Source organism: Cajanus cajan, chromosome 5 (assembly GCF_000230855.2).
Source record: "Cajanus cajan strain Asha chromosome 5, NIPB_CcT2T_4, whole genome shotgun sequence".
In the NCBI taxonomy this organism is placed as follows: domain Eukaryota; kingdom Viridiplantae; phylum Streptophyta; class Magnoliopsida; order Fabales; family Fabaceae; genus Cajanus; species Cajanus cajan.
The window spans coordinates 70309184-70375106 of record NC_138521.1 but is presented as its reverse complement, the minus strand read 5'-3'; the positions used below and the strand labels follow the sequence as shown (position 1 = coordinate 70375106).

General features: G+C 30.7%; 7 protein-coding genes across 8 annotated transcripts; 1 reads left to right on the top strand and 6 right to left on the bottom strand.

Moving 5' to 3' along the window:
* Nucleotides 1-3971: 3971 nt before the first annotated feature.
* Nucleotides 3972-6056, bottom strand: LOC109809095 (Tetratricopeptide repeat (TPR)-like superfamily protein). The gene has a single exon (XM_020372319.3). It carries the CDS (start codon nucleotides 5890-5892, stop codon nucleotides 4072-4074), a length of 1821 nt encoding a protein of 606 aa, XP_020227908.1. The 5' UTR covers nucleotides 5893-6056; the 3' UTR covers nucleotides 3972-4071.
* Nucleotides 6057-8518: 2462 nt separating this feature from the next.
* Nucleotides 8519-16880, bottom strand: LOC109807764 (cullin-1). Of its 2 annotated transcripts, XM_020370380.3 has the most exons (19): nucleotides 16374-16875; nucleotides 16167-16266; nucleotides 14476-14661; nucleotides 14250-14297; nucleotides 13966-14169; nucleotides 13798-13875; nucleotides 12740-12829; nucleotides 12568-12648; nucleotides 12372-12434; nucleotides 12003-12038; nucleotides 11839-11925; nucleotides 11607-11756; nucleotides 11455-11510; nucleotides 10352-10472; nucleotides 10084-10245; nucleotides 9824-9967; nucleotides 9477-9695; nucleotides 9207-9374; nucleotides 8519-9117 (listed from the first exon to the last, which is right to left on the bottom strand). In XM_020370380.3, the coding sequence occupies exons 1-19, from the start codon at nucleotides 16511-16513 to the stop codon at nucleotides 9016-9018; spliced, it is 2235 nt and encodes a 744-aa protein (XP_020225969.1). In that variant the 5' UTR covers nucleotides 16514-16875; the 3' UTR covers nucleotides 8519-9015. The 2 variants fall into 2 exon arrangements, with proteins under 2 accessions (XP_020225969.1, XP_029129435.1); XM_029273602.2 differs by lacking the exons at nucleotides 8519-9117; nucleotides 9207-9374; nucleotides 9477-9695; ... (1 more) ...; nucleotides 10084-10245; nucleotides 10352-10472 and adding an exon at nucleotides 10528-10612 and having other exon boundaries at nucleotides 16374-16880.
* A 14032-nt stretch (nucleotides 16881-30912) lies between these two features.
* Nucleotides 30913-31302, bottom strand: LOC109807393 (nuclear transcription factor Y subunit B-5). Its single transcript, XM_020369911.3, has one exon. The coding sequence runs from the start codon at nucleotides 31300-31302 to the stop codon at nucleotides 30913-30915; it is 390 nt and encodes a 129-aa protein (XP_020225500.2).
* A 12365-nt stretch (nucleotides 31303-43667) lies between these two features.
* LOC109808623 (uncharacterized) lies at nucleotides 43668-45755 on the bottom strand. The gene has a single exon (XM_020371680.3). It carries the CDS (start codon nucleotides 45485-45487, stop codon nucleotides 44351-44353), a length of 1137 nt encoding a protein of 378 aa, XP_020227269.2. The 5' UTR covers nucleotides 45488-45755; the 3' UTR covers nucleotides 43668-44350.
* A 2292-nt stretch (nucleotides 45756-48047) lies between these two features.
* LOC109807395 (uncharacterized) lies at nucleotides 48048-49880 on the bottom strand. Its single transcript, XM_020369913.2, has one exon. The coding sequence runs from the start codon at nucleotides 49670-49672 to the stop codon at nucleotides 48524-48526; it is 1149 nt and encodes a 382-aa protein (XP_020225502.2). The 5' UTR covers nucleotides 49673-49880; the 3' UTR covers nucleotides 48048-48523.
* Nucleotides 49881-52117: 2237 nt separating this feature from the next.
* On the bottom strand, nucleotides 52118-53840 carry LOC109808335 (uncharacterized). The gene is made up of 2 exons (XM_020371289.3): nucleotides 52715-53840; nucleotides 52118-52497 (listed from the first exon to the last, which is right to left on the bottom strand). Exon 1 carries the CDS (start codon nucleotides 53838-53840, stop codon nucleotides 52737-52739), a length of 1104 nt encoding a protein of 367 aa, XP_020226878.1. The 3' UTR covers nucleotides 52118-52497; nucleotides 52715-52736.
* Nucleotides 53841-54009: 169 nt separating this feature from the next.
* On the top strand, nucleotides 54010-56940 carry WDR5A (Transducin/WD40 repeat-like superfamily protein). Its single transcript, XM_020371290.3, has 2 exons — nucleotides 54010-54678; nucleotides 56353-56940. Exons 1-2 carry the CDS (start codon nucleotides 54010-54012, stop codon nucleotides 56644-56646), a joined length of 963 nt encoding a protein of 320 aa, XP_020226879.1. The 3' UTR covers nucleotides 56647-56940.
* The last annotated feature ends 8983 nt before the right edge of the window (nucleotides 56941-65923 follow it).

Sequence of the window (65923 nt, the reverse complement as noted above, 5' to 3'; positions counted from 1 at the left end):
CAAATTAAATAAAAATTTAAAATTTTCCAAAAAAAAATGAAGTTAAAATAATTCCTACAAACCTTCTTATAAAAAAAAACTTAAAAATATTCTCACATAAGATAAATTTTACTTTTTAATATATAAGGGTTGATTTCTATGTAGATAGCATTTCATTTGCATCCACTAGAAGCATAATGTGTAAACAAGTTATTAGTGAGATATGCAAGGGATACTCTATTATTAATAAACTTCTTTATTATTGGTTAAAAATCACACGTTATGATAGGTTTTATACCACTAAACTAAAAGAGAGATTTTTTAAATGAGATTAGAGATTCAATCAAAACTTGTAATTTTTAATAAATTTAAACTAATGATAAAGATAATATTTAGTATTAGAACTCTTCATCTACAATAATATAAAATTTGTGGAGCCATACTTGTTACAACATACACCATTTGATTATTATTAAAATACATATATATAACATAAACATCAACTAATATAAGTAGTTATCTTAGTTATTTTATTGATTTTATAAAATTCTAATATACTAATTTTACCTTACTTATCATTAGATTGTTATAAGAGAAGTAAAAATATTATTTCATATTAAAGTTTATGCATCAATACTAATAAAATTAATAAATAACAATTGATTCAAGAAGAGAGAGAACATTTATTTATCAAAATCTCTTCTCACTATTAACAACAAACACATTCACATAATCTTCATTTGCGATAAAAGATGAAAAATAAAACTAATGTTTTATAGAAATTGTGAAATGATTTAAAAAAAAAATTATTTTTCTTCTAAATTGTGATTTGTAACAAAGATAGGAGAGAGTAATATATGATGACTCCACTTTTTTTAAACCACTTTCTTTTATCCTTCTCCCCTCACTTTTTTACATTTTTATCCATAAAAACATGGCCTCACCCCTGGTATTGATAAAAAGAAAGCAAGTGGTCAACCTCACTTATCATTAGATCTACCAATTTTTCTTCCAAGGAGATAATCAATGGCACGCCTAAGCGACTAAGTGGGTGATTGTATAGCCGTTCATCACTTGTTGAATGAGTTTTTTTTTCACTTTCCAATGTAAAAAACATCAAAATAAGTGGTGGGTTATTTTTTATTGAGTTCATCGTTCATACATTTTCAGTGTAAAGTTTTTTATACTGACAACTAATTATATCTTTTAAATTATTTTATTTTATTATTATTTTATTAAATAAGCAACTGACATGACACTGTTAAAAGATATGATTGATTGTCAGTGTAGAAAAACTTTATACTGACAATGTATAGGTGATTAACTCTTTTTCATTTTCATTCAACCTAAATGTAAAACAAGCACACCCTAAACCTTTGTTTGGTTGATGGAAAACAGGGATGAAAAAAAAAACTCTCATGGACAGATTAAATTTGTAACTTAAATAATACTCGCAAATAATTAATACAAGTTTTTCCTTATTCGTTTATAAATAAAGAGCAAATATGATAATATTCATATTCATAAGTATTCGTTGAGTAATATTACTTAAATATTTATATATATATATATATATATATATATATATATAAATATTTATAAAATTTGTAATATTAAGCAAGTACAAGATAATTTTGTATCACTTAGACGGGAATGAGGAGTTTACTATCTATCCCAATAGAACTCCATTGTCATTCTTAATGAAAACTAAAAATTATTTTTATTTGAATTAAAAATAAAATAAATTAGAAAAATATATAAGAGGGAAGTAATCAAAGAAATAAAATAAAAATTTACTTTGGTTATAAATTTTAAAGACATTATCGTATTGATCTTTGAAACTAAGAAATTGTCAAATAAATTTCTAAAATATTAAATAAATTTCTAATATATAAGAGGGAAGTAATCAAAGAAATAAAATAAAAATTTACTTTGGTTATAAATTTTAAAGACATTATCGTATTGATCTTTGAAACTAAGAAATTGTCAAATAAATTTCTAAAATATTAAATAAGATCTTTAAATTTAATTACTTATTATCATTTGGTTTCTAAATATATATCAATATGATCATTTTAATTACACATATTTTTGAGTTATGAACTAATATGATTGTAAATTTGCATTTTCAATAATGTATTTAACATTTTCTTAGTTTCAAAGTTTGATATGACAACATCTTCTATATTCAAGGACAAATTTGAGTGTTTATTCCAAAAAAAAAAAAAAATAGGAAGGATAGATAGGCGTGGCAAGGGAGTAGATTTTTCTCTCCTCATTTGTGTAAAAGGTAAGTAGGGTTGATTTGAGTTTAAAATAGGCGAGTTTATATTTTTAAAAATTCAACTTCATCTCGGTTGAGTTTTATTGGGTTCAAGTAGGGATGGCAAATATACCCGTACCCGCGGGTAATACCCGAACCCGTCCCGACTTTGACGGGGAATACCCGGTTTGACCGGGTACGGGTACGGGTACGGGTAAAACCCGATATATTAAATCGGGTACGGGTACGGGTACGGGTATGTACTTACCCGCCCCGTACCCGTACCCGTACCCGTACCCGTTCCCGTTTCTATGTTTAATTTAATACTCACTTTTAATTTAATTATATTAAAAAAAATTTAATATTTTTTATGTGTGATTATTTATTATAATATGAGATAGAAAAATAACTTAATTATAATTATAATATAATAAAAAAAATAATTTAAAAATATTATTTTTTTACAAAAAATAAAAAATAAAAAAATTGACTGGTACGGGTACGGGTATACCCGATACCCGACGGGGACGGGGATGGGGATGAAAACCACATACCCGGCGGGTACGGGGACGGGGATGGGGATGGATTTGACTCGCGGGGACGGGGACGGGTATCATAAAACCCGTACCCGCCCCGCCCCGTTGCCATCCCTAGGTTCAAGTATACACATAAAAATTCATCACATCTTATTTATTTATATATATATATATATATATATAATTTTAATTTACTAAAACATTTTAGATAAATTAAATTTCAAGTTATTAATTATATTATAATGTAAGTAATATATAAAATTAATAAATAAAAAAGAACTTAGAAATAAAAAATTTAAGAATTAAATTATATTTTTAGTTAATCGTATAATTTTGAGTTTGTTACTTTATTATTTTTTCAATTTAAGTTGTTTAATTATTAAAATAATTAATTTATATTTTTAATAATTATAATATATATATATATAACAAAACTTTAACTTCAATTTATATATATTTTGTTGTAACAAAACATTATAAAATAATGTAGTCTCTAGAATTAGAGACTTTATCTAAATCCATAATATAACTCGATTTCTGAAGTATGAAAAACATGTAATTAGACCTATATCTAGTTAAAGGGATTTTTCCTTCAAAATCAAGTCGAGGTCGAACAAGTACCTGTGTGTGAGAGTTTAATGTTCTATAGACCAATGATCTTATTACTTTGGGCTTCATTGAATAATTTTTTTTCAAAAACACTTTTAAGAGAGAAAAATAAGTTTCTCCATAAAGGCTTCTAAAAAAAAGGAAGAAAAATCAAAATAAATTTTTCTATAAGCTAAAATTAACTTATACACAAATTAAAAATGAAATTTTAGAGAAGCTAATAGAAAAGAAAACTATTACAAAATAACTTATGTATAAATTAATTTTAACTTAAGAAAAATCTTATTTCTTATTTCTTTTTTTATTTTGCTTTCTTATAAGCACTTTTAGGGAAATTTACACAAAACAAACTCTTTATCAAATACTTTACCATTTTACTTTAGAGAATTTGCACTTTTTTCAAAGATGCATCTGCAAAATAGTTGATGCTAGTGATGCATATGCAAGAATCCGATGACCATATAATGATGAACCAAAGCTGATGACAATGATGGTCGGATAATGGATTGTGTTAGTGGTGGGGGGGACATGTTAGGGATGAATTATAGGGATCATTTTATATATTTTAAAATTAAATTTAAGGCTTATTATGTAAATTTTTAAAATTATTATATTGCTCTAATGGTCATATTTCCCTATTTTATGGAGTATTTGAGAAATACAAAGATGATACGAGACAAATCTTTACCAAAAATCTCCACAAGTGCATAATCCCTTTTTGAAGTGATGAAATCTGTTCACATCTCTCACAACCAATTCCCTCTCTACAATATCACTAATCAGCTTGAAGGCCTCGTGACAATCCCTGCACATTCTCAAGTTCTTCATTATTCTGATTGTGACACCTTTAGGCGTGTTTATTAATCCAAACGCCAAGGCAAGTTTCTCACTATGCAGACTCACAATTTCCTCTTTGGCCTCCTCTTCCACATCAACAAACACCAAACCTGTAGTTCCTCCCATATACCCCCTTTCCTTCATTCTCTCTTCCAATTCCCTTAGCAAATTCAGCATCTCGCTTCCTTGAGTACATTTAGAGATCTCTCCAGCATGGAACAAGAAAATTGATTCTTTTATCTCAATCCAACTGCTGCCGGGTTCCTTGTAAACTCCACTATGCTTCATTTCATATCGTAGATTATGAGCATTTTCCCAATCCCCTGCCAATGCATATGCATTGGACAATGTAACATATGCACCTGCTACCTGTTGATTGGACTCTATCAGCCGATTGCTGGCTTCAAGGGCAATGTCTAACCTACCATAAAGCCTACTAGCTGAAAGCAGGGTGCCCCACAACATGGCATATCCATCACCTTCAACTTGAACTGATTTTGCTAACTGGTATGCTTCCTCAATACGCCCCACTCGGCCAAGCATATCAGCAATGCATGTGTAATGCTTTGCATCAGGAGTCACCCCATATTTCCCATCCATTGAGTTAAGGAGCTCAAGTCCTTTATCTACAAGCCCTGAATGGCTGCAAGCGTGCAAGACCCCAAGAAAGGTGATACCATTAGGTTTTATTCTTCTAACAACCATTTCTTGAAACAGTTGAAGAGACAATGTCCCAAATCCATACTTTGCAGCTCCCACAATCATTGAAGTATAGGGGATCACTGAAGGATTTGGCATTCTCCTAAATACTTTGGCAGAATAGTTAACACAACCACATTTTGCATACATGTCCACAAGTGCACTAGCAACCACATCACTTGCATCATGTCCCAGACGGATGATCACACCATGAGTGATTTTACCTGAACCTAGGCTTCCCAGACTCGCACAAGCACTGATTGCGCTGCACAACATGAAATGATTCGGCTTGTCCAATCTAGAGTGATTGAATTCCTTAAACAGTTGCAGAGCACAATGCCCTTGTGCATTCTGAGAATATGTGGAGATCATGGAAGTCCAAGAAACCACATTCCTTGTACACATGGAGTCAAAGATCAGACGAGCCTCATCAACATGGTTGCACTTCCCATACATATCAACGAGGGATGAGCACACCACAATGTTGGACCCAAAACCCAAAACCTCAACAAAAGCATGAATTCTTCTACCAATCTCAAGGTTGGCGAGGATAGAACATGCATTGATAAGAGTGGCAAATGTGAATTCATTGGGAAGAACCAAGGTTCCTTGCATTTGATGGAAGAGACAAAGTGCCATGTTGGGTCGACACTGGCTGACATAACCAGCCATAATCGCAGTCCAGGACACGACATTAGGCTGAGGCATTTCGTCGAACAGTTTTTGTGCATGGTCGATTCTAAAGAGCCTGAGATAGCAGTTAATGAGGTGGTTGCTGGCAAAAGTATCATTTAACCAGCCAGATTTGAAAACGTTGGAATGGGTCGAGGTTGCTGAGGCTAAATCCTTGCAAGTTTGGAGCTTTGCAACGAAGTGAGCTTTGGTGTGGAAATGGAACACGAACAGACACAGTGATGGTTTTTGTTGGCGAGAAAGAGATGAGAGGGATGTTACCAAATTGGGCTTCATCAATCATCTCTGTACCCTCAATTCACTGTCATTGCACTTTATTCGTTTTAGATTTTTTTTTTTTTTTTTTATGTATTAGAATATAAACAAAACAAACAAATAGAAAACTAGTTGACTGGGAGTTTCAATTTCCATAACATTAGCTAGGAGAAGGAAGGTGAATTCAAACATTCCGAACAATGTACTTATACAATTATAATTTATTTAGATAATTTTCTTTAAGATTAAAAGTATTGAAAAGAAAATAAAAGAAATTAGATCTTTTTTCATAAATTAAAGAAAACAAGCTAATTTACAGAAATTATTTCATTTTAAAAGAGAAGGTACAACCATTATAAATTACATACCGGTAATAGATATTAACTTTCTATATTAATATATAGATGTATGTAGTTAAATTTTAGATCAAAGCTTAATTGTCTATTCTTTGTATTATTTGGGTGAATTTCTATTGCTTATAATTATGTTAATAAAACTTCATAATTATGAACATATTTTTGCTTTGAAAGAGAGCAATGTACGAATAAATTAATTATTAGGAAGTTATATGGATAGGGATAATCATTGGTCCATTACGAATAATTTCAGATGAAAAAATTCAAAATTTACATAATTCAATCTATTAAAAATTATAATCATTTTTGTTTGTTTATATTTTCAGGGGAGTCAAATTTGGGTTGGTCAAATCAAATGGGTGAATATGTGCGAATTTGCATTCAAAGCACTAATAAGTAAATATTTAAAATATAAGGAGATATTTGTTTATTCGGAAAATAAGTCTATTTAAACTTATTTCGTTTAATAATTCATGTTTTACATCAAATTTTAATAATTCAACCATTGAAATTAAAATTTTTAATGCATAAATCAAGTCTACAAATTTTTTTTAAAAAATCATTTGATACTTCATTTCATTAATTTAAATTAACAGATGATCATAAAAATATTTTATATATTAATTTGAATTAATAGAACAAAATATCAAATCATTTTCAAAATTCTTAAAATGTTGTAGACTTGACTTATACATTAAGAAATTTAAATTCAACAGTTGAGTCGTTAAAATTTGATGTATAACAAATTATTGAACAGAGTAAGGTTAGAAAAACTTATTCCTAAAGTAAACAGATTCCTCCTTTTTAAAATACTATGTTTCAGATTATGAATGACAACATAGAAAAGAAAAATAAAAGCTTCATTTTTTTAAGTTTATTGTAAAATAGGATGGAATGGAAGTCTTTGGAAGAGAAGGTACAATGACTACCGATATTATTAGTGACTTAAAAGACTAAAATAAAATTTTTGAAAATTACAAAGACTGAAAATAATAATTTTAAATTTGAAAGATCAAAGACAAATATACCATAATTTTGAGGAACTAAAAACATATGTATAGAATCTAATATGGATATTTATTTTCTAATTTTGACAAATTGTTAATTAAAATCCAATAATATTAGATTATATAAACTTAACCATGACAATTAATTTTGATTTTTTATAGAAAAATTTTGTTTGAGTTGATGTAATTTGACAGTTGAATACATTTTCTTAAAAATTATTTTACTTATTTATATATTTTTTTTGTACATTTTCCTAATTTTATATACCTACAAATCAAAATAAATATTAAGGTGATTAGTGTAATTACTATTAACTAGAAAATAATAAATAAATGAAATTGGACAAACAATATTTAGATTGTTATGTTATCAAATACTATGGCATGGTTTTCATTTGATTAGTATGACTCAAATTGTTTGGGATTTTTTTATAGATATTAAAATATTATCTGAAATTCTTTCTATTTTTATATATTAACAAAATATAATTAATACAATTTGATTTTAATATTTATCAAACGAGACACATTACTTTAATTTCCTCAAATAAGCACATATAGATGAGAATAAATAAATATTTAAAATATAAATATGCAATTTGAAGCACATTAATATTCCTTTATCAATAATAATTATTTAAAATAATTATTCAAATCACGACACGATTCTGACCTTTATTATCATGAAGTGATTATTTTTATTATTAAAAAATATTTCAACAATAAAAATATAAATATAAACACCATGTGTAAATAAACTTCTTCAGCAAAAAAAATGCTACTTTTGAGGAATAAAATAAAAAATTATTTCTTAATTAAATTAAAAATATTAACACATAATAGAGTTTTTATAATTAAGGACGTGTATGGTAATTGAAAATATATATAAAAAAATAATTAAATTTTATTTATGAACAAGGGTACACACATTGCCTAGAATAAAAGCATTAATTAATTGAGAAGCATCTAAGTGTAAAAGAGAGCTGATTAATTTTAAAGATGTTTGTGATTTAAAAAAAAAATGGCCAATAGCCCAATAGTAGTGAAATTATTAAAGAAAGTGTTGGAAAATGTCATTAACATTCCTCTTTATAGAAATAGATACAGGCATGATATAGGACTACACTCTTTTGGAGTGCCAAGATTCACAATTGCATTTGGACGAATCATGATCAACACCGAAATGAGTCAGTATAGTTCCACGCCCATACAGCCTTACTCTCAATTGTATCATTCACCAGTAAGATATTCATCGTAGATGATCTTAGAAACCTTGGGATAATCTGATCCTCAAAATAGTTATAAAATATCATAATAGACACTACAAAATGTAGTAGATGTCGCTGTGAAATATTATCAGACAAATAATGTAATGCACCATAGCTGTTGGGTTTAGATTTAAAAAGCATACCCATTCACCTGATGATTTCTAAGCTGATATCATTCCCTGCAGCGCTTACACATTTTTTTTTGGGTGGGGGGAGCAAAGAAGAGATAGGCAACATAAATACGTTGTGAGAAACAATTGCAGCAATCAGAAGCCGAAAAGACGGAGAAAGTGTCGGTGAGCCGGATTGGAATTGATTAGGATGTCCCAACATGAGCACACATCTACAGTAATAGTCCATACCTGCACATGGAGGCAAAATATACAAGCACTCACAGCTCCTCCTTCAAGGAATTTTTTAGGAAAAACTCATTTCTTTTGCAGAAGTTCAATCATGATCCTTTTGATTTGATTTTGCAGTAACCACTTTACTTGCACAAACACTTGGACCACGTCAGGCCAAGTACTTGAACATATTAGGGTTATCTTTGTCTCTTTCCAAGTAGTCTCGAGAAATCAAATCTTCAATCCGCTTTTTAATCGCCTTGACATCAGGCTGAGAAATTACATTCCACGTGAAAAAATCAATAACTGAGAGAGATAAGCATATACAAGATTACGATAGGAGACTGGTCAAATATGAACCTTAAACATGCGACCCAACTGCTCAACGCATTCCACGACTAATTGTTGGTAGCCCAAAACTTTCCGACTCTTCATAATACGCACAATTGAGGCATCAATAGCATATCTTCTGTCCTTGTCAACATCCTCAATTACTTTTTTCTTCTCATCCACAGGAGGAAGAGGAATCTGCATAAAATATAAGTCAGTCCCACTCAAAGGTCAGTAAAGAGAATAGAGAATGAAATGACCAAACAAACAGAGAGTAAAACATTATCTTTAATTATATACCTTTATTCTCCTCATTTTGTCAGTAAATTTAGAATTAAATTCAAAAACATCAGTGGGCAATATTGTTTTTGTATTTGGCTCCTTGTTAAGAATCTTGTACTTGGCACATGACAAGGAATGGAGCAGTCTAATAACATCATCGTCTGATAAGTTTAACTGAGTCATTATCTCTGAGTAACTCAGTCTATCAGAGGAATTAAAAAGCAGCAATGCTGAAGCCTATTAAAAAAGAGATCCGGTCAGCACAAATCTATACAAGAATACATGGATATCACAAATGAGAAAAATGAAGTGAGAGCATAACAATAACATGATATCAGATAAGTAAAGGAGGTAAGTAATATTACCTGGTAGGTTGTCACTATCAGCTCCACAGTTTTTGGCTCAAATTTCCCACTTATATTACAGGTACCCAAGGAATAAATCCATGTAAGTTTTCTGTGCTTTGTTTTAGTTTGATAAAATTCTTTGAAAACTTCAACACACCTAATCTAATAAAAAGGAATAAACAGGTAATAGTTATAACCAAAGTTTGCAAAATCTAGGTTAATTAGAATCAAACACAGAACCAAATGCTAGATTTTTATATCAAGAAGATCCAGATTACCATTTCTGCAGGAAGATTGAGATCAAAAGATTTGTAACTAGGCCAGAAACCAGTAGTCAGAACTGTAACTGTCAAGTCAATCCCAGGGTCTGCATTGGGATTATTGCTTAAATACTCCTCAAAGCTAGTTTGATTCTCCTTTGCCAGTGTCAAATCTGTAACCTGGTAGGATGGCAAAAGCATTTAAATTTTCTTTAGTCAACTAACCAAAAAAGTTGAATATAGCATATCAGCTTTTGTTTACAAAGACTAGAAAAGGTTGACCGACCATTCCCTCCATTTTTGAAGTAAACTGCCCACCACATTGTTGCTTCAATTTTGTCAAAATACTTCTCTCATGATCATCATTGGCACTCTTGTCAAAGAGAAGCCTTCGAGCAAGCTTCTTTCTGAAAGCAACCAAGGAAGAACGCCTATTAATATTCCTTTTCAAAAAACTTGCGTCATAAAACAAAAAGACTAATTCCAACATTCAAATATATCATCATTGGCACTCTTGTCAAAGAGAAGCCTTTGAGCAAGCTTCTTTCTGAAAGCAACCAAGGAAGAACCCCTATTAATACTCCTTTTCAAAAAATCTTAAGTTATAAGCAAAAAATTTAACAAAGGCACCATGAATCTTCCAGAAGATCACAAGACACTCAAATGGAGAATTATTCTTCTCTAAATATCATGATATAATACTGTTATACACTGCTAAACTACAGAGGATATGTTTAGTATCTCTACTATTATTTTTGAGAAAAGGGAAGACATTTTCCATCCTCACCTTTTGCCTCTTCATTTATATATTTCACCCACCATTATCTACTTCACTTTAGCTACCCATTCATCTCCATTTTAAAGCTTCTCCAAAAATATTTATCCCACTATCTAGCAAACATGAATTAATGGACAAATTCTCCCTATAACTTAAAAGTGTTAGGTAAATGGCCCACTATTAGTTTTAGTATCTCTTAACAAACCCAGCATAGGCAAGAGCATTATAGGCTTGGAACGTGGACAATGTAATGATTCAACTAGAGCAATAGGGAAGACAAGGATTGACTCCTAACCATTTGATCATAAAGGGATATGATATTATGTCAGGGACAAAGTCCCAAAATAATGAAAGCCCACAACTGTTATTATATCTCTAAAAATAAGAGAAACACCTTCTATATGCAACAAGGCACATTTAATTGCCAGAAACAACCAAGAAACAGTGGAAGCAATTTATATGAAAGAGTTGCAAAATGAACTTATACAACACTGGAAATAATCACTAGAAGATAAATATTGAAGCACCAGCCAAACAATATAAAATCCTCTTTTGGCAAACACATCCAACCAAATGATCATCATACAAATTTTCCTCCTCTTTCATATTACCTATAGAATTCAGCAAACAAGTCTTTGTCACTAATATAGGCAAGCAGCTTGACCACCTGCAGATAGACCAAAACAAACCCAAAATTCAAAATCAAAACCATATGCCCCATGTTTATTGATGTATACGTGGAACACCAAGAATGAAGAACGACCTTTTCAAGAGTTTCTTCGATTGCTTCGTCACTTAATTTTTCACTTCCTCCTTTCTTAAGAATGTTATCACAGAAGGAGGCAAGCAGTTCCGCACTTGAACTTCCAGCAACACCTTTGTTGCAAAAGACCTCAAAAGCCTCTTTAAGAGCCTATATAATCAAAACATTCAGATTCAGGTATGCATGTACACAAATCAATCCAACATAATTTAAAATTCTGAAAAGGGAAAACCTTGTGGAAAAGAGTATGATTCTGAAAACAGTCATTCACATATGCCAGGTACTTGTCATGTAGCTCGATCACTTTTCGAACAAAAACCTGAAGCAAGAGACCAATTTAAAATTCCACAAATGAAACAAAAAATGCAGTTAAATTAGTAAAATGTTTTTAATCACCTGCTCCTGCAGACCAACAATATCCTTTTTTTCTGCCTGTAGTCATTTTCATTTATAAGGACAAAATAACAAGATCAGTAAAAAAACAAATTGCTCCAGTAGTATGACATCATTCACAACTTGAGCAGTTAGAAAATGTAAATGACGCAATTAATTCTTCACTTTATCAGGAAAGCAACTTCAGAATCATGTCAACAGTCCAACATTAACAATTTTAAACAGATACTTCAAAATTGAGATTATGCAGTAAAAACTAAAAATACTAGTGCATACTATTTTTTCCTCAATTACTGCAATCAAGAAATTAAACCTCTCAGCCAGAAATAAGCATAAATGCATTACTAAGGAATATCCAATTCAGAAGTAGACCTTTTTGTTGCTAGCTGCATCTTCAGCCTGCTTCACCAATGCCATACCTTCAGTGGTAACATGCTGAAAAAGGGAAAAGAAAAAGAATAGCAAGTGAGCCAAATAGCATGGAGAACAACACTTGAGCCCAATTTTAATTGAAATTGACATATATAAAAGAGAGGAAAAGCATTAAGGTAGGATCAACATGACCAACCTGCTTAAATATACTGGAAACAGGATCCAAACCTTTAGGTATTTTAGAGAATAGCCTGAACATTCTTGACAAGTCTTCAACCTAAGCATGTAAAGGAAAGCATGAGAACACTATAATCTAGACTAGGTTAAAAAATGTGCTCACATAACCAATAATAGAGTTTCATGTGTACCTTGTCATCTCTAAGTAAAGCATGACATCCAGAGTGCTCTTTCTCAAGGAGTTGGTTTGCATACACAGATAACAGCTCATGTTGAACTTTCTAGATGAGAAATTTCCAGAAGAAACCATTATAATCATTAACATTTATTTTTCTTTAAGTTGCCTAGCAATCTAGGTTGTTAAATTCAAGATTTTATCTAGGACCAAAAGGGGGAAGAAAACGTGTAACACAGGGATTGAGATCGTAAGACCCTACATTCTTACCTAAAATATAAAATTATACTTATAAATATACACGTATGTGTAAAAAAAAAAAAATACTAAATCACAAACATTAAATAAACTTTAAAAATCATAAAAAATAATTGAATAATAATATTTATAATACATAAGTATCATATCTTTAAATTTATTAGTGTAAGATAATTTTATTTTAAACATTTCCATAATGAAAATTAATGGATGAAGGCCATAATTTATGCTTTAGGATGGGATGGTAATTCTTAAAAAATGGGCCAAGTTTTGAAAAAACTTGCGCCAGTTGCTTTTCAATATAAATTAAATAAACTGAATTTTATTTTAATTTCACATTAAAATTAAAAACTTCCACATCAGATATTGCTTTTAAACAGAAGAATGTACAAATGCGAAGTGCGAACAGAAGCCCAATGGCATCATGATGTAATGATTCAGTTGACAGTGGATGTCCGGGGCAGGTTGCAACAGGGGGAAAAGAGTATCAAAGCATAAAGAAGAGAAGAAATGGGATGCACGATAAATTTTAGGGTTCTTTATGCAATTGTTTGCAACCGGGTCAAAAAGAACGGACCCATTTGTTCTGTTTTATGCCTCACAATGGATCGTCAATCCCACAATTGAGAATAGAAGTTTGCGATCTTAGTCCTTCATGATCCCAGCAACGAGTTAGCACAAAGGACCCCTCACAAAATGTAAGATCGTGAGATCTCACGATGAAGATCACGATCTTAACAACCTTGCTAGCAATACTCCACTGATCATGGAAGAAGACCAAAAAGCAGAAAGAGTATCACAAAGTCGAGAACAAACCTCTAATAACTTTGGCTCACTACTAGAGTGCAAGTAATGAGCAACCCTATCTTTCTCCCGTTTTAAGCACTCCTCGGCCTGCAATAGAGGACATAATATCAAATAGAGACCAGAAAGAAATATAAATGAAGAAACAAAGGTACAGTAAGCATAAATGAGAAACCACACCTTGAGCATATAATCAGGACAAGAATCTTCTAGGATCCAATTTGAAGCCTTTCGAGAATAATAAGCAGAAGTGTCTTTGAGCATGGCAGCTTCAAAATCATTCTCATAGTGATCCATTTGCCCCATTCCAATTTCAACAAATATGTCCAATACATTCTTTAATAGAGCTCGATCAATCTGCTCTCCCTCACGTTCTTGATCAATCTTTAAACAAAAATGCATCAGTTAACTGATCTAAATTTGTAAACATGGAAAATATAGCATTCTAAGGAAGTAAAACATACAAGTGAAATAACTGCATCTCTAACTTTCCCATTTAGTTCCTTGTAAACCTGAAAAAATAAAACACGCAAATTTATTTTTCTAATGAAGCTGCATTAAATGAAATGACAATAATAGGAAAGCCATCCAATTTGCGATAGCATTACAGTGTATTTACAACATGTACAAAAGAATTAATTGAAAGAATTAGAGCAGCATCGCATAGCAAAAGGTTCATTGTAACATTACCAAATCGCGGAAGCAAGTTAACCCAACTTCATTAAGGGGTGGAAGTGACCTCCGAGCAATAAAGTACCGATCCAAATAGTGAAAGAACCGAGAAAGCCACCGAACCATAATTTTATGGTTTGCCCATCTCTTCACAAGTTCTCTCAACATAAATTCATCATGCTTCTCTCTTAAAGAAGGCAATACCTGGACCCAAAAGGAAAAAAAAGACAACATTTAATTAGAAGAATGTTTTGACATAATTAATAACCGGCACATGCATCAAATTAATTGAAAACAAACAGAAAATATAAATATTTTATAAATAACATATATATAATAGTAAACAACACCTCACACATATCAATATTTGTAAAATCAATTCTTCCAAAACCATTTCAGCATTAATTCTACTAAAATCTAAACTAAACAGATCCTAAGTCACACAACACCTCACCCACTGAAAAAACACAATTATCGTAAAATATACCACCTATCTCCTGAAAGAAGAGTGAATTCATATGATAAACAACAGACCAATCAAATTTCGGGATACCCTTCAGCCATATTTGCGGTTGCTAAACACTTGTTATCAGGGAGAGCTCCAACTGTTTAATGATAATACAATCATAGGCAGCAAAGCAACACTAGCAGTTTAGCACCACTTTTGGAGAATTTGTGATAGAAGGGGAAAGGTTAATTGTTAAGCTACTTGAGTACATGGTACAGCAAGAAAATATCTTTTTATCTGCTATGTTCTATGTCAAAAAAAAGAAGAAAAAAAACATAATTCAAATATTCAAAGGGTAGGGTTGCATGCTTCAGTTAGTGTCTTTCCTTTACTCATTTCTACGATTTGCTGGTTGCTTTTGGGATAAAATGTTCCAAAACATGATTCAAGGGGTAGGGTTTCATGAATTAGGTAAACTTATCAAATCACATTTTTATACTAGTTTTGACTATTTTAGAACTACCTCGCCTTATATAATAACTACGTGATACATTTTCAAATAATAATGAAAAAAGATATGTCAAAGTCTTATAAATGTTCTAAAAGAATTCAATTGTGCTTATATAACCTACGCCAATATCACTACCATACAGTGTTGTTAAATAGCTGCTATGGCGGTGCTATAACGCTGTTGCATTGCGGAATTCCATTAATCCACGATCATGATTGCAGCATGTATCCTACATCCTATAGTCATCTCTGTCATGTCTCCAAGTAATCGTACTTTTGAGTTAATGTGTCAATTTTAATGCATTTTATTTTTATTTGCATACAACTTACGTTTTATACATAAATAATATGGCAGATTATTGGTTTTCTGCAATCCACAATTGATGACACTGGTACAAAGGAATCCATATTATTACATACAATGCTCTTTACGACATCAACACTATAAGTAGGAAATCACTTCCCCGTGGAAAAAATTTTGTGGGAAACGTAAAATAAGACATTCTAGGGAAACAATCGGAATTTTCTTTTTAAATAACAAACCAAATATATACGAGAAACTAACATTCCCAGCTCTAGATTACCAAGAAAATAAAAACTTTCTCCATACCAATCGCCCCCTGAGATATGCCAACATTACAACCTTTGTAAGCCAATAGACATGACCTAACAATACACCACCACGCATACATAGTTTCAAGTTTATTTAAACAGTTAATGCTATGATACCCTAAATGAGAGTGTTACTGACCGTGGATACGATGTACTCTTCAAAAGACTCCTTGTACTTGTCATAAAGTTGTTGGGAATAGTCATGAGGAGGCTTTTGAGTGCACATATTGTAGATGGTCCTGCAATAAGAATCAAGGAAAAACAGTGCTCAACAGGAAATACAGAAATAAAAAAAAATAAAAAAAAAATAAAAAAAGATCTAAAAACAGAGTAAAGAGATGAGTACGTATAAAGCATCATGTAGTCCTCGGAGCTGAATTGGGGCTCGGGAAAGCCTTCTAGAATCTTCTTGAGCTTGGTGATTCCTTTCTGCATGAAATCCCATCCCTGTTCTAGGTCGATAGTCTTCCGCTCACTCATCGACATTTTGCCGAACTAAAACGCCGAAATCGGCACTCAGATGGTGAATATTCGCACACGATGATTCCAAATTGATAGATATCAACAAGGAAGAAGGAAGCAAAGACAGGGGAGGGATTGATCGGGGGTGGAAGATTGAGGAGGGATAGTGAAATCGGAAAAAGGAACCCTAAAAACGGTTGGTGAGGGAGAAAGAGAAGGAGAGGAAGGGAAGGGTCGAAAAGGACGAAGGGGGAAGAGAAGAAGAAGAAGAAGAAGAAGAAGGAGGCAGACGCATTGATGGGAAAAGGAAAGGGAACACACGAGACACGACCCCCTTCCCCTTCAAAAAAAAAATATCCTTCTCGACCAAAGATTGCTCTTTCTATGTCGGGTCTATTATTTAAATCAATTTCTTCTTCATCTTTAATAATCATTTATGAACCTATTTTATTCTGTTTTTTTTTTTTAGGATATAAATCATTTACCTATTTTTCTTATTCGTAACACTCGAAGTTACAACAATTTATAACATCTCATATATTTCAATTAACTGAATTCAACTCTCAATATAATTTTATTATATCAACTTATAAAATTATATTTTGCAAAAACAATTTATTAACTATTATGTTTGTTAAGAATATTTAAGTTTTATAGTAATTATTATAAGAGAAATTCTATGGTACCCATCTTATTTGAGAGGGTACCGGTACAGTTTTTAATATTTTATATTTTTAATAATTTATTTAAATAATATTTATAATATTTTATTCTTTCAATTTTTAAATTATTTAGTTATTTTATTTTTTATTTTATATATTCTAATTTATTTGCAATAATATTATTATATATTTAAATAATTTAATTTTAATAATTTTTTAAGTTTATTTTTATTTTTTCACTTAAATTTTTTGAATTTCTATATTTTAATTTTAATAATTTTTTAAGTATTTTTTTTTGTCTTTTTGTCATAAATTTTTGAATTTCTATATTGTAATTTTAATAATTTTTTATTTTTACTATTTATTAATTTTTCTTTTTTTTAATATTTTATAATATTATTGAAATCTTATAATTTTAATTTTTATAATTTTATCTTACTTTTTATTTTATAAGTATAATTTAGATTATTCATTTTATAATTAAATTAATTTTTTTAAAATTTTTTATGAGTTTACATAGAAAAATGTATTGGAACCCCTCGATCTTTGAGGGTACCGTAGCAACTCTCTTATTATAATTCTCTTTCTGTGTGAGACGTATCCTTCGTATTCTCTTTCTGTGAGACGTAAATCCTATCACGCTTCTCAACCTAAATCTTCCATCCCTTGTCACTCACGTTAGTCGACCATGAAACCCCCCACCTTACAACATCTGTCGATCCCAAACGACGATGAAGAGGATCTTATTCTTCCAGATGAACCAAACACCAACCTCACAAATGATCTATTATTTTGTCTGTTGGGTCGGTTTCTTACTGATAGAAGCATCCGCACAAACATTATGAAGGAACGCATGGCAGAAGTGTGGCATCCCCGAAGAGGAGTTTCCATTAAGGAAGTCGAGAAGTGGCTTTTCTTGTTCCAATTCTTTCACCCACTAGACATGCAACGCATCTTAAAAAGGTGGTCCTTGGTCTTTTGATCGTCATCTTCTTATTCTAGGCGTCATCAACCCTGGAGAAATCCCTAGCCAAGTACCTCTCTTTACAGTCCCATTCTGGATCTAGTTACATAATATTCCAATAGGTTTCATGACACATACGGTTGGGCAAAAAATAGGAGACTATATAAATGTTTTCTTAGAATACGATGAAAAGAATTCATCCAGTTTCAGGTGTACCTACATTAGAATTCGCATGTTGATTGATGTAAGGATACCTTTAAAGAAAGCAAAACAAGTCAAGAAAGCGGGTGGAGAGGCAAATGACATATTGTTTAAATATGAGCGGGTTGGCCCATTATGTTTTTATTGTAGTCTTTTAGGTTATCTGGACGATGGTTGTGATATACTCTTCAACAAGACTCATGTGATGGTCACCGTGGATGGGGATCGAACCTCCGCGTTGACATTCGTGGCACCTCTACAGGATCATGGTGGTTACGTGAGAAAAATCAACATGCAAATCTTGGACATATTGAAAATCATGAACCTTGTGAGATCTACGGGACACCAAACTATAGTATTCAAAACAATAATATTCCTTATCCAGTAATCACATAAACCCATCAATGAACGGGATTAATGTCTTAGATTTTCAAAAACCCAACAAACTTGTTCCCACTCCTGCATTAATATCCTACCTCTAACACAACCAAAACATACAACACAGTAACTAATGCTCATGCCACCCATGCTGCCATGGATGGAGATCTGGAAGAGCCCACCCTCATTGTTGGTGACAGAAAATGTCGACACAATGATGAAAGACGTACTAACCTTTCATTACACAATGACAACCAAGGTGACTACGTGCATGCTGAGGAAGAAAACTAAACTAAAACTCACAATTTTTTAAGGGTAGGCCCTGGAAATCAGGCCTACCAGGGTCAATGAGTTTTATCAGTTGGAACTGTTGGGGCTTAGGCAACCCAAGTGCAGTTCTTACCTTATTAGACCTCGTCCGTTCGTATCATCCGGACATGCTCTTCCTATCTGAAACATTGGTACATGCAAAACATATTGATAAAATACGCCATAGGTTGCATTTTGACTTTTCTTTTGCTGTGGATTATAAACTATTGTCAACATTTTAACAATGTCCAAGTTTCTTTAGCCCACGCGCCTACTTAGCGTTTTATAGGGTTTTATAGTTACCCAGAAAGATCAAATCGCAAAACTTCTTGGGACCTTTTTCGCCACTTCTCCCATGACACCTCATCCCCTTGGTGTATCATGGGGGATTTTAATGACCTTTATCCTAATATTAACAAGTGACATTCATTGAAAGACATGTTATAACTTAATATTTTATATCAAGAGATTTTTTTTATTTTGTCTTTTATATTGTTATTTAATCATACACATACACATGATATAAATAACATACATCATGGAAATTTATTACATGCAACTCATTCATATATTATATGAATCTTGTACATACAAAATTACGATATGGTAATGGCCCCCCTATGCATTCATTCCCCGAGGCAATGAGAGAATCAAAATTAAAACCTAATGAACATAGACATTTTTAGAGTATAGTCCACCAATGTCCTTTAGGAAAATCTCCTAATGTCTTCTTTCTAATGTTTTGGTACGAAAAAATTTAAAATGGGTTGAGTTTCAATGACTTGTCAATATATAGGTAGGTCTAAAATCTGTCTTATTTATTTTCAATTACATAGTATGAAACATATTTTACATAGAAGGGAATGTGAAGATAAGATAAATGCATGAAAAATAATAAATAAACACGATTTATGAATTATATTTTAAATAAATTAATAAAAAGATTAACATCCTAACAAATTAATCATCATCACAAAAATAATAATTATCCAATCAATATCTCTACCTTGGTAATTAATTATTATGTTATTTAAATTTAATCTACAAAAAAATATGTTTCAAATTAATACCATACATAAAGTCAGCACTAGAGTCTCACTAACTAGTCAGAACATCATTCATTTCTATAATACATCAAAAATTTGGATGGTTGTAATATGTCATAATTTTTGGATGGTCATAATACATCATAATTTTGGATGCAAATCTTAAGGTCGTTACATTGTATAAACACTATGATATTAAGCATTAAGTTAGGGTGCATCCTCTTACAAACCCTAAAATTATCCTATTATCACTCATTATATGATCTTATGATATGAACTCTTCACATCTTTTAACCCCAATTTTAAAAACTATTATTTGACACTTATATTTAGCATTGTCGCATGATAACAAATCATAAATTTAAAATATTTTAAAAAAATTATATAATATAATATTATTGTAATTATAATATCTACAAATAATTATTATTAAAAATAATATGTATAATAACGTTATAGTTTCATATATTGATTTTGATATTACTATTGAAAATTTTGAATTAGAAACATTCTCACCACTAGATCCATGTGAAAGTGCATAACATTGATTAAAAAATTATCTCTTACAAGGTGAATAACTTTTTTTAGAGTTTGTATGGTCAAACATATTTTCACTTACCTATTTTCTTTTTCTATATTTCTTTCCACTTTATTTTTTTCCTCTCTATCAAAAGTATCCTAAGTGTAAAAAAATACATAGTTGAAAAAAATGTTGGAAAAAATAAGTAGAAGAGAGCTAACGAAAATATCGTGATTCGTGACAATTAAAAAATTAATACACAATTGAAGAGTAATGGTTATATTAAAATAAATAAAAAGTATCCGCCAAATAGCGAGACACCGACACCATACCAAAAACATTACTGAAACAGGAAACATGGGCTTTAGTTAAAAAGTTTCTTTGCTCCAATTTGCGGCCAACTTTAAATTTTTGTGTATAAGGCATCTAGAAAGCCCAAGATGTCCATTTTAATAAAGGCTAATGATATATTCACTTTCTTTTTTTAATAAGTACACCTCCTTTATTTTATTTTAAAAGAAATTTTAAAATATTTATAATTTTTTTATTTTTAAAAATTTTAATTTTACATATCTAACTTTTAATTTACTAATTTTTCTTTTCACACACTTCCTTCCTTCTTTTTTTCCAGTTTTTACATGCACAATTTTGTCTTTCTCTAATTTATCACATATTTTAGTGGATAGTTCTAGTTCTCTTAATTTTTATATTATATTCTTATTTTCTCACTTCTTTCACTTTTTCTCATGCATCCAAATCATAGAACTGGTAGGCGACAAAGTAAGTGTAGCTTCATCGATAATTTCTATTAAACTAGACACATATTTTTTCTTTCAACACTTATTTTCCTTTTACCCATCCAAAAACTTTAACATCAAATTTAGTGTTATGAAAAAAACATTTTCACTATTTTAGAGTACTATGCAGATAGTGAAATCAGTGAAAAAACTGGAAGAGGAAGGAAAAAAAGAATAATGTAAAACTAAAATAATTAAAATTACCTACCAAAATAGGTGGGATGAAAAAAAATTAAGGGGGTGCATGTAAAAATAAGGAAAAGAAGTATGTAAAAAAGAGTATTAAATTAAATATTAGGAGTGTAAAATTAAAAATAAAAAATAATAAAAAATTAAAAATATTTTATTTTTTATTTTTTTTTAAAAAGGGGTGTACTTATAAAAAAATAAGGTGTATATACCATGATCCTTCAATAAAATCTGTTTAATAGCGACATCTTGCACACTGGATAACCATTTCTACAATTTTTTCTAAATAAAATTAATATTTTATTTTCATAGACTAAATGTTTACTATATTTTGCTAATATTTATAATAAATTAAATATAATATATACTATATTTGAATATATAAATTATATTTAAAATTTATACAAATAGATATTTTCAAATATATAAATAATATTTTAGATTTAAGATAAATAATATATTATGACACAAAATTATTTCTAATTATTGATAATTTATTTTTAAAATATTAAAATTTAATTTATAAATAATTATGATAAATAAAAAATAGATAAAATTTTAAAAAAATTTAAAAATATTTTCTGTCATAAAATAATTTCTAAAAATATTGTCACACAAAATAGTATATTTTCCATGAGTAAGTTAGTGTGTATATTTTTATTACATAAGTTACTAAGTCATATAAAAAAAATATCATAAGGAAAAATATTAAAATTAGCCTTGATTCCATTGTTCATTGATGTTACAATGCGGCATATTAACTAAAAATCTTAGGTGTAAAAAAAAACTAAAAATCTTATAATAATACAGATTGAAAATTGATATATAGTATATCATCAACATAAATCGCATTATTGTTACGTTATACTATTAACATCAACTTTTAATATTTATATTACCCCCTCGGTCTTCAGATGCAAGGCATTATTTATTCAACAAAAAAATAATTGCAAAGTATTATCATTTTTTTCAAAAAATTATTTGCTATTTTTTTTTATAAAACTCTATAATTTGTCTCTTGTATTATTATTATTTTTACTAAAATACCCTTAATTTACAATAAATATTATACGTTAATAAGATAAATTCATTCCTTTCTTATGAAAACGAGAGAACATGAGTTACGTACCTTAATTAATTAGCCATAAAATAATTGAATATAAAAAATTAAATGATGAGCCTAAATATTTCAAGAGTAACATTAAGAAAAATAAATTACAATATTTTAACCAATTTAGTACTAATAGTTAAACTAACTAACTTTTTTAATGGGTGTGAATCGGTTAAAAAAATGATATTTAGGAATGGAAGAATTATTATCAGGAAAACTATATATAATTGTTCTTAAATTAGAGGAGGATGGTTTTTATTGTGATTTATGGTGAATTATTAAAATATATTTGTACTTGAAAATAATTTGCAAACAGCAATAGTCATCCACCTTTTAAAACACATCCAATGTAAGGTTTCTAGTTTTAAACATCAATTTTATAACAATATCTCATTGAAGCATGACGAGGTAGCAATTTTAATTGCTTAAAAATAGATTGTTTCTTATATAAGCAACATATTTTAAGATGAAAATATTTTTATTTTCTTCCTCCGACCAATCAATAACCACAAAATGAAAGAGAAAAAAAAATGAAATCATTAGAATCGCCTGTCTCCATTGGAAGAAAAAAATCATTTTGTTATGAATGTTAAAACATTATTTATTATTCACCAATTAATTTTCAGTTACAATAATTAATTATTTTTTTATGATATAAAAAAATTACAAAATAGTTGATTGAAACAAAACTTGTAAAAATATAATGTGAGTTAATTAAAAATAATGTAACATGATGAAACCTATTTAAAATGGAATAAGAATCTTAATAAGTTGTATATATAAATTTACACCGAAGATGCTCTTAGTTTTACTTTTACTTTCTTTTTTTGGTAGAAATGGAAAGTTCAAAAAGAAAAGTCAGGGCGAAAAGCCAAGATAGGCCACAACAAAGACAACTACGTGATTCCCATGCTGTCCAACGTGAGTTGTTCAATAACTTCATTAGGTGGTGACGACCACGTGAAGTCTCCTCCGCTACAAGTTTTCTTCGTAAGTATGTCTGCTACCTTATTTGCTTCTCTGTTGATGCAGTTAATTTTAATATTCCAGGTCCTTCTCTGAAGATGGTTGATCTCTTCAATAACCTCCAAATGAGAATGTCTCAGGTTATTTCCTTCGGTTATACACTTTATGGCTTCATGGCAATCAGTTTCGCAAATTATGTTTCTCCAACCTTTATTCCAGCAGATCTCCAGGCCAAGTTTAATGGCGTATAATTCAGCTAGAATATGGTCCCCTCTTCCCATGTTATTCGAGAAGCCAAAAAGCCATTTTCCATTGCGATCCCGAATAGATCCGCCAATTGTCATAACACTAGATGAAGGATTGAAGCTGCCATCCACATTAACTTTAACGAACCGGTCAGTTGGGGGTTGCCATTGATTATTTTCATCACTGTCCCATTGTGATTTCCTCATAAAACTTAGGTCTGCCATGGTTGTATAAACATGGCGGATAACTTTATTAATATCCCACTTTTCTTCATCAAATATGTGATTGTTCCTCCATCTCCAAGCCCACCACATAGTAGTGATGATTTTAACAGTATTTTTATGTTTTAGGATATTTGTAACCCAGGTGAGGATATTGTCTGTCATCCATAAATTCTTTTCAAGTAGCTCTAATTTATTCCACAGTTCCTTTGATTTGGGGCAATCCCGGAGGGCATGGATAACATCCTTGGTGGTTGCAGAGCAGCGGGGGCAAGATTCCAAGTTAGACAGGTGGCTAGCCTTCCTCTTACTATTTGTCGGAATTGCATTGTTAAGAATAGACCAACAAAACATTCTTAATTTCTCCGTAATTTGAAGTTGCCATATTTGCTTCCAAATGGGGTGAGGGTAAAATTCAAGATCGCCTTGAAGCCAATTATAAGCTGAAGAGGTTGTGTAGTCTCCAGAAATTGTCTTACTCCATCTGAATGTGTCTTGTCCCACTGGTGTTGGGGGGACTTTAACTCTAAGGATCTTTTATTCAATGTCTTTGGTGATATTTGTGTGCAAGGCTAGAAGGTTCCATTTTTTGTTCACCCAGAGGTCAGCCAAACTGAGTTGGGTGTCAGAAATATGCACAAAAGGGACTTTAGTGCAGAGTGGCCCATCTCCAAGCCAATCCTCGTAAAATACAGAAGATCTTCCCATACCAAGTTTCGGTTCAAAGCCATATTTGAGAACCTCCACTGCCTTCTTGATACTTTTCCAAACGTAAGATGGACATTTGATGGTCAGAGGGGTCAATATGGAATTTGATTTCAGATATTTATGCTTCAAAAATTTTACCCAAGGAGTTTCAGGATTCATGATATATTTCCATATTTGATTCCCTAGTAAAGCAGTATTCATGTTTCTGGCTTCCCTTACGCCAAGCCCACCATGAGCCTTCGGTTTCGTAACCTGAGACCAGTTAACTAAATTCCAACTACGGGAAGTGCCATCTTTAGACCAAATAAATCTGCGACAGAGTTGGTTGAGATGGTCACAAGTTCTTTGTGGTAGCCAGTATGCTTGCATAGTATACACCGGGATAGATGTTATAACTGACTTTGCCAGGCAGGTCCTTCCAGCTCTATTCAAAAGTTTTCCTTTCCAGGAGGCAATTCTACTCCTAACTTTGTTGATGACATGCTCAAAATCCTTATTCGTAGCTTTACCACTGATAAGGATATGGCCTAAATACTTTCCCACAGAGTTGGATTTCTTTATCCCTAGTAGGTTCTCAAGCTCCTCAAGTCTTGAGTTGATTATCTTCTTTGAGCAAACAAACTTGGATTTCTGTTGGTTTATCTTGAGACCCGAGGCTCTACAAAAATCCTCTAGGGTCCTCTCCATAACTCTAGCTTGATCTTCCGTAGCTTCGCCAAATAGTAAGAGGTCGTCAGCAAACATTAAATGTGAAAGAGCAGGGCCACCACGAGAAAGGTGAGCAGGTTTCCAAATGTTGTTATCCACTAGCTCATTGATTTTTAAAGCAAGTCTTTCCATACAAAGAACAAACAGGTAAGGGGAGAGAGGGTCCCCTTGCCTAAGCCCTCTAGAAGGAGCGAAGCCTTCCAAAGATGAACCATTCCAAAGAATCTTTAGGTATGAACCCATAACACCCCACATGATGAGTTGAATGGTACGCTCAGGGAACCCGAATAGATTAAGCGTTTCGTGGAGGAAACTCCAACTCACTCTGTCATACGCTTTTTCGAGGTCTATCTTTACCATGATCATTCCTTTACGAGATTTATCATTGTGAATATTATGTATAGCCTCCTGCGCTAAGATGAGGTTGTCTGATGTACCTCTTCCAGGGATGAAACTGCTTTGATATGGACCAATAATGGTTGAGAGGTAGGGTCTAATTCTGTCCACTAGAACTTTGGTGATTACCTTGTATGCTACATTGCATAGGCTTATGGGTCTGAAGTCCTTGAAATGCATGGGATTGTCTGATTTAGGGATTAACACAATGTTTGTGTCAAGAAGTCTTTGATCCGCTTGCCCTTCAGAGAAAGCATTTTGGACCAGATTATGAAGATCTCTTCCAACAATAGGCCAATACTTCTTGTAGAAGAAGGCTTGGAACCCGTCGGGACCTGGAGCTTTTAGAGGGCTCATATTCACGATCACCTGTTTAACCTCGTCATATGTGACTGGGCTGAGTAATCTGTAATAGGCTTCCTCGTTTACTTTTACTAATGTCACTTTTTTTTTTCCGTCTATTATTTACATAAAGAATATGTACTTATTGATAGTTAGAGATCAAAAGTTTGTTTGTCAAAGCACTTAAAAAAATTATAAACCTATTTAATTGATTTATAAGTTAGTTTAACCAAAATAATTTTGTTTGGTACAAGATTTTATTTAAAAAACTTATAATTTATTTTTAAAATTTAATTAAAATAATTTATAAGTTTTTAATTCTTTTTGTTCTTTACTTTTTTATCTTCATTATTTCACTTTAATTTTATTTTATCTCTTTTAATTTAGAAATCATTTTACTCACATATTATTTTATCACTATAATTATTAAATAAATAAATATATCATTTTACATCAATCTTACTAAATAGTTTTAGTTCAACTAGTTTATTTAAAATTTTAACTTTTCAGCTAGTAACTAATACTACATAAGTTGTGATCAAGTTTTTAAATTTTCAATCAACTTATAAACTAATTTTATTAAACATTAAAAATATAAATATCATTACAATTTGTCATAATTTTCAACCATTTTTTTTCATACACATTACACACTCAACAATTAAATCCCTGAAAATATATTTGAAAAAGACTCAATTATCTCCCAATTATGATAAATCTCGGTAAGATGTCTCTTAGTTATTGCATACTAAAAATGTAAAATTTTATATTAGTTCAATGTATAATAATTTTAAAACTATTAGAGTGATGGACCTTGTCATCAGAAATTCACATCTAACATATGACATATAGTAGTTTAATTAAAGTCTGTACTTCAGCAGTCAATTTATGGAAAAAATATTATAAAATTTTCAGTGACTTTTGGATCAAGAGTTGGCATGCGTGATGTGCAAAGTAATTAAAGTGATTATATGATCTTTCTCAACATCTTACAGCCGTCAGACTATCACTTAAATCAAAGTGAATGAGCAACAAATTACTGAAAAAGTATTTTTTCATTGTTGTTATTTTAAAATTAGTAGAATAAAATGAGTAACCAACAATTGATTAATTTATTTGAATGGTAGAATAACAGTAACTTTCAATATTATTTTATTATTTAAAAATTTAAAAATAAAATCATCTTAAAAAATACAGAGATGAAAAATAATTACAAACTAATCAATTTCTATATATAAGTATAAATATCTTGTATTCTATATGGATTTCGTGGACCTATTAATATACAGAAAGAAAGGGAAAATACATATAGACTCTATTATAACATTTTTTTTATCATATTATTATTCATTTTTTCTTATATCTTTTACTTATAAAAAAGATCATATAAAATTTTGTATAAATATAACTTTTTTCATATATATATATATATATATAAACAAATAATTAAAACTACAAATTAGTTAAACATTATATGATTTAATTTTGGTTAATCATGTGAAACTAAAGAGTGTATTTAATTTTATATTGACAAAAAAAAAATAGTTAACTTATTCGAAATAAAATATATAAACCACTTTTGGTACTTTATAACCCGTAAGAGAATGACAAAAACAAAACATGGTTTTCATAGCACAGCATACCACTACTCTAGCTTTATAATGTGCAGGTCTCACAAAGTCAATTGTGCAAAATTGTGTTGGAATGCAATATACTGATGATTTAGCAAGTGTTTAATTAGTACTATTTTGCATCTGTAGGCACTTTGACACGCCTTAGTCCAACAAACAACCAAAACTCTTGGACCAACCAATTGCATTGTAGACACTTGGTAAGGATTTGTTTCTTCCATATTCTATATGCATTTTTTTTTCTTCTGTTTATAAACATAATACATTTTCTAAAGTTGAGAATTAATAACTAATCTCACAAAACGTCTGTTGAAGAAATATTAATTTATAAAATAAACACTCTATTAATATTTATTATTATTTTTAATACATTATGTCATTTATCATGATTATATTTTCTTTCTCTAGCATGAAATATTTATTAATCATTTTTCTTTGCGAATATCAACAAATACAATAGTGTATTTAAACTTCCACAAAAGATTACCATCTTTTTAATATGAATATCATTGAAATTATTTTTATATTATACATTAATTGATACGTTAATTTTGTATAATAACTTACAAAAAAAAAATAGAGACTATTGTATTATAAAATGCTTGATATGACAGAGAAAAATAGAAGAAAAAATTATAAATAATTACTAGATTATGATATAATAACTCAAATGATGAGAGTTAACAACGTACTCCTTAACACACTATTGTATTAGTTAAAAATTATAAAATTATGAATAAAATATATTAAAGTAAAATTAACATGATTTTTTGATTTCTAACAAGTTTTAACCGATAATAAAAAATATGTTGTTAGTATTGCTCTGAATCAATAATTATGGTTAGCAGATGATTTCCATTCTCTAAATTTTGTACTTGATTTCCAGTGAATTCAGCTCAATACAACACTTGAATATAAGAATTAACAGAAAATAGATTCGCGTATGTATAAACAAAGGCTTAATTGTATTTTTTTTTCTAGAGTTATATATAATCTCATGATGTCCTTAAAGTTTTTTTATTCACAAGTTTTGTCTTGTAATTTATAAAATATTACAAATTTTGACTACAAATACTTAAATTGTCACAATTAAGACAATTTGGTAGGTTTTTAAAGGAATAATTGCCATAAAATATTCTTAATTGTGACTACTAAGTACATGAGACAAATTTTGTGATATTTTATAGATTGGGAGCAAAATTTGTAATAAATAATAAAAAAATCATTGAAAACAAAATTCACAAAATTGTGTAACTTTGAAAGTAAAAATTGTAAGAGTCTGGTCAAATAAACTTTTTCAAAACTTAGAGAAAAAATAGAATAATTAAATTAAATTAAATTTATTGATAAGTTAAAATTAACTTATGTTATAAGATAAAAATAAATTTTCAATAATACAAAATAATCTCTAGCTATACATTAGTTAATGTATAAACTATTTTTTTCTATTTTTTTTTCTATAAGTGTTTTTGAAAGGAATAAAAAAATTCAAACATGCATGTCTATAAACCTTTTGAGAATCAAAAAATTAGATTGTTAAACTAAAAAAATTGTAATTAAGTCATTAATCTTTTATAATTTATGTAATTCGATCAGGTTTTTAATTTAGTAAAATCACTACAAATTATTATTTTTGTTTAAATCTTTATAAATTAACTTTAGAAATTTAATTACAAAAATTAAAAAAAGAAAGGACGTAATTGTAATATATATATATATATATATATATATATTAGAGATCAAATTAATTTTTTTCAAAACGTTGGGAGACACGCTGATGTATTAAAAAAAATTGTGTGAAAGAACCTTAGGTTTTTTAAAGTAACCTCAAACGATCCGTTCCCATGTTTAGAAATACGGCCTAGTACGATGAATCAAAACAGCTTGTAAACTCCACTGCTTTTTGGGGTTATGTGTTGACATGAAACGAATATAAATAGTTAATTTGGTAGAATGTGGTCCCATACTCTTAAAATTATGAGTTCACGAAACTGTTACCATAGCATGAGATTGAAGATTCATTACTCTATATTAACGTAACGTTTAGTGACGTACTATTTTATAGATTCTGATTAACAATTCTCTATTTTAAATCCCAGCAGAAAGTGACTTTATACCAGTCTTTTTGGTGACGGCGATGGAGACTTTCAGATAAGGTTACAACAAAACAAGGAGAATGAAGCATAGGTGCCAGCAAAAAAATTCAAACATCGATCTTTCAGGTTTTAAATAAGGGATGGAAAGTTCATGGAAATCGATCAGGAAATGTATCAAGTGGTAGCAAATTCCTAGATTCTCCTCAATGAAACATTGGATAAAATGATACATACATGCATGATGACAGTGATCTAGTAACCACAGGCTTTCTGTCTTGGGAACTTTGCTTTAGGGTAAATATCCTTTCATATCAATCTTGAGTTAAGAATAATCCTTGTCCAATTAGGACATGTTCCAGTGATCGATGATAATGAAGAACGAGGGATTCATGATTGTTGGGAATATTTCATCCTTTGATTTAGTGAAAGTATAATATATATAATATATCATCCTATGTATGGAAGCAATAAACACGGTATATATTTATGTTTCTATCGGGAGTCCTACTAAACGTAGAATAAGAAGCTTAGTAGGATACTTATGAAGGCATGAGATCCGGTCTTTAGAGTTGAATTTTTTTTCTTATGCTTAAGTCTTAACTGTGTGTTTGTGCATGTCGAATACTTGGCACCAATTGTACCAATTAAGGCCAGGATTCATGTTGATTCTCAAAAACATAACAAGCCTATCAATAAAAGGATGCAGATACCAACAGCGCATGACATAGATACATGTAAGAAGCACACAACAAGTATTTTAGCTAGTTCTTGAACCATGACACAAATAAAACCAGTTAAGACAAGAAAATTATTACATAAATTATCTCATATTCTCAAAACCTTAAACTAGCCTTGTCTCAGACACATTTTACTGAGCTTTTGGTTAGTTTAATCAATTTCCTTTCCTGCCTAGTTTCTCTAGCTACATGATCTCATGATCCTTCTCTTGTGAGGGGGCTATTTCCTCTATCTTGGTTAGTTGATCTATCTACTTCTAGTTCTCTATATCTATGCAAATACCTTCTCAATGGCTCTGCATAATCATCAAAACCAAGCGATGCCATGGCCCAGCAGACATCATCTCCATTCACAGTCTTCCTCCTTTCCCTTCTGCACTTCTCTGAGGCCTCACTCGTTACAAAGCTTATGAACTCTGACACACACTCTTGCATTGTTTCCTTTGATTCCTTGGAGATTTTCGCATTGGGAGGTAAAATCTGCTTCATGATCCTCCCAACATTGGCTATTGGCAACAGCTGGTCCTGTTCCCTCATGCCACTGTTTTCAGCATTAGAGGAACTGCCTCCAATGTTATCCACCATCTTTTGAACAAGTTAATTCAACTTCAACCACTCTCTTTTTTGACCGAGACAAGAATATCTCAAGGTCGAACAGAATATATCATATTCCTATTCCTAACATATGATGTAAATATATATAGATATAGATGAGTGCACATGCAAGAGGGCCTAGTCACACTCACACATGAACATTAATGTTGTGACTCGTGGCTTTGTTTATTCAATGTGACATGCGAGTGATGCCAAGCCGGTTGGCTACAACATATAATTGTGGGGTATGATGCCGCAACTAATTAATCAATTGGAGTTCATAGTCATTTTTTGTTGTATATTTTAGACAAAGTCCACCTAATTGATCTTCGGGTTTCATTGGCTTGTGGATGGTAATGGACGCTGAGAAGGCTTTTGAGGCAGTTGAAAAGAGTGGAGATGATGAATAACACAAATATCCGTTGGAAAGCTCAAAGGTACAAGTAATTTATTGATGTTAGAACTAAAGGTCATGAATCACGATTCACCAAAGATATAACATTTATTTATAATATTATTTTTACTTTTGTTTTCTTCATCATATCAATTGTCTTATTACGTACTCTTTCTTTTTGTATATAATTTCTCATGAATGTGGGCAAGCGTCTTAGACCCAAATCCCTCGAACATGTCGAGCGAAGTACGATGAAAAAAACGGTATAAATGTGAAACAAGAAACACAATTTGAGAAATATATATTAATTGTTTGGATCTCATATGACATACCACGTGGCATATGCAGACTTGGCTAACATGGAAAAAAAAACCCGTAATTAGCTCCAAAACAATACTATTCTGATAATTGATTTGTAAAAGTATTCTACGATAATCAATCGACCATTTCTTCCATTTCTTTCTTTTAGCGTGTGCTTGAAAACCAACGACTACATTCTTTAATCCAATTGAAATTTTTAACTATCATTTCTCTAGAAAACATTTCTTTAATGTGATACTAGCATAAAAAAAGGTACCTTATGCTTACACTGAATTAAAAAGTATATATATATATATATATATATATATATATATTATCAACAGTTATTGTAATTTTAAATAAAATAAATAAATGAAAAATTATTTGTAAGAAAAGGTAGTTTTAAGAAGTTGTAGAAGAAGAAAAAACAAGGGAGAAAATAGTCCATATAAAAATGGAAACTAAGAGATGATATTATAAAATGCATACCCTTATTATATAATAGTATAAACTATAAATAGATTATATTGGCATAATGAAAAATATTTAATTCAATTTCAAAAGAAATTTACTCGTTTTAATTTAGTTCTTGTAAGTTAATAGATAATTTCTTAGGATTACTAAAATAGTGTTTAGTAAGAGATTTTTTAAAGTTTCACGCTGAAAATATATTTTCATATTTGGTATAAATATTTTAAAAAATATTTATCCTACTATAAGAAAAATAGAAATTAGTGTCTGACAAAAAATCAACACTAATGACTATGTTATGTCTTTGCATTAGTCGAAACATATTACTACTTCTAAATTTATATATAAACAAAAAAAATCAATTTTACATATATTAAAAAAGATAATTAAATGTATATAATTTTCACTTTTTCCCTATTCATTTTCTTCCTCTCTCTTGTATTTCCCCCTCTCTTTTGTGCACACGTGCTAAGCCTATGAACCACTTAGAACCCCATTAACCAACAAGAAACAATAACTAAAAACCTCTTTATCGTTGCTCGATTTAACCCTAACTATTGTGCAAGTGGAGATTAAGGAACAACCAACCTTTATTTTCTAAATTGTTGGAGGGGAAATGACAGAAGAAGCAAGAGAGTTTGGCTCTCGAATTTTGATGAGAAGCAAGGACGATTACATTAATACCCATTGTTTTTTTAAGTAACGTTAGCCTAACCATCGCAAGGTGAAGTTGATAGGTAACATCGACTCAAGCTGCCACAAATTGAAATATATCAAAAAATAATATTAAAAATTCATGGACTATTCTAATTTACATATAGTTGATTATGACTAATATATTACCTTAATTTGGTCAATATCAGAACTAACACTATTTTGTATTATTATTGTAATTGTAATATCCACAATTTAAACTACACTTTCCAAATAAAACATTTTCTTAAAAGGGCTAGGAATCCAAGATTCTTATAAATTAATGAGAAAAATGTTTTAGTTACATTCATTATGATATTTTAAAATATTTTAAACATATGAAACACATTTATAACATTTACAGAAATATTTTTCTTAAAATGTCTACCAAATGATTAGTATTTTTTCTTTTATTAAGAATCAAAATGTTAATGGTACTTTTTGTCCCCAAGTATTCACCCTTTTTATATAATTAACGAAATTCACGTTGTGAAAATAAAAAAATAAAAATTCACGTCATTATGTACGACACAATATTTGTTTTCTTGTGTAATTTGACCAAGCCCGAAGGTTGTTTTGTCTAATTGGAATATAGGATAGGAGCCGTTTAACGCCTAATCCGATTGTGATGAATCAGTTCCGAGGTCGTTGGGACATATCTGTTTCCGCTTCTCACTCTTGTTCCATTCCACATTTCAAAAGATTTACCTTTTTTTTAAGAATAAAAGTTAATTACTTTTTTTCTGGTTAGATTTTATTTTTTTTTAAGTTAGAATTTTAATATATGTAATACACAATATTTTTTATTTTATATAATATAATTTATAATGAATAAATATTTTTAATATGTAAATTATATTATAACTAATATAATATAATTTTTTTTTTTAATAGTAGAGACGGTGAACAACACTAACACCTGAGTCTGAGACCTTTGGATCCTTGCTCGCAGAAAGAGGATCCTACAGGTGCAGTCTCTCTTGCAACAGCACTGGAATGTGACGCTCACACTAATTTTTTTTCTTCTTAAATACAGTGAAAATACATAAACATAGCAAGTGAATAATATTACTCATTACACTCAATACTCATCCCTCTCTAAGACAAGTGGAATAATGTCAAGATGAAGAATAAAATAACCATGAATAATTATCCCATTCCTAAAGTCCTAGGTGACGAACGTACACTTACAAAGATTTGTCTATTATGTTGATGTTGATTTACAATAATTGTTTTCGCCTGCCTCTACTACAATGCTTAAGACAAAGGGACAACTAATTACATTAAATATCATTTTAAAATGGTATTCTAATAGAAAGTAAAACTAGAAATTCGCCAAGATTTATTTTATTCAACAAGAAGATACAAAATAAGATGGTTTACTCATACATAATCATTCAATCCGAACAATTGTGGTCAACTCTAATTTTAAACTTTTGTTAATGCAGCAAAAGAATGATCATATAAGGGGTGAAAATTTTTATAGGGTAAAATAATATTTGTACTCCCTCAAAAAAATAATTAATTTCAGTTTTTTTTTTATAAAAAAATTGCATTATTTTCTTTGTCTCTCATTTCATTTAATTAGTTTCACTTGGTCCCTCTATTATTAGAAAATTCAACTTATTCTTTTAATTTTTAAAAATAATGTAATGTGATTATTTATGTCTAATTGAGATTAACAATGTTATTTTTTTTTTGTACATTTTATGATTAATGTCATCTTTTTACAATGTCACATATACAAGGAGTTAACTAGTCTCAACTAGAAAAAAAAAAACCATTACATTGCATTGTTTTTGAAAAATAATGGATCAATTTAAACCTTTTAACCGATAGAAATGTATATTTTAATACATTATTATTGTTATTACTTATTAAAATAATAAAGTAATAAATGAAGGTTTTAAATAAAGTGTAAGATAATTATGTCTTATGTGAGAAATATGTAATATATAAATAGACTAATAAATAAATAATTAAATAATTAAAGACTAAATCATAAATGGGTTTAATGGAGCATTTATGAGAATAATTTTTATTTGATAGAAATAACAATCTTTAGGGGTTATAAATATCCACTAATGTGAGACAAGGTCCACACCCTGACAGAAAGTATTCTCTCAAACCCTAGCCATCACGAAAGATAGAGAGAGTAGAAAGAAAAGTCAAAGGGAGTGAAATCTTGGTTCTTTTCAAGAAGATCAAAGTACTATAAGGATCAAAGGAGTTTTCTACTATGGAGAAAGGTACACACTTTCTTATTATTATGTGAGTATCATGAATTTCAAAGATCCTTTAATTTTCTATAATTGATGTATTAGAAAATCATAGAACTTACATGTGGTATCAGAGCATGGTTTTGAAATTGAATGATTCTCCGTGAATGATATGTGTTGTAAAATTGTATAATTCTTCATGAATGTTATATATATATACATATATAATGATTTTGCAATGATCCAGAAGACATTGTCAAATTGAGAAATTTCAAGCAATTTTTTTTCTCACCGGAAGTGAGATAATTGTACAACAATGAAAAATAAAAGAATATTTTTCTCACCAGAAGTGAGATAGTTGTGCAACAATGAAAATAAAAGGATATTTTCTCACCCGAAGTGAGATAATTGTACGACAATGCAAATAAAATAATATTTTCTTCACCTGAAGTGGGAAAATATTATGAAAAGTGAAAAGAAAAAAGGATAGATAAATAAACGAATATTATATAAATCTTATGTTTGATCCTTTGAGTACCACCGGAAGTGGAATAATTCTATCAAGGTCATTGTTGCAATATTATGTTTAATTTTCCGCTACATGTTGTTTGTTTTGGATCATGAATGTAATTCTTGATTTTAAATTATGATCAATACATTAAATTCCACATTATCGAAATCCCAATGGCAATCGCAAAAGAATTATTTTCATGAAATCGAGTGATTGAAAGAAAGTTTCCTTTTTTGAAATGCATGAATTTGTATTTTAAATTGGAAAGAATTGATTTTTTTCCTTTTAGTCAAATTTTGGAATTCGTGACTGCGCATTCTACCCTTATGTATTTCAACGTAGAAATTAATATTTCAAATTGGAAATAATTGATTTTTCCTTTTAATCAAATTTTGGAATTTGTGACTGCGCATGTTACCTTCATGTATTTCAACGTAGAATTTCAATGTTCTCAATTTCTAAAGTATGAAGTTTTATTTTACTTTCTTTTATGAAATTCATGAATGACTTTAAATTGGGACTAGTAAAGTTTTTATTTACTTGGAATTAATTGTATGATGAATTTGTTAGTCACCAAAGTGGCCAGATTTTATATTTATTTAATTCCAAATTAATGGTGATTTAATTCAATTACCCATAGAATAATGGATGCTAAATAAAATAATTGTTTGTTTATGGGTATATTAAAATTCATTATTATAAGACATTTATGTATCGCCCAAAGGTTGATTAGTTGTTCTCATAATTAAATTATTTATATACCCAAAGGTATTAGATAATTTTAATTGGTGCATGTTTAGTTGCAAAATAATGATTAAATTTATTAGCATCATTATGTTTGTATGTTGTGTGTTGATATATCACCCAAAGGAGAGCATCAATATACTATTGATTGATGTTTGTATATATTATATGTGTAGCATGTGCTTTATGTCTCAAAACACTCATGTGAAATTTTATTATAAAGTATTTGTTCCTAATTCACTGAATTCTCTTGTAACGTCTGTTCCAATTTTAATAGGCTTAACTTCTTTGATTGGAATGAGCAAGTCTAATTTCACCTCGGTGTATTGGATTTAGACCTTGCTATATTGGAAGAGAAACGTGCTGCTATTATTGATTCTAGTAGCGATGAAGAGAAAGCCTATTATAAAGTTTGGGAAAAGTTTAACAGATTTTGCCTAATGTTCATGAGAATGACTGTTGCTGACAGTATTAAGACAACTCTTCCCAAAACTGAAAGTGCTAAAGATTTATGGGATTTATGGGAGAGTGCTCTCAAACAACTGATAAGTCTTTTGCTCAGACACTAATGAGTACATTAACCACCATGAAGTTTGATGGTTCATGTACTATGTATGAGCATGTCATTAAGATGACAAATATTACAGCAAGACTTAAGTCTTTTAGAATGACTATGAAGGAAAACTTCCTTGGGAATGTTCTGCTTTCTTGTGGCATAGACGTTTAGGTCACATTTCTAGAGAAATAATGGAAAGATTAATAAAAAAAATGAAATTCTTCCAAATCTAGATTTTACGGATCTAAATATTTGTGTGGATTGTATTAAAGGAAAACAAACAAAACTGTTATCTCGTTTGGCAAGTGTACCAAATCGTATACGTAGTTCAATGAAAGTATGAGTATCGTCTCTCAAGGGACTTGCGCAACACTTTGCAATTTCACTTGTTATAATAACTAAGCTACCGAAAAATAATAAGAGTTTGATTTGCTGCAGTAAATAATGTAAACAAGCAATAACAATTCTTTTTGGTGTTTTGGTAAACACTTAGAGTGCAAAACTTGATTTTAATGCAATATTAATAAATTGTTGGGGTTTGACTTCACTAAACCTTCCTCTCATGCTTATCACTAAGTTCACAATAGTTATTATTTAGAATTTATCAATCACTCTCAAAAGTAACCAACCCTAATCTCTTACAAGTTGGCATCTAAGTTACTAGCTTAAACTATCAATCTCTTGCATAGTTTAACCTAGAAACCAACTTTAAAAACAAGAGCTTAAGAAAGACCACTGACATTTACTCTATCTCTAGCAATAAGCACCATTAGCGGCTCTATTTCAAGTCAAAGGTTTAAAATCATTTCTCAATCTCTTAAAAACCTTAAGTTCAAGTTAAGGGTGATCAAGCCATAACAAGCATTATGCACAGAAAAAGAGCAATAAAACTGAATAACAACTTAGATTGATAACTTAGAGTTTACACATGAGAATGGGTTTAGTTACATCAAACCCCAACAAGGGTGAGTTTAGCTACACATAGACATGTAGAACTCTACAAATGATGAAGAAAGGAAGAAGCTTGATCTTGAAGGTTCCAGAGCTCTCCAGCCGCCACACAAAGTCCAAGAATGATCCTCCTTGCTTCTCTCCTCGAAAATCCCACTTTTAGGTCATAAAAGCTTTTGTCTTATGTGAATAATGACATGTCAGCACAATCCACGCTAAGCGTCAGTTCCACGCTCAACGTGGGGATCAAAATTTTGTTCCAGGGATTCTCTGCCATGTTGAGGCTAAGCGTGGATTTGGGGCTTAGCCTGGGAACTTAACCAAAAATGCCTTCAACTTCAAATTCACCACTTTGTGCTTGACTTCCTTCCTTCTTTCCTAGCTTTCTCCTAAACTACAAAACAACAACCAAATACTTATAAGTTACCTAAAAACATGATTCAAAAACAAAATGTGATCACCTAACAATTTAGATATGTTTTGAGTTAAAAACAAAGTCTAAAGCAAGGAAAATTGATATAAGTGCTTCAAACTAGGCCATAAACTTAATGAAATCATAGCCCTTATCAAAAACATACAAAGAAAGGAGCTACAAGAAGCACTCAGCTTCTTGAGATTGTGCATACCGATATATGTGGTCCTTTTGATGTCAATTCTTTCGGAAAGGAAAAATACTTCATTACCTTTATAGATGACTATTCACGTTATGATTATGTTTATCTATTGCATGAGAAATCTCAAGCAGTCGATGCCTTGGAAATTTGCTTGAATGAAGTAGAAAGACAATTAGACAAAAAAGTAAAAGTTGTAAGATCTGATAGAGGTGGTGAGTATTATGGAAGATATAATGAAATTGGGCAACACCTAGGTCCATTTGCTAAACTTCTTCAGAAACGTGGCATTTGTGCTCAATATACAATGCCAGGTACACCACAACAAAATAGTGTATCAGAAAGGCGTAATAGAACATTAATGGATATGGTTATGAGTATGTTAAGCAATTCAACTTTACCCATATATTTGTGGATGTATGCCTTGAAAATTGCTATGTATTTGTTAAATAGGGTTCCTAGTAAGGAAGTTTCAACGACACCTTTTGAACTGTGGACTGGTAGGACACCTAGTTTAAGGCACCTACATATTTGGGTTGTCAGGCAGAAATAAGGATTTATAATCCACAAGAAAAGAAATTGGATGCAAGAACAATCAGTGGATATTTCATTGGTTATCCAGAAAAATCAAAGGGGTATATGTTTTATTGTCCTAATCATAGTATAAGACTTGTTGAAACTGGAAATGCAAGGTTCATTGAAAATAGTGAAGTCAGTGGGAGTACAATTCCACGGAAAGTGGAAGTCAAAGAAGTTAGAATGCAAGTTCCTTTGACTTATGCTTCTGGAAATAAACTAAGTGTTCCTCTAACTGTTGTGTCAAACAACAATGAAGAAGAGCAACACAATAATGAACCCATGATTCATAATGAACCTATTGTAGAACAACCACAAGAAATAGTATTAAGAAGGTCACAAAGAGAAAAAAAGACCAGCTATTTCAAATGACTATATGGTATATGTACATGAGTTAGAAATTGACTCAAGTATTAATGAGAATGATCCAGTTTCGTTTTCACAAGCTGTAAGTTGTGATAATTCTGAAAAGTGGTTAAATGCCATGAAAGAAGAATTAAAATTCATGGAACAAAATGATGTTTGGGACCTTGTAGAATTGCCAGAAGGTTGCAAGAGAGTTGGTTGTAAGTGGGTCTTTAAGACTAAACGTGACTCTGATGGCAACCTTGAAAGGTACAAGGCTAGACTTGTTGCTAAGGGTTTTACTATAAAAAAAAATGGCATTGATTACAAAGAGACTTTTTCACCCGTCTCACTAAAAGATTCTTTTAGAATTATCATGACATTAGTAGCCCATTATGACTTGGAGCTACATCAAATGGATGTGAAAACCGCCTTTCTAAATGAAAATTTGGAGGAGAATGTTTACATGGACCAACCAATGGGGTTCTCGGTTGAAGGAAAGGAACACATGGTGTGCAAATTAAAGAAATCAATATATGGACTTAAGCAAGCTTCCCGCCAATGGTATTTAAAGTTTAATGATACCATTGTTTCCTTTAGATTTAAAGAAAACATTGTTGATTGATGCATATATTTGAAGGTCAGTGGGAGTATGGTTATATTTTTAATTCTATATGTTGATGACATCTTGCTTGCAACTAATGATCTTGGTCTTCTTCATGAGACAAAGAAGTTTCTCTCTAGTAACTTTGAAATGAAAGATATGGGCGAGGCAAGCTATGTGATAGGAATAGAAATATTCCGAGATAGATCACAAGGACCGTTAGGCTTGTCTCAGAAAGCATATATCAATAAAGTACTAGAGAGATTCAGGATGGAAAAGTGCTCAGCATCGCCTGTTCCAATTCAGAAAGGAGACAAGTTTAGTCTCACTCAATGTCCTAAAAATGACTTGGAACGAAAACAAATGGACGCAATTCCGTATGCATCAGTTGTTGGGAGTATCACGTATGCTCAGATCTATACTCGACCAGATATAAGTTTTGCAGCTGGAATGTTAGGAAGATACGAAAGTAATCCGGGAATGAAACATTAGAAAGCTGCAAAGAAAGTTTTGATATAATTATAGGGAACAAAGTGTTACATGCTTACATATAGGAGGTCTAATCACCTTAAGGTGATTGGATATTCAGATTTTGATTTTGCTGGATGTGTGGATTATGGAAGCTAAATTTGTAGCATGTTTTGAGGCTACAATTCAGACTAATTGGTTGCAGAACTTTATTTCAGGGCTTGGAATTGTCGACAGTATTGCCAAGCCGCTGAAAATGTTATTTGTTAATTCTGCAGCAGTATTTAAGAATGACAAGTACTCTAAGGGTGCTAAGCATATGAAATTAAAGTACTTTGTCGTGAAGAAAAAAGTTCTGAAACAAAGAATGTCAATAGAACATATTAGCACAAACCTTATGATAGTTTGCCCTTTAACAAATGGATTACTGCCCAAAAAATTTATTGAGCATGTTAAAAATATGGGCATTATTGTTACTAATGATTGTTGAGTATTATGTTTATTTGATATTAAGTGATTGACATTTTGAGCTCATTAATGATGTGTTTCTGAGTACCAGTTTTCTATGATTTTATGCATATTTGTGTTAGAGTAATGTAAACATGTGTTATCTTGAATAAATATATAATGATTGGACCAATTATGTGCTCCTTATTAACGATCATATTAAGAAGAAGACTCGTTTGTAGTACATGGAAGAGACTATGTCGATTAAACTGATGTACAACCGCCATGACTCTAATTAGTTCATATTTTTAAATATGAAATTATGATGAACCCAATGTATAAAATGATTTAGCCATTTTAATGCGCATTATGTTAATTTAATTAATTAATTTATTTGTCCGTTGTGAGAAATGTCACGTGAGTCAAGTGGGAGAATGTAAAATAATTATGTCTCATGTCATGTGAGAAATATGTAATATATAAAGGGACTAATAAATAAATAATTAAATAATTAAAGACTAAATCATAAATGAGTTTAATGGAGCATTTATGAGAATAATTGTTATTTGATGGAAATAACAATCTTTAGGAGTTATAAATATCCACTAATGTGAGACAAGGTCCACACCCCTGACAGAAAGTATTCTCTCAAACCCTAACCATCACGAAAGATAGAGAGAGTAGAAAGAAAAGTCAAAGGGAGTGAAATCTTGGTTCTTTTCAAGAAGATCAAAGTACTCTAAGGATCAAAGAAGTTTTCTACTATGGAGAAAGATACACACTTTCTTATTATTATGTGAGTATCATGAATTTCAAAGATCCTTTAATTTTCTATAATTGATGTATTAGAAAATCATAGAACTTACATAAAGAACCAAATCTAAAAAGTCTTAAAAAACTTAAATTCATAATAAAAAAAGTGTGCCAAAAATGTTTTTATAGCATTTTTCCACAGACTTTTAGCGTGTACTTAGACAGAGTTCAGTGGGCGTAAGAGTAACCTTTCTTATTCACCGAAGAAGCAATGGAGCATTGCGGAAAGGCAAAAGGCGTTGGATGGAATCAACCGATAGGCTGCCCCCATGCATTCCTTTGATCTACTAAACGGGCACCATTGAGTAGTAGTAAAATAATAAATAAATAAGCTAAATCGTGAAAGATCTCCTCTCCACTTATTTATTTACTCTAACTTAAGTTTATGATAAGCCACTTTTAATCAAATTGCAAGTATTAATATAAATAGTTATGTTAATTAATTTTATTAGATTTATAAAAAATAAATATGACATATCACGAGATCTTTTAATGAGATCTTTTTTCTGCATATAAAACTGTATCAAATTAATTCAAGATCTTATTAAAGAGAATTAGAAAATCATCATCACCTCACAAGAAACGTCCGCAAAACACGAGTGTTGAAAACTTCAAGCATGTTTCAAAACATAAACCTATATATTATTACATTAAGTTTGTGAGAGACAATGAATTGTTGATAATGGTCAACCGTACCGTATTGTAACATGGATGAATATTCGGGGCATCTAAACAATGCTGATGACATTATCGTTTCGTCTGATCAGGACTAATTTTGTAGTTAGCTTTGTCTATTGGAATCTTGTTAGGGGCGACTTCGTTTTATGCACCACAAGATTTTGTGACTGTTGATAAGGTTAAAATTATTCTCGGGTTGATTGATGCAGTAATAGTGAAGTACTAACATATATATCAGAATCTGATGGGTTGTTACCAGAATTTACTTCTTTCTTAAACTGAAGATCATGTAAAGATATTACTGAATTCCGTGAAAAACTCCACACAAAGATTTGTTCATGACGATACTTTCTACTCTAAAATTTCGTCTATAATGCCTATTATTCTCTTATAAGGGTTTTTATCTATTTAAAAGCATGCTTGAAAGATTCTATTGGTATTTGGTAATTACACCAAAGCTTACTGTTGTCTATTTAGAAGGGTATCTAATATCTAGATCTCTATTCACTGGTCTTGTGATCAAATTGAAAGAACCCTTGTCCAAGCTTGATCTATGGAAACGTGGGGTTCCTAACAGCAGCCACCATTGTGCACAATGACAGGTGGAAGAACCTTTGGAGAGTTAAACTTTTATTCAAAGTTTGAAAAAATCCCCCCTTCAGTGTTTTATCTCACAATATCATGCATGGTTGGTCAGAGGTACTTGGTATTTGATAGTTGAACCTTTACATTTCACCATCCAATCCTAGCTTCCAGATCTATTGGTCAACGTGCACAAAGAGATGAGCTTTATACAAACAAAACAACCATAATCCATTTGAGAAGCTACAAATGTGATTTGACTATGTTGTTCTTTACATCAATTAAAAAATGCAATTGCAATATCATTGATGGTAATAATATAACTTAAAAGCTATTCTCCATAGTAAAACCATTTTTTCTCTTGGATCAATTACTTAAAAAATATCAACTTACTAATATGTAACATAGATAAGAACTGTAAATTTATTGGAAAAAAGGTTCCAACTAAGCACATGAAACAATACAATCAAACTAATACAAATCCAGATTTAGACAGGAGTAGAACAGATACAGGAATGACTGAATGAGAAGAAATACCATAGCTTACTTTACTTTCATATGTTAACCAACTGCCAGATGCAGATGCTAGCATCCTCCCAGTCCCCTGATATGGCCATGGTATACTAGATGTTTCCTCCTAAAATCATTCCATAAACTATTGCAAAAATAACAAATCAGACAATCGAAACGGAGTAACTAAGCTGAGAACCTTTTCAATTATGGATAGAAGATACTGGACAGCTTGAGCCCATGAGATAAGCCTTTTCAAAAGATGAGACGTGTTTTTCTCTAGACAATTTTTGCCCCACAGAGTTTCAACAGATGAGAAGAATTTTCCATAAAACAATTAACAAATTTCTAGCGGAGGCTAAATTAGCAATTTGACAAAATCACGTGCAATGAAACATATTGTTCCTGAAACATAATAACAATTTTCTGCAGGGAAAACTCCTAAGAAATAATAAATCTGAAGACAATTTAGCAGTAGACAGGTCAAGTATTTCAAAAAGGATGCATAAAACACGGTGGTTGACTTGCACCAAAACTTGATTAAGAAGTTGCGCACTTGATGAAGGCTACGTACAAGTGCCGTCCCTATCATTTTCAAGACTCATTTTATCCTCGTACAGCTTTAACAGATGAGAAGAAACTCCCTTAAAACGTATCACATACTTTTCCAGGAACAACTTCTCAGTCAGAATAAATGGTCTACTTAGACTTGCATCCTTTTGTAGCAGACCTTTTGAGGTAAGAAACTGCAAAACTGAAGCCCTTGGAGCAATCCTCTTCTGGAGACTCAGTTGAAAAATTCCTGGAGCTCTGACAAGATCCAGAGATTTGAAACCTGCCTGCTCCACCCAAAAACTAAACACTGCATTAATTTTATCAGGGGATGACAACATAATATAAGGCTGCCTCCTAAAAGCTAGAAGAATTTGTTCTCGGGACCATCCCCACTTCTTAAAAGTGTCAATCTTCTCTTCCCATTTGGTTTTGTTTACAGTCCTTTTGGCAAGCAATGCTATGCAGAAAGTTGAAGTTGAAACATCGAAGCCCATTTGCTTCAATTCCTGAACCGTCTTTGACAAGTTACTAGAGCAGAGTATATTATGCCATCTCTTGAGCAAAATATCAATGTTTGAGTGGGTAACTCCAAAATCAAGCAACAATTTGAAGTTAGATGGCACTCGACCATCATACAGGAAAGAAGGATTTCGAATCAGAAGTTCAATTACTTGCTCGTCAGATTCATGGAACCCTCTTAGATGTTCATACGCTGGGATTATATGATTCTCCAAGCTTCTTTTAAGGAATGAAGGGCTCGCATCTACCATGCGAACAATGTCTAGGGAAGATACACCTTTTGAACGTAAAAATTCGAACTTTGGCAACAATACCTTTTGGGTGTCGCAGGAAAGTAACTGGAGTTCCCTTTGGAGGATTTTGCATATTTGAGAGTCGGAGAAACCGTGGTTACGGAAGAAGGAGAAAATTGAATCGGGCTTCTGGGGTTGGCGTAAACGGAGCTTGAGGGAAGCTTTGAGAGCTTTTTCTTGGGAGAAGCCACAGTTGTTGATGAGGTATGACTCCACGAAAGAGTGTGGGTGCGAGGTGACAGTGCAGAATTGGAACTGGAGAAATTGGAGTTGCACAAGAGGAAACCATTTTAGGGTTGCGAAAGTGAAAGCCTTGTGGGAATGAAATTTCAACATGAGGTTCCAATTGAAACACAAGACTAAGGAAGCTAATGAGACTATATAGGAATTATGTCACATAGTTGTCATGGCAATAGCATTATGTGTGTGGTAGTGATGGGGGAAAACTCTAACAAATTCATATGCTGGAATTATATGATTGTGCAAGAAGCACGTTTTGAACGAAGAAATTCAATCTTTGGCAAACAGTACCTTGTTAGTATCGCAGAGAGAAGTAGAACAGGGCCAGAGTGAACAAATTGGTGGAGCTGCCAATGGGCTTGGCGCAAACAAGGATGGGCTTCGAGGGTGTGGAGTTTCAAGAACTCCTCCACTAACAGACTTTTTTTTTTCTTCTTATAAAATTTTATATTTGAATAAAATATTTAAATTTATTTCATTTATAAATATTTTATTAAATTAAATAATTAATTATTTTTTATAATTTATATTATTCAAATTAAATAATTATTTTATTTTATTTAACATGAAAAATTATTAACATTATTACTGATTAATTTTACTAATATGCACAAACTTCTTAATAGTTGTTATTCCAACTTTTCTTTTTTGTGAATCTTGAATTTTTTAATGAATAATTATAAAATATTTCTTTAATCATTCTTAAGATATTAATCAATATTTATAAATTAAAAATATAAAACTATTTAATTTTATGTAATAAAAATATCTAATAAATAGTAACAAAAACTATATAAAATATTTTTCAATCATTCAATTTTTAAACACATTTACAAAATGGTCGTCTTCTTGAAAAAGTTAGAGAAAATTTTAGGATTTTTTATTTTGGGAGGGAATTTTGAATTCTAGATTTTTAGTTTATAATAAATAACACTTTTAAAGTACTGAATTTAATTTTTTTTAACAAAATATCCAAATAAGATATTTTAAGAGAATAAATTAAAGTTCTCTCAAAAATAATTTCTTTGTTTAAATTACTTTATGTAAACACACTATAAAATAAATTACTTTAATTTATTTTAAGTATAAATATATATCAACATTATTTTATATTATTATTATAAATATAAATATAAATATTTAAAATATTTTTAATATAAATATATGTTTCAAAATCATTTATTCTTAGTTTTTTTATTTTATAATTTTATAAATACTCTCGAATAGTTATGGAATCTCAACATTTATAAAATTTATATATATTAATAAGAAAAATATGGATGAACGAAATTAATTGTAGTTACCTAAATTGGTAGAAAACTAAATTGTATTAAAAAAAATATTTAACTGTGTAAAATATAAAGTGAGCCAAGCTTAATTTCATTTCAATTTTTAAAAACTAGTTTTGAAAGTGCATTTTAGTGCCTTGTCAAATTGTTTTGCACTTTGTAACACCTTACATTTTCTTAATTGTTGTTATTTCTTTTTAATAATCATGTGTTGTGATGATTTTGGATTCGATGTTGAGAGACTATAGAAATTAATAAATTTCTTAGAATTTTTAGGCGTTTATAAAATTTCTTTAATTAGAAGTATAGTTTAACTCTGAGGGGAAGGTATATAATTTTTTTAAAGAATTGAGTTTCACAAGTTCATTCTTAAGAAATCTTAGAAAGATAATTTAAAGATAAGTGCTTTAGAATCTGTGAGTTTTCTCTTCATCTATGAACCTTCTCTTGAGATGATGTAGTGATTTTGGTATTGTTCATATGTTGTATGATTTGGTTATTGAATGACATTGTTGTTAGTGTATGATGGAACTATTGTTTATCTTCTAAGATTGTTGAATGTCATGTTGAGGTGTTATTTGTTGTGTTGTAGGCCATGAGGTAATATATTGTATGATTTACATGTCTATGTTGGTAGTATAGTCATCTTTACTTTTATCCTTGTTATATGATTATTTTTTTGATTAATAATTTACCCTTGCATGTTTCGTTGTGATTAATGATCATATTTATATAAGAGTAAAATAAGGTTAAGTTAGAGGAATTTGACAAGTTGAAGGCTATGTTGGATAGCAGTATAGCTTGAGACTACTTTTATATAATTTTGTAGAGTTGTTTGACCAACAACTAAGATTACATTATAATTGTTTTGTATTACTATATATACATACATGAGTATAGGATATATGATTGTTCAATTAAGAAACATTTACCTTTTTATTGGTTTATCCTTATACATATATTTTTCAGGAACTATTTGTATGTTAACTTTTGATGTTTTAAATATTTTTCACTGTTTGTAGTTGAATTGATAAATGTAGAAATCATTACGGATCGTCACATACTTAAAATAAAATGAAAAATGACTACTATTATTGTGGTATTTGCATAGCTAACACTCGTCATAAGTGTGAACACCTTCACTAACTTGTACCTACCTAGATTTGATTAGGGGGAAACAAACTATTCACCCCATATAGTGTAACTTTTAGTAAGATGAAGTAGTAATTGAATGAAACAAGATTCACATCATCTTCTCGTTCCACGCAAAGCAATCTAAAATCCAACTGCCAGGTAAGAAGTCTAACCTTTCTTCAAATTCATGACCAAAAAAAGTGCTCATTTGGAAAAAGAAAAACTAGAAGGTATACCATGTAGCGTATTCAAGAGCTTTCCCGTAACAAAATTTACATACAAATAGTCAAACGTTTACTCATACAGATCCCAATTGTGACCTAATCTAAAAAGGTTACAAATAAGCAAATAAAACATTACACTCAAACTAGCAGAAATCCGACGTTATCCAGGACCAGGAGTAAAAGAGATACTAGTTAGAGTTAGAGATGAGTTAACATGATAAACTAACAAGCAGATGCTAGCAAGTTTCCTGCTCCTGATAAATCTAGTAGCATGGATGTTTCCTCCAAGAAACATTTCGCATACTTTTGCAGGAACACATCGTCAGACACAAAAAAACGGTGTAACCAAGGTCCTTCATCAAATCTCGAAGACAAGTTAGCATGCGAGTTTCGGTAGACAGGTCAAGTATATAAAAAAAGATACATAAAACAAGGTGGTTGATTTGCACCATAAATTGATTAAAAAGTTGCATGCTTGATGAAGGCTAAGTGTTGTTCCTATCATTTTCAAGACTCATTTTATCCTCGTACAGCTTTAACAGATGAGAAGAAACTCCCTTAAAACGTATCACATACTTTTCCAGGAACAACTTCTCAGTCAGAATAAATGGTCTACTTAGACTTGCATCCTTTTGTAGCAGACCTTTTGAGGTAAGAAACTGCAAAACTGAAGCCCTTGGAGCAATCCTCTTCTGGAGACTCAGTAGAAAAATCCCTGGAGCTCTGACAAGATCCAGAGATTTGAAACCTGCCTGCTCCACCCAAAAACTAAACACTGCATTAATTTTATCAAGGGATGACAACATAATATAAGGCTGACTCCTAAATGCTACAAGAATTTGTTCTTGTGACCAACCCCACTTCTTAAAAGTGTCAACCTTCTCCTCCCATTTGGCTTTGTTTACAGTCCTTTTGGCAAGCAATGCTATGCAGAAAGTTGACTTTGAAACATCGAAGCCCATTTGCTTCAATTCCTGAACCGTCTCTAACAATTTAGAAGAGCAGAGTACAAGAGGCCGTCTCTTGAGCAAAATATGAATTTGCGAGTGGGTAACTCCAAAATCAAGCAACAATTTGACGTTAGGTGCCACTCGAGCATCAAAAAGGAAATAAGAATTTTGAATCAGAAAATCAATGATTTGCTTGTCAGATTGGATGAACCCTATAACAAATTCATATGCTGGGATTATATGATTCTCCAAGCTTCTTTTAAGGAATGAAGGGTTGGCGGTGACCATGTGAACAATGTCAAGGGAAGAAGCACCTTTGGAACGTAAAAACTCGAACTTTGGCAACAGTACCTTTTGGGGTTTGCAGGAAAGAAACTGGAGTTCTTTTTGGAGGATAATGCATATTTGAGAGTCGGAGAAGCCGTGGCTTCGGAAGAAGCAGAAAACTGAATCGGGCTTTTGGGGGTTGCGGAATCTGAGCTTGGGAGAAGCTTTGAGAGCGTTTTCTAGGGAGAAGCCACAGTTGTTGACGAGGTATGACACCACGAAAGAATGTGGGTGCGAGGTGGTGGTGCAGAAGTCGAATTTGAAAATTTGATGTTGCACGATAGGAAACCGTTTTAGGGTTGTGAATGTGAAGGCCTTGGCGCAAACAATAGTTCTGTGGGCGTGAAGTTTCAACATGAGGATCCAATTGAAGCACGGAACGAAATTGGGGTTTCGACAAGGGAAAAGGCAGAATGTGGGTGAGAAGTGGAATTTGAATTTCAGAGAGGAGGGTGCTGACGGCTTGAAGAACTGCACTACCAGATTAATAACCTAATTCCTAACCTCAATTTATCGGGTCTATACAAATTCATCTCCATCAAAACGAGTGGGTAACGTCTTCTATTCTATCTATGTTTATGTTTAATTTTTTTTTTCAAAAATAATGCTTAATCAGAATTTCCTTACCTATAAACCAAACTAATGTAGTTGAAAGTGAAAGTTTAAGACAATGATGTTAAAGAAAAAAAATTTCATTGAACTCATCCACTCAATTCTCTTATTTACTATCGAGATAAATATACATTTTAAATTATTTGTTTTTTTATTATTTATATCAATAAATAAAGTCAATATCACACTTTAGTGTATACATTTCATTTTTTTCCTTTTTATCTTTTATTGTTTTACGAAAAATATGTTCAATTTTTTTTAATTTCAAAGTTTAAAATAATCACTTTTCATATCACGTCTCAGTTGTTATAAACAATTATTAAAGGTTATAAAAATTGTAATAACAACCATTATAAAAATAGGAAGTGTCTGATCTACTTGTAAATTATAAATATAATATGTTTTAAAATTATTTATTTTTATTTTTTACTTTTATTTTTATTTGATAAAATATCCTAAGATATTCATAAATACATATAATAGACCAAACAAGTGGTAGTATCCTTGACCAAGTTGTCCTAGGCCCAAAAAGTATAAAATAAACGATGAATGTGTTTAGATGCAAGTATAAATGTATCTTTGAAAGCTTATCTATTTGCATCCATCAAAATTAATATTTGAAAGTATTTTGTAAGATTAGTTGATTAATATAAAATGACATATTTATTTAATAAAGAGAAAAACATTAACATAAAGTCAAAATAATTTCTAAATTAAAAAGAATAAGAAAAATGTAAATTAATAATAATAATAATAATAATAATAATAAAGAAAAGAAGGAAAAAAAATACTTTATAAGCTAAACTACTTCAATTAATTTATAAAAATAAATTATAAATTTTTATAATAATTTCGCATACAAAATAAATTTATTTTATAAATTAATAAAAAAAAATTATAATCTTCTTAAATATCTTATCAAACATATTATTATAAAATTCAAAAATTATTTTCATATGTTCAAATAAACTTCGCATAAACTCTTCAAAACATTCTTTTAAAAACTTAAATATTTGAGTTCTCGTTATTTCAATTTTCCATAAAAATTGATATGATGTCATTTAAATCAAATTTTTTGAGTGCACATGTCATTTTAATTTTTTAATAGACTAATTTAATAATCAAATATCTAAAAGACTAATTCAATGACAATTTAAAAAAAAACTATGATAATTTATATCTTTCAAATAAATATTTTAAAGACTAATTTAATAATAGGTCTTTGCACAATCAAATCAAAAGTTCTCTTATTAATTATACCCACTTTGGGTTGACATTAAACTTTTCCATTCATTTGTTCAAACTTGTATTTTTAGCTTGAAGAATGCTTTACATGATTTGCTGGATAAAAAAATGACCAAAGAAATGCAAACAAGGTAGAACATTGTAACGTAGAAAAATTATAATTAAAAAAAATATCGCTAAAAAATGGAAAATCAGGCTTCTTATCGGAGATAGTGTTGGTGATATTTTACACCAAGGATATGGTGACTTAAAAAAACAAAAAGGTAGAACAATATTTTATAGACCCGTTGACTGTACAGGGTATCTGTGTGATTCAGTGGAAAACAAAGTTTCTGTCTCCCTTTCATAGTGTTATGCTTGACTCATTGTAATGTAGGTTGAAGGTCGCAGAAAGTCACAATCTCACCGGAATACTGCTTACACCGCATAATAGGGAACAATTTCTTTGAAGCAAAAATAACTTGAGAAGTGAGAACAATTCAGAGGGAACTAGATACATAGAAAAACTAAGAACAGCAACAAGAACACATAATGACAAGGGCAACGCTCAACTAATCCCCAAATTCCAAGAAACAATCAATAATTTCAACTTTTTTATGCATAGTATGTACAAACTCGTTCAGTAACTGTTACCTGAAGGTCTTTCGACATATCTGCTCATTTTGCTATGAAAAATCATTTGTGGATACTCACTCAATGACATCTCGTGAGAGAGAAGTATAGGTATAGGAAATATGACATGATAAAAATTAAAAAGAAATAGAGATATTGGAGAGGGGTTCACCGGTCATTAATATTTTGCTACCGTAAAACATGATGCTAAACTTGCAACAATTCTCCAAACAAAAGACTGGATTGAACCATTTTTCTCAACTTCACTAACTTGTACGTACCTAGATGTGACTAGGGATAAAAAGAAAACTATTCATCCCATACAATGTAACATATAGTAAGATCAAATAGTAATTGAATGAAACAAAACAACATGATTCACATTATCTTCTTGTTCCACACAAAGCAATCTAAAGACCAGCTGCCAGGTAAGAAGACTAACCCTTCTTCAAATTCATGACAAAAAGAAAGACTAACTATTCAAAAGCTTTCACAACAAAATTTGCATACAAATAATCAGACTAACTATTCAATGACCCAAGTTACCCTAGGCCAAACAAGTATTTCTCACATCTCATCATATCTACTCCGCCGACTGAGATTGAATTGCCAGCACATTGTAAATGTGATTTGATTTGAATACCCTCTTGCTCTCGAGTCCAACAGGTAAAAAGAATGGTCGAAATTCAAGCAACATCCCAATCCCAGAATTCCTGAAAATGCAAGCCATGAATCCATCGACCTCTTTGGAATAGAATATCAATGTTACTTGCAATGGCATTCTCCAACTATTAAAACCACTTGGATCAATCATGTATAAAATATCAATTTACTCCTATAGATCCAAATTTTGACCTAATCTAAAAAGGTTAAATAAGCAAATAAAACATTAGACTCAAGCTAGCAGAAACTAGTTAGAGATGAACTAACATAAGAAACGAACAAGCTGATGCTAGCAAGTTCCCTTCCCCCGATACAGCTCTAGAAGTGTGGATGTTTCCTCCTTGAAACATTTCACATACTTTTGCAGGAAGGCCTCATCAAGCATGGAAAACGGTGTAACCAAGCTAGCACCCTTCTTCAACAAACCTTTGGACATAAGATGCTGCACAACCAAAGCCCTGGGAATAACCCTTTTCTCCAAACTATACGCAAACAGCGTGGGCGACGCAACAAGCGCGGAATGGTCCCAGCCAAGTCGACCCACCCAAAACCCCAAAACCGCATTGAGCTTCTCCATGGATCGCAGCATGACGCTGGGCTGATTCTTAAAGGCAGCGAAAACCTCGTCCTCAGACCAACCCCATCTCTTAAAGGCGTCAACTTTGGCGTCCCAGAGGGGTTTGGAGATAGCCCTTTTGGCGAGCAAGGCGACAGTGAAGCTGACTTTGGAAGGGTCAAAGCCTAATTGGTTGACTTCCTGGATTACGTTTTTCAAATCGGAGCAGAGGACGGAGGGTCTGGTGGAGAGAAGGTAGCGAATGGCGGAAGGCGTGACTCCGGCGAGTTGGAGAGTGTTGATGTTGGAGGAGACGCGGTAGTCGCCGATGAAGTTGGGGCAGGCGAGGAGGACGGAGAGGACTTTGCGATCGGAGTGGCAGAAAGTTCGGAGGAGGTGGAAGGAGGGGGTGATGTAGTTGCGGAGGCTGTAGCGGAGGATGCGGGGGCTCTTGGTGACGATGAGGATGATGTCTTCGGGGGAGGCGCCTTTGGAGGAGAGGAAGTCGAACTTGGGGAGAAGCCGGAGGGTGGGGTTGCAGGTGATGAGGTCGGGGGCGCGGGTCAAGACGCGGCTGATTTGGGAAGGGGAGAAGCCGTGCGAGCGGAAGAAGGAGATGACGGCGTCGGGCTTGTGGGGGGAGTGCAGACGGAGGCGTCTGGAGGCCTTAAGGGCGGCGTCGGGGGAGAATCCGCAGGAGTGGGTGAGGTAGGAAATGGTGAAGGATTCGGGATCCGTTGAGAAGAAGAGCATGCATTTGGGGTTTGGTAATGGTGACAGAGTGGTGAGGTAGACAAGAGGTCTCAGCCTCCGCCTCAGGGCGTCAAACAGAATCATTCCGCCACAATTTGCATCGTTGCGTTTAGGGGTCAATTTAATTAAAAATAATTTAACAAATATTATATTATAGGTCTTAGGTCTTATATATAAAAAAATAATTGAAATAGGAGATATATATAAGTGCAGTAAATAAAAAAGAAGGTGGAAATCCTCTGGGAGAGAAAAAATGTCGTCGGATTCAGAGTCCTTCAAACCCTACAGGCTATCCCAAACCCTAAGCGGGCACAAGCGAGCAATCTCCGCCGTGAAATTCTCCTCGAACGGGCGGCTCCTGGCCTCGTCCTCGGCCGACAAGACTCTCCGGACGTACGGGTTCACGAACTCGGACTCGGACTCGGACAGCCTCTCCCTGTCCCCGATGCAGGAGTACTCCGGGCACGAGCAGGGCGTCTCGGACCTGGCCTTCTCCTCGGACTCCCGGTTCCTGGTCTCCGCCTCGGACGACAAGACCCTCCGCCTCTGGGACGTTCCCACGGGGTCCCTGATCAAGACGCTCCAGGGCCACACCAACTACGTCTTCTGCGTCAACTTCAACCCCCAGTCCAACGTCATCGTCTCTGGCTCCTTCGACGAGACCGTTAGGGTTTGGGACGTTAAGTCCGGCAAGTGCCTTAAGGTCCTCCCCGCCCACTCCGACCCCGTCACCGCCGTCGACTTCAACCGTGACGGCTCCCTCATCGTCTCCAGCAGCTACGACGGCCTCTGTCGCATCTGGGACGCCTCCACCGGCCACTGCATGAAGACCCTCATCGACGACGAGAACCCTCCCGTTTCCTTTGTCAAGTTTTCCCCCAACGCCAAGTTCATTCTCGTTGGCACGTTGGACAACACTATGGTAATTCCCTCTTCAATTCTCCATGCTCTCTTTATTCACAAAACCACTTTAGGAGACCACAAATCAATTAGCCTTCTTCTCACTTGTTTATGTATTAGCTTATGGGTCTGTTGAGATCAAATTCTTCTCAAGCACAATATAGAGACAAAAATGAAATAAGCACTTTCGCATAACTTAAAATTAAGATTTTAGAAATGCTAATAGCAAAGAGTTTATATAAATTAACTTATGTATAAGTTAATTTTAGCTAGTGGAGTAGCATATGTCATTTTTCTTTCTTAAAAGTGATTTTAGACATCCAATGTAAAAACTAATTTGGAGAAGTTCTCTTATATTTAGTTTCTCCAAAAACTTAATTTTAACTTGCATAAGCCAGTTTTAGCTTATATTTTTTTTTTTTGCATCTTTTGTTTCTATATTTTTTCTTCTAAAAGTGCTTAAGAAGAATTTTATCCAAACAACCTCTTTATCTTCTTATCTTCGTCTCTTATTGATTATTAATTAAAAGGTTTACTCAAACATGGCCTAAACTAGTTTGAGTTTCCTTGTTTTACGAATGTGTTTGCATCTTTTTGGATCTGAGAAGGTGCATCTATTGAAGTTTCAAATTTCGAATTCTCAAGTTAGGCTTCTAGGATTCGGTTCTCTGTTACTTACACACTTTGGTCTTTGACTTGAACCAAGCTATTATTGGGCAGTCTCATTGCACTTCTGTTTTGTTTTTGTTGAAACTGGGAAACGACAAAACTTATGGATTTAAGGAATTGCAATTATGTGATACTCTAAGAGCATGTTTGAATACAAGCTAAAAGTGTTTGATAATTTTTCTACTGAAAATAAGGAATATTTTTCAACAGAGAAACTTTCAAAAGTGCTTCTAAATTTGTATCCAAACATACTCTATATACAGTAAATAGTGCTTATGAGCTTCTCAGTAAAATTCTTGCTCCTGAGTTTTAAAGAATCTACTCTGATTTTGGGATTTCTTGGCTTTATAGATATCAAGGAGTAAAAGAAAAAATGAATTGCTTGTGCTGGTTAAGTTGCTCTAAAGAGTAAATAATAAGTAAAAAAGAATTGGGTTTTCATGTTTAGTTGCATTGAAAAATAAGGCTGTGTTTGCCTTGAATGTATGTTTGTCTCACTACACTCAGTGATTTTGTTCAACTGTGTTTGGCTTTTTAAAGCTTAAGCTTGCAAAATGAAGTTCCTTCAAGTATACTTTTGCAAACTTTAATCCAGACATTTACTAGATCCCTGTTGTTGTTGTCCATTTTAACTGTACAAAATTCTCACTTTGTGAAATGTCATTTCCCCCCCCCCCCCCCTCTCGTTTTGCATTAAAAGTGAATGTCATTTTTATCATATCATAATAATGGACTAAAGTGATGACTTTTGTAATATTAGAAACTAAATTGACAGCACTTGTAATTGCACGAACTGGAATGGGGTTACTGGTTTCTCTAACGGGCTTTTATTTGTGCAATACTTCTTTTTGCATGCGATGGCACATGACTAACTGTATAGCTTTTTCATCATATTATTTGCACGGTTGTAACCAATTGGATACAACCCCCCCCCCCTCCCCTCTTTTTCTTTTTCATGCTTCATCATTCAGTGTCTTAAGTTTTCCATTTCTTTTTATCTTACATGGGAATTTTTCTTTCCCTGCAGAGGCTTTGGAACTATTCAACTGGGAAGTTTCTAAAGACTTACACCGGTCATGTTAATTCAAAATATTGCATTTCATCCACATTTTCTATAACAAATGGGAAGTACGTTGTTGGCGGTTCAGAAGATAATTGTATATACTTGTGGGAACTGCAGTCAAGGAAAATAGTACAGAAATTAGAAGGACATTCTGATACTGTTGTTTCTGTGTCATGTCATCCTACAGAGAACATGATTGCCTCTGGTGCACTTGGCAATGACAAAACCGTGAAGATCTGGACTCAACAGAAAGACTGATTCAATTTGGAACAAATGGATTTTGTCGAAGTTGAGTTTGGGGCAAGTGACTTGTGATGAAACCTTTAACTCACTTTGTAGTTCAGAACTTTGGTTGAAAAACTTTGTAGCTTCCCCAGTGGAGAACACTATTTTATAGTCACTGATAGGTTCCACTTTTGAGATGCTGGAACGTGGGTTTGGGAACACATATTTTATGCATTTCGTTTTTTCAACCTTAGTATCTTGGCTAGCAGGTTTTGCTTTTTAGTTACTGTCATTAGTCATTAATATGAATTCCAAAATTCCTGGACATGTACTTATCTTGTTTGATAAATATATCAGAAGATAAATTTCGAAGACTAAAATGATGAAGTTCAAAATCCGCAAACACTAGGACTAATCTTATGGTATTAACTGCGGTACTATTTAGTATTTACTGCCCTGGTTCTAAAATGAACAGAACACGATAACTTGCTACCATGATAAATTTGGTTTAGTTGAATTTCTTCAACTGTTGTGCTTATGGTTTGAACACAAATCCAGAAAGGTATCTGGTTGTGAGCACCAGCCATGTTTCAACCGTGAAACAGAGGATATTTTCAGTTAAACGACCATTAAAGACAGTTGACAATGCTTTTCTGGCTACTTTTAGACAAGATACAGGGCAAATACACTTATAGACAAAATAGTTGCATTGCATCTTTTTCTTTCTTTCTTCTTCGTGTTATTAACATTATTTTATGAGATAGAATTGATTTTTGGGTGTTATTCAAACTTCTACTAGTCTGTTTTAAAAAAAATCAAGGCTTAATATTGATTTCTTACTTATTATTATTCTACCTTTGTTCTTATAAAAAATACTTAATTTCTTGAGACTAATTAAAATAGTTAAGTTATAGTGAGTTTTAATTAATATCATAATTTGAAATTGTATTCTAGAAACAATTATAGAATTAGAATTAGATGATGTAAGTGATAATTATATTTAATAACACTGTATATATATGAAGGAACAAGTTTTTAATCAAAGAATATGATTTATAATGTTAGGAATCTAATAAATGTATCTACTTTAATGAAAAATAAGTGAATGACTTACTAATAATTTTATAATAACTTAGGGATATAAAAAATTATTAGTTAATACATCTAGAAGTAAACTTGAGTTTTAAAAAAAAAAATTATGATCAAAATAATACTCGTATTTTTTTTATATAAAGGAACAGATGCACTATTTTTTTTAACTAGTTCTTGAATTTTTTTTATTTTATGAAAATCTTACTTAATTGATTACATATTGATTGGACGGTTAAAAGTGGGAAAGGAAAAAAATAAATTTATCTCACTTATTTATATTTATGAATTAGGGTTGGATTTCTGAGTTTGTATTATAAATATTTGTTTGAACGTTAATTTCTTGAAGAAAAAAATTAATACTTTGAGATTAGTCTTTTGTTTTTAATTAGAAAATACACTAATTTATCAAAAGAAGAAAAAAAAATACTAATCAACAGACGCATTTGTATTTGATCTCAAAAATCAAATTACACGAATAAATCAATATTACTGTTAAGCAAATTAAAATAAGTGGGTAAAGCGCACATTTTTTGTCCAAACGATTCAACCATTGTTCCCTATCTCTCACGACTCACCAACCATTTCCTCCTTTTATTACCACTTTTGAAGCCAACCTTACAACACCGTTTTCATTTTCCATCTATACTTCTTAAATCATGTCTCTTTGTCTACTTTCTACTAAGAATGATAGAATGAATTAACTCAATTCAATATTTTTTTTACTGAAAAAAAAAATTCATATTAGGTTAGGTTGGATTTATTTTAAAATTTAATTCAAAATTTTAATCCAACTTAACTCATTGTGAGTTGTTGGTTAGGTTGTGCTAACTTATCAAAAGATTTACAAAAATAAAACTAATAAAAAGAGTGTCTCATAAATTAACTCATTAAATAAATAATATAAATAAATAAATACAAATTATCAAAGCATAATATGAAAATTGCAAGAATAATCTCAATAATTAAATAAATTGCATAAATAGTTATAAGAGTAAATTAGGTATAAAATGTGTGTAAAAAGAAATATTTATTGTATTTATTATAATTATAAAGAAAAAGAGACAGGGTCTTATTTCTTTTAAAATAAAAATAAAAAATAGTTTAAATTGGTTCAAAACATAATTCAATTTGATTCAAACTTTAAAATGTAGTTAACTAATCTTAAAGTAATTCAATTCAGTTCACCTAATCAATGTTTTTTAAAATGAATTTAATTTGTGTTAACCTGTTTCCATATCCTGTTCTTGCATTCCTTTCCAATACAAACAAACATAACAGAAGCATTGACATGCTTGTATTGTCATTTTATGTGAAGGAAATAGATAGGTGCTCATGAGTTTGATGTGATATAAACGCTTTGAGGCTTCGACACCTACCAATTAGTGGAGGAGACTTGTCCATGTCCTCATAGTACCACACTCTTTTGTTTTTGGACTAGAATGGGCTACAACTTGTCTTTGCAAAACTCAAATTAAAAAAAATATATAAAAAAGTAGGTTTGCACAATCATAAAAATCAAAACTCGATATGAAGAAAAAAAATACCTACAAAATCCAATGCACTCAGGCTGATTCCTTGGAAAAAATAAAGTTAGTTTTAGTTATTTTTTGAAAATATCTTTAAGTAAAAAAAGAAAAAAGTATCACAACTTTAATTACTTCTGAGTTCTTATCAACATTCAAAATTATGGGGTAACAAAATACCTGGTACAGTTTAGTCATGTGAATTATAAATTATTTGCCGGATTAATTTGATGTGTCTAGGTATAGGTGCTCTTAAAAAACACAAAAATATAAATCGAACGGAAGTGATGCATAATGAAAATGATAAAGAACAAAAATTATTGGAGAAGTTGCTCATAATAATAATATTACTTTCAAAAATATAGAATGCACTATAAAACCTGCTTTCCTTTTTTATTTATATATTATAAAGGAAATATTCTCATTTCGTGTACATAATTTTTACACTAATTTATTCTTAAATTCTTAAATAATAAATATTAAAAATTAATTAAATTTAAGACTTAAATTTAAAATTTTGAGATTCAAAGATTAAATATAATATTAATTAATTCTAAAATATTAATAATTTTAAAATATTTTTAAATAAATATTGAGACAGATAATATTTTTAATCAACCAATAATAATAATAAAACTTCACACGCGCACATCCCTTTTGTTTGTTGGAAGATAAAACATGCATAAGTATGCCCTCTCAGGTACAGAAAGCTCAAATGCCATTGCACCAGAGATTAGAATAATAAAACATCAACTTTTTTTTCTTTCTATTATTATAACCAAAAATCTCCAATTACATAATGACATAATGAATCTTATTCGTTTAAAATGAAAAAATTATACTTTAAAAATTAAGTACAATAATAATTATTAATTAAAAAATTAATAATTAATATTATAATTAATTTTAAATTTTATTTTGTAAATATTTGATATTATATGAATTATAATCATCTATCTTATAATTAATAATTGTGAGTGTACTTCCTCATTTCAGAATATTCAAATCCTTAACAATATATTCTACCATTCATTTTATAGAACTTATTTAATGTTAAAATAATTTTATATGTTATTGTGAAACTAAATAATTTTGAAAACTTAATATAAATTTTAATTTAATTACTCTTTTAATCTTCATATTTTATAAAATAAATAATTTTGATCTATATGATAACATGATAATTTCACATTAGATGGAAAAAAAACCTTTAGTTCTGATAATACATGTCCCCTAACACATACCTACATAGATAGTAATTTTAATTTCATCCTCATACCTGTTGGATACTCGTATATCCATACACTATCCAACACGTACTCGTGACTTATATTTTATTTATGTATAAAACAAATAAATCAGTAAAGAGATAACATTTCACACAAGTAAATATAATATTAATTTGTGAGATCTTTAACGTTACAAAAATCTAACATAATAATTATTGTAAATAAATATTATAGAATATTCAATTCTTCCAACATCAGGATCATGTGTTAACAGTATTCTCTAAGACATGTGAAAAAAAAAATATACAATAAAATTATATATTATAAATTTTAAAAAATAAATATGTAAACATTTGATGTCATTATTGGAGTTGATTTCTCCATATTTTTGCAAATACTTATCTTTCAAGTCTATATATTATTTTGGTATTAGAATACCAATAGAAATTATATGACAAAAAATTTAATGATTAGATAATTTAAAATAATAATTAAAATCAATGATAAAAAAAATCACCTTTATTAAATAAATAAATTTTATTTATTTATCAACTTGTTGCTTGTGTTTAAACCAACCTTGTGCAGACATGAGTGCTTCTAAAGTAAATTCATGGAACCTATAACGATAAGGACTCAAAAATCTTTCTATGTGCTAAATGTAAATTTTGAAGTTACAGTTGAAATTGGGATTACCAAAACATCATTAGCAATTTTTTTTTTGTAAAGTTAGATACTTAATCTTATTTGTTTTTACCATCAAAGAATGTCAAAAGTAACACTCCTGGACAAAACTTGTTTTTTTAAGTAGAACTTTATTTTAGACTTTGTTTGTATTTCAATTATATCATTAACAAATGAGTCATAATTAGTAAAAAATTTAATAATATTTAAATTATCCAAGTTTGACTCACAGACATTTGCTTATGAAGTTAAACTTTTTCCTATTCTCTTAGCTCTAGTTTGATACTCTTCAAACAATGAGTAGCATAATTTATTGATATTATTAATTTTAATTGAAGATGAGCTGCCATAAAACTTAGAAAAAAATGCTCTAACAATTTTAACTTGTATCTTAGATATGAAATAATAACAATTATTATATTAATTAATATATTTATATAATAAATTATTATTAAATAAGTGTATATATATATATATATATAATTGCGAGACGGGTTGGCTACCATAGTATACGTGTCTGCATTTCGTACCTACTAAATTTTGTGGGTCTATACTTACTATGTATCCATTCCCATATAAGCGATTATTTATCCACCCCACACAACGATATTTTTGCGGGTGTCCATAGGATCCATGTTCATTTTGTCATCCATAAGAAAGTTATACAAGTCAATCTTAATCATTAAGTATTTGAACTTAGAATATAACGTGACATATGCCAAGAAATTATTTTAGATATAATTACTTTACTTAATAACTCATTATTTATATTAAATTTTAACAGTTCAATTGTTAGAACTCTTTTTTAAATAGATAAATTCAATGAATTCTTACAAAATTTAAAAATTATTTAATAGTTGGTTACTTAATTCAAATTAATATATTTTCATAAAATTATATTATATGTTAACTTAAATTCATATAATGAAGTATCATAATTTTCAAATATTCTAAAATTTATACTTGATATATTTATTAATAATTTAATTAATATATTTATTCGACCAAAATTTTACACAGTAAATTTATGCATTAAGAGTTTAATTGGACCAAAAAATTAATTATAATTAATGTATTTATTATTATATATTAAGATTAATAATTTGAAAAGATTTTTATGGTGTATAATTAATGTAATTTAATTAATAAATAATTAACATTACATTATTAAAAACTGACTATAACAGGAAATCAAACTAATATATTAAATTTTAGATAATTAACAGATGCCTTAATTTTATTTTATATGACATTAATATTTAATATATATTATTTATTTTACAAGTATGGTGCAGTGACAAGTTTTTTATTTGTGATTTTTCTGATTTATTTCATTTGGGCTTAAAATAAGTTGTACATTGACTCTATTCAAACATTTCAGAGTTAGGAAACAGGTTTTATACAGGCATGCTAACGAAATGAGACGAGTACGAGATTTATGATATTTATCTCTATTTTTATGGTTTAAACTGCTCTTTGATATTAAATGAGTATGTAATTTTTGTCTTATTTCAGTTCCTGTTGAATATTCAATATATCCTTACTTATACTTGTAAAAAATTAATTAACTTTTTTTTGCAAAAAAAACACATAATATTTTTAAGCTTATTTTTTTGTTATATTATAATGGTAATTGAGTTGTTTGTCTATCTCATATTTTAATCAAGAGATTTTAGGAACCCTCATTCTTAAAATTTAAAATTCTTTAAAACAATCAAATCAAGGACGAGTATTAAATCGAGGATGGGGATGAGGACGAGGATAGGGCGGATAAATATATACCTGTTCCTATTTCCAATTTAATATGTTGGATTTTATCCATACCCATATCCAATCAAACTGAATATTCTCCGTTAAAGTCAAGACAGATTCATATATACGAGTTTATTTATCATCTCTAATTATCAACCTTTATCATAAAGAGTTGGAGAGCGTGAATTTTCTTATTCACTATTTCTCTTGAATCGGTTTAATGTTCTTTTAATTTGTTTTTCATGACTGAATAGTAGTCATCATTTTTCCCAAGACTAGGGGCTGGTCCTTGACAAACTAGTGATGCTTAGTTGATTTATCATGTGTTTTTTTTTTTTTTTTGTTTATCTACGCAAAATGTTTGATCTTCATTTTTTAATGATCTTAGTCAATTAGGAAAGAATGAAAGGTAAACTTGATTGTTGGAACTATAGGGAAGAAATTTGGGTATTACATCTTATAATAATATGTTTAATCTTTTGGGGGATCAAAGTGTTAACAATAATTAATTGAATTAAATACCTTTCCATGGTAAGAAATCGAATTAAAATTATCTTGGTTATTTTATTTTCAAAGAAAATCAATAAAAACTTAAATATGTTAGGTAAATCGGGAATCATGTTGTGAATCATCGGTCATGAAAGTTTTCTTATTATAAATCTTATCGATTAATAGATTTAAATATTTGATGTTTAACTCTATTTCTTTGATTTTATCTTTTTAATTTAAAATTTCTATTGATCATCACTTTTTGTATTAATTTTAATTAAATTATGGTAATTACAAAATAAAATTTGTAATTCATGTAGATATAATATTTATAAAGTCTTACTTGACGACAATTGTACACCTACCTTTATACTTTATTAAGAACAAAATCACCTAAGAATAGGAGTTAACAATTCATGTTAGAGTTAACCAACTATCATCGAAAATGAATGAATGGTCAATGAATATTTAGATTAAAATGTAATTAATCATGTTTGATATATAAATAAAGTCTCATATCATTAAAATCATCAAAATAAAAGGAAAAATAAACGTTAATAAAACACACACATACTTCATTGGTTAAAAATATTTTGGATGATAATCAAAAGTAAAATCATGAGGGCTTAAGTGAACAAAATCTTATCAATGTGAAGTTGTGCGTGCAAATACTCTAATAAAGAGCAACTGGTTCGATTCGATAACAATCAATACTCCACATCAACAAAAAAAAAATACAAAAACACATCCTCTCAAATGGTAGGTTAGGGTATTTGTTTGAGAAAAAGTTTATTGGGATACAAACAAGGTCTTGTATCATTAAAATTAGGAGTGAAAAAAGAGCAATGACTCGTGGGCCAAATTGTTGGCCTGTCAAAAATTGACGGACTAAGCTAGGTATGCTAGCTCACCAGACTGCTTGCCTTATCATGCTTAGCCCGGCAACATGTTGGACCAAATGACAGGTCGAGGTAAGTTGGCCCGCAAGCTTGCCTATTTTTTTTATAAAAAAAATTGTTATTTTTTATTTATTATTTTTAATATAATTTTAATTAAGTTATTTTAGATTATTTTATGTATAATTTGTGATTTGTTACACAACAAATTTGTTGTGTATTTTATTTATTTTATTATATGTAATTTTAAAAAATTGTACAATAAATCTACTATAAGCTATGAAATTATAATTACATATTTATTTTGTTATGCAACAAATGTGAGATTTGTTATGCAATAAATCAAATCAAATTAGTTGTTAGATGCACTGATTTATCTAAGTATTTTAGATATGAAGAAAAAAATATTGGAAGTACAACTCATAATAAATATGAAAACTTTTTTCTTTTTATTTTTTTTCCTTTCTCTCTATGTTTTTATTTTTTGGCTGGCCAGCCCACCAACATGTTCTTAGGCAGGGTGCGCCAAGATATCCATTATATTTTCATTTGGTGAGTCAAGCCTAAATGGGATAGACTGACCTATTTTGTCATCTCTAATTAAAACAAGAGTAAAAATAAATATTTATAAAAGAGACACAAACTTCATTGGTTAAATGACCGTTTAGACGAGAATAAAAATAAAATTATGAGAGTTTAAATTTAAAATAAATAATACCTTATTAATGTACAATTATCTATGAAATATTCAATAAAAAAATAATTTTCCTCAATAAATATACCTTTCTCATATAAATATCATCACATAACCGTAAGATACTATGGTATGGACCTTTTTTATTTAATTATTCTTCAATTTCCTTAATGCTTTCATGGTTGTGGTCCATCCAACAAGTTTGGGTTTCTCCGCAATATCTAAGTTTCAACTTGCTTTTTAATGCTCTCAAAATTATTTTTCATAGATAAAAGTGCTCAAAGTTTATAAACTCAAATCTGTAAATGATATGAGATGCAACGCATGAAGTCCCCTTTTTTTTTAATGCGCAATCTTAGTCCACAATTTTTAGTTTTAATCTTTTATGTGATTTGATCCTTTAATGTTTTTTAATCAACTCTAATACGACGTGTTGAATCTGACGTGGCTAGTGAATTTATGGCTTAATTGCATTATTTTTTGTTTCCATGTTAGAATTGTGGATTAAGCCTAACTCAACCCTATAAAATTGGCTTGTAAGGTGAGGGTTGTTTTCCACTTATATACTATTCAATTGCCTAATTTCTAGTCGGTGTGGGATTTGGGTTTTTCCCAATACATCCTCTCACGTCCAGTGCCCTTTTTAATGATCTAGGATTGGCGGGACTTGAATTTTTCCCAATACACCCCTTCATGCCTATGAGGCATGCATCAATGATGGGTGACTGTGGATTAAGCCTAACTCAACCTTACAAAACCGGCTTGTAAGGTGAGGGTTGCTTTCCACTTATATACTATTCAATTGTATAATCTCTAGTCGATGTGAGACTTGAATTTTTTCTAATAGTCACTTTTTTAATTGCGCAAAAATAGTTTCCCAATTTTATAAAATAAGCAGGTTTTGTTCACATACTGTCTTTGACATATGGCACTGAAGTGACAAGCGAATTTATG

Bases quoted from the DNA above. Each gene is read 5' to 3' on its own strand.
- LOC109809095 (XM_020372319.3), bottom strand. From the start codon at position 5,892: ATGAAGCCCAATTTGGTAACATCCCTCTCATCTCTTTCTCGCCAACAA.
- LOC109807764 (XM_020370380.3), bottom strand. From the start codon at position 16,513: ATGTCGATGAGTGAGCGGAAGACTATCGACCTAGAACAGGGATGGGAT. The intron at 16,267-16,373 runs GTACTCATCTCT...TTCTTATTGCAG, and splicing joins GACTACATGATGCTTTATAC to GACCATCTACAATATGTGCA. The intron at 12,649-12,739 runs GTACACATGAAA...TTACATGCTTAG, and splicing joins CTTTACTTAGAGATGACAAG to GTTGAAGACTTGTCAAGAAT.
- LOC109807393 (XM_020369911.3), bottom strand. From the start codon at position 31,302: ATGGTGGATAACATTGGAGGCAGTTCCTCTAATGCTGAAAACAGTGGC.
- LOC109808623 (XM_020371680.3), bottom strand. From the start codon at position 45,487: ATGTTGAAATTTCATTCCCACAAGGCTTTCACTTTCGCAACCCTAAAA.
- LOC109807395 (XM_020369913.2), bottom strand. From the start codon at position 49,672: ATGTTGAAACTTCACGCCCACAGAACTATTGTTTGCGCCAAGGCCTTC.
- LOC109808335 (XM_020371289.3), bottom strand. From the start codon at position 53,840: ATGATTCTGTTTGACGCCCTGAGGCGGAGGCTGAGACCTCTTGTCTAC.
- WDR5A (XM_020371290.3), top strand. From the start codon at position 54,010: ATGTCGTCGGATTCAGAGTCCTTCAAACCCTACAGGCTATCCCAAACC. The intron at 54,679-56,352 runs GTAATTCCCTCT...CTTTCCCTGCAG, and splicing joins GCACGTTGGACAACACTATG to AGGCTTTGGAACTATTCAAC.